Source organism: Falco rusticolus, chromosome 3 (assembly GCF_015220075.1).
Source record: "Falco rusticolus isolate bFalRus1 chromosome 3, bFalRus1.pri, whole genome shotgun sequence".
Lineage (NCBI taxonomy): Eukaryota > Metazoa > Chordata > Aves > Falconiformes > Falconidae > Falco > Falco rusticolus.
In genome coordinates this window covers 69198963-69271051 of record NC_051189.1, presented here as the reverse complement: position 1 = coordinate 69271051, position 72089 = coordinate 69198963, and the positions used below count along the sequence as shown (strand labels likewise).

At 38.6% G+C, this 72089-nt stretch overlaps 1 protein-coding gene across 1 annotated transcript; it reads right to left on the bottom strand.

Annotated features, from left to right (window-relative positions):
* Positions 1-53128: 53128 nt before the first annotated feature.
* Positions 53129-67602, bottom strand: GALR1 (galanin receptor 1). The gene is made up of 3 exons (XM_037381975.1): positions 66673-67602; positions 59519-59584; positions 53129-56078 (listed from the first exon to the last, which is right to left on the bottom strand). The coding sequence occupies exons 1-3, from the start codon at positions 67372-67374 to the stop codon at positions 55761-55763; spliced, it is 1086 nt and encodes a 361-aa protein (XP_037237872.1). The 5' UTR covers positions 67375-67602; the 3' UTR covers positions 53129-55760.
* Positions 67603-72089: the final 4487 nt, after the last annotated feature.

Sequence of the window (72089 nt, the reverse complement as noted above, 5' to 3'; positions counted from 1 at the left end):
CATACAAAGCAAGAGAATGTGAGAAATGTAAACTGAGGCATTTTCTTTCACAATAACAGGACTGAGCATCACATGTAAATTTTAAATTTTTTTTTTACTCAACTGTTTCATATTTTGGTTCATACTTCCAAATATTTCAGTTACGAGTCAGATACTGGACTGGATATTACTGTGAGGGTTATGTACCTCCCTCAAGAAATGATCTCTGGTTTAATCTGAACTGACCAATTTACTTACTGTGGAAGGCCAAAGTTTATTTAAGTTTTACAAGTTAGACCTTTCCTGGTCATATTTAAAATCACTGCCAGATTAAATCTTTGGACAATAAATACCAATCTTTCAAAATAACACATATTCTATAAAATAACACAAAAATGTAAAAATGAGATCTTCCATATTTATATGTGAAAATAAGAAAAAGCCTGACCAAAATAGGTAAAAGATGGTACTTAGATTCCTGTTAGCTATTGCAATTTGTTTTATTTAAAGGAAAGACTTCCACACATTAAAGCTTATTTTTACACACCCTTTAAAGCAGGATTTACTTCACACAGATTTTGGTTGTTCTAATTAGAACAATTTTATGTCGTATTTTCTAAATGTTAATATTATATATAATGTTTGGAAACTTTTTTACTTCACTCTGGTGCTTACATAATTACAATCAGAATGTGTAATCCTGTTAACAGCATTCATTCTGCAAAGTTATTGACAAATATTACTTGCCATTATCTAAAAATATTTAACCCAAACAGCAAGCTGCTTATTTCCACTGTTTGCTTTCTGGGAAACATCAGTTTGCTTCCTTCTTCTTGTTCCTGACTGAAAGTACAGTATTTGTTTTAGATTCTGGGCTGCATCCTCAGGGGCATTACTAGCAGAGATAGAGATGCCATCATCCCACTCTACTAAGTGCTTGTCAGGCCACACCTGGAGTACAGTGTCCAGTTCTGGTCCTCGCAATTCAGAAAAGACATGGACTGATGGGAGAAGGTCCAAAGGAGGGCCATGAAGATGATCAAAAGGCTGCAGAACCTGCCTTATGAGGAAAGACTGGAGTTAGGTCTTTTCATCTGAAAAAAGAAGGCTCAAGGGGCGACATAATCACAGTATCGCAGTACTTAAAGGGCAGCTACAAAGAGGATGGAGCTTTCTTCACAAGGAACCACACAGAGAAGACAAGGGGCAACAGGTACAGGTTGCACCAGGAGAGGTTTCATCTTGACATAAACCAGATATATTTTACAGTGAGTACAACCATTCACTGCAACAACCACCTCAGGGACGTGGTAAGAGTCCTCATTGCTGGAGGTTTTCCAGATGCAATTGGACAAGGTGCTAGATGATCTCCTTTAGGCTCTCTTTCCCATGAAAGGCTGGACCAGATGATCTTTCAAGGTTGCTTCCAACCTGGGCTGGTCTATGATTGTATGGTTATAATTTAGATAGATTCACCTGACGTGACTAGTACAGGCTATGTTAGGAATCTTTCTAACATATCAAATCAGAAGAAAAGTCATAGTAAACAAATTTTAGATCTTCTGTAGGTAATAGAAAATAGCAAAGCTGGAGACTTCCTGGAGTAAGTGAGTTTTACAGCTGCACAGCCAGAATTGCAAAACCACCAGAGGGCAAAACCAGGGTAAGACCCTTTCATTTTGCAAACCTCTCTCAAAACAAGTAGCTTCAGGACTGAATTTACCCATCAGCAAAAAAAACCCAAAACCCACAAAACCCAACAATATAGAGTGCTGCACGTGGAGACAAGTGCTTCAGAGGGGATCCTCAGAGGTCTGAGGTGTGTAATCCACTAGGCTGGTAGTTAAACTGGGAAATCACAAATGCTCAGAAGAAAATTAGTGCTGGCCTACATATACAGTACAAGACCAAACTCTGCATGTGAAAACCAGGAAAACAGACAAAATAGGTGTACTGGATGGAGGTGCCCAGTGCTGGCAGCAGGGACCTGCTGGGGGCTCTGTGCGGAGTGGCTGGGGCTGCCCCGTGCCGGGCACCGATGGCTCCAGCTGGCCCCAGTGGCCCCAGCCCAGGGCACGGCCGAGGGGAGCTGGTGGTGTCGCTGAAGACGATTTCCCCAAGTACTTAAATATTCGCCTTCTTTGTTTCTTAATACCCAAATCAGTAAGTAAATTTATTGACAAGGAATCAAGTTAAATTCCCCAAATTGAGTCTGCTTTGCCTGTGACAATAGATAAAGCATAATTTTGTTTAAAGATCAGTTATTTGAATTATCTTGGCCTGAAAAATAGAGTAGATCTGAATTTCATTTTTGCCTCTAAAGGGAATTTGTCCTTAAATATGAGCAGCCTAGAACTGTCAAGTTTGTTATTAATGTCTTGCATTTTTATAGAGCTTTTCATATTGAAATATCCCAAAATATTTTATAAATTACAGCCTACTGGTCATCCAGCTTCCTGCCTGCTATTTACAGCATCTCCAGTAATAAAGGGTAAAAGAATAATTTTGGCAATGGAAATGACAGGCATATTTCATTTCACATAATCTTTTCATAAAAAAACCACACCAACAGCCTTCCAGGAACAAGAATTAATCAGTGGAAGATTACCCCTAATATCTTCTCAAAAAGAACATTTTGTGGAGTCAGTACATGTAGCAGCAGTAACAGGAGCTCTTTAGGGTGCGCTTCATGTGGTCCTGCCATGCAGACAGCTGGAGAGGAAGGAGCTCGTGTGGCAGCTTGAGCCTGGACGCTGGATAAAGGAAACCTCAGCCAGATGCCACGATGCTGAGGAACAACAAAAGGGGTTCAGACAACTTCCCTGTCAGTAAGTAGCCACCTCAGATGGCCCACCCATGCTGTGACAGGTGGCCTGGGAACTATTCCATGTGAACAATCAGGATCATTTCCCACTCAGACAAGGCATTAGATAGGGTGGTGGGTTGTTGTTGCCCTGTAGCATGCAATAGCTTCTCACATAGATTACCAATAGCCTTCTAAAACAATAGTTAGGTGAACATACAGCTTTGCTAACCTTTTGCAGAATGCTTTCTTCATCCACTAAACAGCAGTGACCCCCCCCTCTTTTTTTTTTAACTTCAGCCCAAGAGAAGAATAAGAACAAGATTTGCAGTTCTGGAAGAAACATAGTTCAGGCTAACATATTTATAATTAGGTCTATCTGTCTGAGAAAGTATAAATATTTCCATCTTTAGTCTATATTCAGAAACTATACAGTTTATAATCACACACTGTCATGCAAGGCAGAGCTTTTCATTGTAACAGGTTAAATATATATATATATATAAACTTGATTTTCTTTCACTGAAACTGCATATGATAGAAATTTTTTTGAACTCTGCACTGTTTCCTTCAGCATTTTGGGAGTAGTCATTACTCTTACATATTTGCCAGAACAAAAAACCCCCATATTTTTTGACAAATCTTTGATATGTCAGAATGAAGGTTTAACAGCTTGTGACTAGGGAGTTAAGAAACATTACAGTAAAGAAATTTCATTTTCAGGTTGGTTTTAAAAAGATCTGGTTTACTATGTTGTTTAGCATATGTCAAATAAAAGAATATATTCTGTTTCTTCTTCAGTTTTTCTACATATGAGAACCTGAGAGTAAAATTTTCAGGCAGTAGTACATGCAAATTTCAACCTTTGCCTATAGAAAAAGAAAAATGTAGAGGATTTTAGACAGAACATCTTCTTTTTCTGTTTGGCACTCTTTGTCTATTTAAAAGTAGAAAAAAGTGCAAAGCTATTGCATGAATAATTCATATTGAAGTCATCCTGGGACAGATTTACAGAAGCAGATTTTTCGTTATGTTCATGCTCTGAATGCAAACATAAATGCCCTTATGTGGAATATGGTCTTTGTATGCTCATTATACATTCAGTAGTTTCCAGAATATTCCCTGGCTGTGCTACTTAAAATTCTACAACCTAATGATTAAAAACACAGTCATGTGCAGTTCTATGCAAAAGATCATTATTTTACGTTCCTTTCATCCTCTGTTCATTAGATATGGGATATTTGCTACTTTTGCTTTAGCATTCCTCTCACCCCGCCACACAGGTTTTTGTCCTCAGCAGTTTTGTTAAAGTGTGACTGACAAAGGATGCTCAGGATGATGAAGAGCCTGTGACTAATAGAGATTTCTGGCAAAAAAGGAAAAACTGTGCCTATTCTCTGCTTTAAATGCCTAAATGCAGTGAGATGTCTCAATCAGGACCAGATTTATTTATTATATAACTGCTTCCCCTCTACAATAGTTCACATTCAGTTTTCAGGACACTTCTAAAGAGATTATTAGTAAGCCTAAAACTGGGAAGTTGCAGGAAAAGAGTGCTTCACACCCTCTTTGGTTTCCCCAGAACATTTGCTGCTGGTGACTGATGGATACTGTTTACTGATTGAAGTTATGTTACTTTTCTCACATCTGATCCTGATTTTCAAATAAATTATTAGCTTGTACATAGTACTGTAATCTTTTAGACAAGTTAATGCATTCCATCTACTGTTTTCAAATTATTTGTTTCCATTATCTGCTGATACTCAATTGTGGGAGGAAAAGACAGTCTTTGTCAAATACATCACCAGCTATTTTCTTCCTTGGTGATGAAACAGAATGGTGGAATAAGGAATTACTTTTGGTGAAGGAATAGCGAAAAACATTCTTCCAACCCCATTGGCATCCATATTAAAACCCCTTGGTTTTAGCATTGCTAATATTTTCAGCAGTGTTTCTGAGCATTCTGTTTGATTATTCGTAGTTATGACCACACAAACACAGAAAACCACAACTAGCTTACCCCTATACTCCTTCCTAACCAAGTGGCCGGCTTTCCCTGCTCACTATGCCAAAGCATGATTGTTCCATAGGGGTTGGTACTACTTCAGCTACTGTTAATTTTTAATGATTACACAGTGCCAGTATTTTTACAAACTCATTGCAAACACAGGTGGATACAGAAGCCCTTTACAGAAGTATCATACAGGTACAGATATAGCAAATATTTATGTCCAGTGTTAATTTACTCCAGCTTTCCTAGTCTTTTTCACAGTCTCTTTTTTTTTTCTCCATCTTGAATTGGTCAATGCCCTACCTCAGAATGAGGCCACAGGACACAAATAAAGAAAACAGTCTCAGGTAAAGTATTTGATGTGGAACAGGCTGCTGCAGTTCAAACATGTCACTGGAGAGACAGAGAAAAAGCCCATGAAAGTACACAGAATTAACTCACCAGAGAAGCTGCCTGCTAATCATGAAGTCATTAATTTTTTTCCCCAAAGATTTACAGCTAACAGTGTTTGGGAGGGGTTAGTTGGAGCAGCTAAGGGCAGAGGTTAGTTTGATCGGTCTTCCAAATTTCATTTAAAGCAAGAGAAGACCAGAGGGTCTTAGGAACAGTTGACTCATGCTTAAATATTTTTTGCAAAGTAATTTAGCTCTGAAAAAGCTCAGAAAAGAGCAGCTCAAATGTTCAAAGTCTGCAAGAATCACAAAGTCTTACAGGGGAGAGTGATTACCAGCTTTAGAAATAAGTGATTCTGTCTACCTGTAATGATACAGAAGCTACAGAAGGGAAGTAAGTCCGTAAGTCCATGGCTGCTCCTGCAATGTATTCCAAACGTCCTTTTTGATTCTTTGAAATGAAAGGTAAAATATGGCAGGTTTAGGTTTTTACTTTTCACTCTTACTGAAAGATAATACTTAGCTTTTCTAGTATATTCTTCTTTTATATACTTCAAGGTCTCTTTATTGCTGTGGAGTACTAAATTAGAAAATCTCTCAAATCTTCACTAATAAAGTAGTCATTGAGTGTCTCACAAAATAATCTGTGGGGCCGTTTATCATATATCCAAATTAAAGAAGGATATATGTCCTCCAAGAGAGGACAGGTGATGCACCTTATGCTTTCCTCATCTTACAAGGTCACGTATAAACCCTTACTGCATAGCAGCTGTTTACAGTCATGCTTTTCTAATAGTAGTTTCTTTATGTGCCATACATTTACTCACATCAGCCTCAGTGAATATCTCCTAAATAGCGTCACAGGTCGGGTTTCAGTCTTTTATGATGTGGTAATTCTATTAGATCATCATCCTTGCATTATTTCCTCCGCTTCTTTCACTACTGACATATTTTGTTTCTCCTACCAGTCAATTCCATTTTCAGGAGTCATCCTTCCATACGGCTAACTTCTCCAGTTTTCAAATGTCATTGGAAGTTTCTAAATTTTCTTAGACTATCCTACAAAACTCACAATTACCCTAAAAATAATTAAACTGTTCTCTGTCTCCTGTGAAGCATAACTTAGCCAAACTATATATTCTTTCATATTTTTCACTCTTCAGAAATTTCTTTCAACTTGCCAGTGACCTTGTATTTGGGTTCCATGGCTAGGTTTTGGTAACAGGGGGCCTACAGGGGTGGCTTCTGTGAGAAGATGCTACAAGTTTCCCCCATGTTCAATAGAGCCAATGCCAGCTGGCTGCAAGACAGACCTGCCACTGGCCAAGGCCAAGTGACAGTGGTAGCACCTCTGTGATAATGTATTTAAGAATGAGAAAAAAACTCTGCATGACAGCAACTGCAGCCTGAGAGAGGAGTGAGAATATGAGAAAGCAACAACTGCAGACACCCAGTTCAGTGCAGAAGGAGGGGGAGGAGATGCTCCAGGTGCTGGAGTAGAGATTCCCCTGCAGCCCCTGGGGAAAACCCTGGTGAGACAGGCTGTCCCCCTGCAGCCCATGAGGGTCCACGGTGGAGCAGATATGACCTGCAGCCCCTGGAGAACCCCACACGGGAGCAGGGGGATGCCCAAGGGAGGCTGTGACCCCTGGGAAGCCCGCGCTGGAGCAGGCTCCTGGCAGGAGCTGTGGCCCCATGGAGAGAGGAGCCCAGGCTGCAGCAGGTTTGCTGGCAGGACCTGTGACCCCATGGGGGACCCACCCTGGAGCAGTTTGTGCCTGAAGGGCTGCACCCCATGGGAGGGACCCATGTAAGAGAAGTTAATGGAGAACTGTCTCCCATGGGAGGGGCCCCATGCTGAAGCCTGGGAAGAAGGTAAGGGAGAGGAGAAGGTGTTTTAAGATTTGGTTGTATTTCTAATTATCCTATTCTGATTTGATTGGTAGTAAATTACATTAATTTTTGCCAAGCTAAGTCTGTTTTGCCTGTGATGGTAATTGGTGAGTGATCTTTCCTTGTCCTTTACCTTGACCCAGGAGCCTTTCATTGTATTTTCTCTCCCCAGTCCAGCTGAGGAGTGGAGTGACAGAGCAGCTTTTGTGGGTATCCGGCAGCCAGCCAGTGTCAACCCACCACAGACCTTCACTGATGCTTTCTGAAACGTCTCCCATTTCATTAAACCTCTTTTTTTTAGCAGTTAATTTGACTTTAGATATCTCAGTATTTGACTTTTAGTTGTAAAAGTCCCCATCTGTAATTAGCTTTCTATTCTTTGTCTTCAAGCAGCTGTGTTTGTACCATAAATCTCTACTGGCCATTATTCCTGCAGTAAGCCTGATGCATCGTGTGTAACTGACATTTATTCCAACACCTTCTCCTTTCCTTGCAATTAGCTTCCAGCTCTCCCTCGGTGAGTATCCACCATTGGTATTCTTCTCATTTCCCTGATTTAAAGAGAAAAGTTCATCAGATACTCTCTCTGGGCTGCTTCCCAGCACCCTGGGGTGAGCCTGTGGCAGTAAGCTAGGATGAGTGTGCCTTACACCCCCGGTTTGGATGCAGTAGCTCTCTCCACCATGAGGCAATGGCAGTTTTCTTCATAGAAACCTTTGGTTGCAAGTTTAATTATCTCGCTGCAGTAATCCCAGTCAGCTGTGCTTTGCCCCTGACATGTTCTCTCACCAGGGTCAGCAGCAAGGACTCCAGAGCCAAACAAAGATGCAGTTTGAGAATTTCAGGTGAAGAAACAAAGAATCGAGGCTCCCACAGCAAGTCTTAGATCTCCTCTCCTCCAAAAAATGTTTCTCTCCAAGCAACCAGGGTTTGTTTCCATTTTACTTGCTTTTTACAGGGTTCTTTTATCTGGTCTGCTTTAATAAGACTTGTTTCCCATAGCAGCTCCAAGAGCACAGCTGAAGTTTTCTACCAATTATGTTATTTAATACTTTTATCATACCAAAATCCTTTATTATGCCTGAGGTAAATGATAAATACAGTTTACTTTCTAAGGCATAGATAAAAAATTCGAAGTCTTTGCACAGACTTTGCTTAGATGATGCAATGTAACATCGATTTAATGTTATAATATTAATTATATACAAATTTGTTTAATATTTGACATGGTTCTTCCAATATCTGTTAAAGCATTTTCATATGACATGAGACAAAGCAGCAGAAGTTGGTATTTGCAGTTTCTCTTCTTGGATGTAATTCCAGGTACAACAGCAATCAGAGTAGAAAGAAGTAGGTTAATACTGCAAAAGGGGAAAAAAATCTGATGATACCAAGCAGAACCCTACTTGTTTCAGCCTTGACAGTAGATATTGAGAAAAAAAACTACATCCGTTTTTCTAAAAAATTCCCTGTTTTCACAGATGATTTATTGTTGATAGTGTATTAAATTACACCCCAGAGTTGTCCTTCCCCATCTGTGTACAGAAGCTCCCCAGGTAGACAAGCAGCATGTCCAGACTCCAGACAGAGAGAAGCGTAAGGACTGGGTGAGTTATGTAGGATTAAAAATACGCACAGTGTCCCACTGCCCAACAAAGGATAAGTATTTTCTCCAGAGCATGCTGTAGGAAGACTGTAACAAAACTAAACATATTTAGAGTCTCTCTTAGCACTCTGAGGATTTATTAAGCCTGAGACAGTTCTCAGCTGTGTGATCTATTGGGACAGTGCTGCTGCGGAGCAATGGAAAAGGATTGCTGGCAACAGCGAGCAGCCGAGACCAGAGGGATCCGGGGGTATTCAGGGCTCTGCTCCCAGACCCTCATCCCTCATTTCTCAAGCAAAACTCTGGACCTGAGCTGCTCGATCAAAGCAGCAACAGGTACCATTTTTCGTTATGGAAGTACTTCAGGTGATTTGATTACTCTTGGTCCTTCAGGAACTTTTCTTTTAAATGACAGGGAATAGTTTGTTTCAGTGAGAATAGTTTATTTCAAAGCTGGATCAAGGCCAGATCAAGATTCAGTAAATCTCTGAATCCTTTGCTAACGAGTTTCACAGTAACATTATGCCATTTAGAATAAAAAGAAAGAAAGAGTGGGGTTTTGGTGATTTGACTATGCCACCAGGAAGTTCTGATGTTAAATATTGGTATTGTTATTAGTTTTATTTACAACTGGAGTACTCTAATCTCAGTTCCAGCTGCTCAATATGATGACCAAATATTAATATCACAAAACAGTAAGGATAATTCAGCTCACCATATTACTCCAAGGAAGTATCTCTGGCTATCAATAAACAGTATTAAAATCCCCTCAAATGAATGCTAATAAAAATTCTGTTAAATTTGTTTATTACAGAGAAGAGACAGCTCATTTTTCTTTGTTGTATGCTTTCTATGTAGCTTTTTTTCTTCACGCTTTACAGTGATAAGACATCACTTGTTCCAAGTGATTAACATGAAGATAGTATCTCCAGGTATTAAATATAAAATATCTCTTATGTCATATAGGAGGGTCAGATTATCCAATTACCCATAAACATTGTTTTGGTTTCCATGGTTACTCAGGGGATGCTAGCATTTTTCTTCCACACCATTGGTTGCCAAGGCTACAACAAGTTGTTACAAAATACAGCAGTTACAAGTCCAGATTGCAGGGGTGTAGTCCTTCTGCATTAGGCAGCTACTTGTAGTAAATCTCACTTGATGCAGCACTGGAATCCTGAAAGCCTTCTCAGCAGCATTCTTCTTTGGGTTAACCAAGTTACTAGTTTGATATGAAAGGAGAAAATGCTCACTGCAGCTATCAAACATATAAAGTAGATGAGACTGGCATAGTTACATTGCCTGAAATAAAGCACTTGGATACCTCTGGCAAAAGATGGGAATGTGCTGATCCTAATTATGTTATTCTCAAATAGAATCCCAACCCAAATCAATGGAAATTGAATCAGAGCAGAATGTCTTCTACATTTCAGGCCAATATTACCTTATCAACAGGAATAATCTCATGCACCATAGAATAGCTACTTGTTAAAAAGAATTAAAAGTATTTGAAAATATTTGCTGCATTAATGTAAACCAACAAAAATGTCTATAAACACAAAAAGGGATAAAAGCAGTTGTGTGCTCAGCTAGGTTTGTGTTTTCCACCCACAAAACTTCAAAGACAATTTTATGCAGATGTTTCTACAGCTAAGTGTCTGAACTGCAGGCAGAATACATAGCTGAAGTAACTGAACTGTGTTCAAAAATGGAACCTTTAATGATCTACATCAGACTGCATGCAAAAAACAGATGCTAATTGTTTGTCATCTTTTACTTCAAAACATTAGAAAATAAAATTCTGTATGTTCATTAGAACAAGTGTTGTCTAAGACCTAAGATTTTCACTTATTTAATTGAAAGAATAAAAGAACAGCTGTACTTTTCAGACATATGTAACCCCATAAAAACAAATAACTTACTGAAAAGGAACCAATTCATATTGTGTAAAAACCAAAAAATTTCTGCAATGTGCTATAATACATGATATGGCTGTAGTACCTATAATATTTATTATTAAAAAGACAAAGCAAAATATAATGTATAACTACCCTCCGAATGGGCAGGAACATGACATACTGTTGTTATCTGAAATGACAGATCACATTTCCCAGGCATATTATGACTTTGAATAATCAAAAATAACTTACCTCCCGTGAAAGAGAAGATTGTCTTTTTTAAATGAATCTTCATATTTTGCCTTTACAAAAAGTTCTAGAAATGCTAAATATCAAGTACCTAAAATAAAATCCTGAGGTTTTTTTGTTGTCTCGAGATTTTTTTTTTGAATTGTGCTTGCTAATGGACGTCTCATTACCTCCTTTATAAGATACTTTTTTAAAATCTGACTGCACAGTCACCGTATTTTCAAACCCAGACAGGAAGTTTTTAGTCATTTCTTCACATTATTAACAACATATTGACAACAACATTTTCAAATGTACAGAATTATTAGAAAAAATAGAAATAACTTTCCTAATTTCTGAAACACACGCTATCCTCCTAAATTCAGATACAGATAATGTACAATTTTACCATTGCTTAGGAGCTTAATATAAGAACAATTTCCAGAGGCTGAGAATTTGCCTTTTAAAATATTACATTTCAGTTGTTAATTCTTGACCATTCTTATGCTAAGACATTACAGAATCTGTGAGAGAAGTCTCATTAGCTGCAGAACAAGAAAAGAGTTTAAAATATGATTATGTATTTATTTTTCTTCTGTCCAATTGCCTACTTTCCTTTTTTAAAACTTATTTCATTGACCCACTACAGAATTTGCATTCAGTTCATTAGTTGATTAAAAATCCCAGTAGCCAGCTAATTAAACAACTACATAAAAAGATCTGCAAATTTATAATCATAATACCTTATTTAGCACTGAATTCAATTTCAGTTGAAATTTAAGTAATAATTATATTCCATTATTTTTAGTTAACTGTAGTTGGGGACTGACTTCTTAAGCTACTGGTGTAGCCTGCAAACCTGAGGCATTAAAATAACATCTAGAATGCATTAGAAAGTTGCAAGCTTTATGCGGGTCCCCACGACCTTGAGCCAAGCAGAAAACATTCTGGCAACACTGTAGTGTTAATGTAAAATATAGAGCTAAATCTTTGGTATCTTTAGGATTGTCCAGGACGTGAAAATCAAATCTGGATGTTTAGCTGTGTTAGGGCTATGTTAGGATGCTTTTAAGTCCAGGATTTTGCTGTGTTCCATTATACAAGAGCTGTCTGAAACCAGCTTTGTAGAAGAGTTGGACTCTGATTCATAAAACACACTTCAGTGCATCAGAAAATAGCTGCATAAACAATACTGTAGATACTGCAACAGAGACAATATACTGCAAAAATTCAGCAACATGGTAGAAAATTGTATAAAGTGGGAAAATGCTGCACAGTGCGTGGTGTGGTTGTTCAGGAAATCAGACTTTTTTGATGCCTTTTTGCAGGCATTTCTTTGAAAATTCAACCTGCCTGTGCTCCCTATCAGCTACCAAGTTGTGTAAGTTCGCAGCTGTCAGGCTTTGTACCTTCTTACCAGTGGATGGTATGGAAACTAAGAGCTAACACCTGGTCAAAAGCAAGCTGCGTGTTCATGGGCTATAAATACATAGATACCATAATCAGCTTATGAACCCTGGGCCAAATATGTCTCAATGTCAGGTGCATATTGAGGCTATAACATATACTTTTCCCTAGCCATCTGTTTTTTGGAAACTATATGGGACAAGAAAGATACTGCACCCGCTGAACTTTTGTTTTGACTGCAGTTATGTAAGAAATATTTGAAATTTAATTTTAATAAGGATCTCTCCAACGTAAAGAATGGTTAGAATGAGTTACATGAAAGATTCTGCTCCAAATAAAATTACACTGTGAGATATAAAAACACTCGAAGCTCTGCCTGGCTAATCGCAAACAGCTTGGATTTCCTGTTCTGGGCATCTCTCCCTACAACTACAAACAGTATGGTGATATGGTTATAAAAACAGATCCTGGCGACATTGTTTCTTCTTTCAAAAACATCTACCTTCTCCGTATGCCAGCTGTCTCTTTCTTTTTGCAAGGGTGGCCTAGCAGGGTGGTATCTGGTTGAGTATCTATGCCTGCCTCCTTTTAGCCTGGATAGGAGCTCATGGAGCCAGCTGAGAAACCAGAAAGGCAGAAGGGACTGTCATTTCACTATAATTAAATATGTGCAAACTATGACAATGCGTTTTGTTCCTCTGTTTCCAGAGCTGACTTGTTTTCTGGCTTGCTTTTAGGAACTTTAAACCTGTGGGAATTAACTAGTGCAGGCAACAGAGATGAACTTCCACAAGTGAAAGACTGCTGCAGGGGTGGGAAGGGAAAATAGCCCCCACTCCAGCCCCTGCCAGTGCCACACATTCCCCCTACCCTCAGCTGCTTTGTGGCTTCAGTGCCTGCCCCGGAGGGTGCTAGCTCTCTGTCCTGCCCCCACAGCAGGCAGCGCACAGGCACTGCAGGTTCTCACCACTTACCCCTGCCCTCAGCTGCGCTGGGCATCATGTTCTGGCTGGTACTACCGTGCTTGGGTCATCATGCCGCTGGCGGAGCAATGGGCGCACAATCCTCCTCTGTGGCATTTCACCAGGCTCGGCCCCTGGCCCCTGGGGCACGGTCAGCTGGGGCGGGGGGACATCACCACAGTCCCGTAATGGTTGCCCATGCCCATGCCCTGCGGCCCTGGGGCTGTGCGCTGCTCTGCTGGTCATCACAGGTGAGCAAAAATGAGATCACTGACAACACTGGGATCTAGGAGAGAGTTAGTCAAAGGGAAGCAACTCTTGCTCTTAGATCCTGCTTCCCTCCTCACCTCACCAAGCAGCTCAGGCATAAAAAACCCCCACATTTAAACGTAGCTCTTCAGTATTTTTGTGCTTTTGAAGGGCCACCATGATATGACAACATATTAAAATATTGCCGTAATATTTTAAAGAAACTATTCTCAGCATGCCCAAAAATCTTCTCAGCAGTAATGCTGGGCTTAGAAACATCAGCATGAACTCTGATGAAAGCCAAAAAACTTACCATTTGATTTATTCAGTCATGTTCCCAAATAACTGAAAGCTCATAAAATCCTACGATACATATTGCTTTTTATGGCAAACTCTCAAACATACCAGCAGGAGAGAGAGTATTTGGGGTGGGTGTTTGGTGTTGTTGTTTTTTTTTTAATTATTTTGAAATGTTTTTGTCTTTCATTTCAAAAAAGAGAAGACTTGGTTTAGTTTTATCTGTATAAACTAAATGTGGTGTGCAGACTCCTATTTCATTTAAAGTCATGACAACAGACAGAGTTTATATCTCAATCTAAACATAACACAATTAGCTAGTTTTGCTTAAAACAACAGATTTTTTTTAAAGTTTTCCCTTTTCTTCCTAATAAAATCATGCTGTAAGCACCCGGCTTTTTCCATCATTATGAGCTCTGTACACTTCCAATGATTAACTATTTAAGCGAATGTTTGTTAAACCTCAATCCAGTAAAGTTTGCAAAGTGCTGCTTCTAGGATAGATGGACAAACAATGATTTAATAGCAAAAATGACATGTCAAACATAGAATTAATGAAAAGCAAACAATTAGAACATCAGCATTACTCAATACAATATGGTTTGTTTAGTCCATTAACATCTTAATCCAGCTAAAGGAAAATGGGTATCATTACAGTATAAAAACACAGGGGACTTACCTGCATAATAGCATTGACTTAGCACTGGTCAGCAAGCAAGTGTTCCTGCACACAGTACAACGTGGTGGCACTGCCAGGACAACCCACCTTCTGGCTCTAAAGCTAAGTATTTGTGCAGCACCTTCTCTTACCTGATAAAAATACAAACTTTATGTCTTACTCTTCTAAAAGCTGCAAGCTTTCAGGACAAGGGTATTTGATTCCTGGATTATCAGTTCTAGAATGTTTCACAGGTTTTTAGATTTAATGTAATTTTCCTCTTTTTATTTCCATATATATTTATAACTTCAAAATAATAATTTTGATGTTTTTTTAAGGCCTTATTTCAAATAGTTGGGCCTTGATTCTCTTGGGGAGACAGAATTTCCTATAGTTGTATAAGGGGAATAACAAATTCTTCTGGACACTGCTTGATGGATTTGTCTCTTCAAGGTACAAGTCTCTGAATGGCCAAAAACCCCCACTTTTTTTCTTTAGGTTCTGTGAACATACAAGTTGCACTTTCCTGACACATAAGAGCATTAAGATGGTTTTGCCTTTATACAAGCTTGAAACTATTTTTCCACTGGTGTGGGATACACTATGAGTAGATTGCAATGAGGAAATACAGTGCGTATATAGAATAACAGTTACGAGGGATCTTGAGATTTTAGATGGCTTTGCAGACATGAACATATATGGAACCAATTTATTATTGTTTATGCACTACTTTCCTCGACAAATATACGAAAAAAACAATCCAACTATGAATAAGCTGTTTGAAAAGTTATTTTCAAATTCTGTAGGCAAGATTGTATTTCTGCTTTGTTAAGCAAACCCACATTCCTGGATGCTTTCTGTGCCTTTTCCTGATATATATATAAAGACAAGGTGGCTGAGAATAGATTCTTTCACTGAGAGTACTATACAGTGTTGAATAGAAGAAATGCAAAACACATTTACACATCAAAATACCTTTGTACTTTGCACATTAATTATTTTGCAGTCATACTTCCTTTCATAGCCTCCTATGAAGTGAATCACTTTCTTCATAACTACTGGCTTACAAGATATGTTTCCTAAACTAATTATTTACTCCCAGAACAGTTTCAAGTCTGGCTTTGTATAGCACAATAAACCTACCAGAAAAAAAGGAAATAACATTATTTTATACTTTTATTATAGCCTATCATCTCCGCATATATAAGATTTGTGTCTACAGGTAGAAAATATTGAACAATCTAAAATATCTTAATGAGCCTGTAGCTGCATTTTCTTTTCAGATTTAGTCAATAAAAATCATCATCATCATCATCATCATCAACATTTACAATACCGATGGCTCGTCCTGATATAGTCATTTATCAGTAGTTTACCAGTGGCTGCTAATGACTGAAAAGCGGTCATTTTGTTGTCTCAGACATTATGACAGACAAACACTTATCTGTTTGGACATTCCATTAGTGGCTAGGTTTTGTAGTTGCACGCAGCTTGAATACTTCTTTGCCTATGGGTTCGGCCATGGTCAGAGACACTATGTCAATTTTCCACGGTCAAACCTGCTATACGGTCACTTATATAATATAACTACCTGCTTGGGAGGCTAAACAAGATTATGTCTTTCTCATTCCTAATTTCTAAATAAGTATGCAATCTGACCATTTGACAAAAAGCCCTAATCTACCCTTCTTTAAGTAGTCGGATTCATTTGAATGGAAGTAAGATTAGATGGTGAGTTTTTTTAAATTTATTTTTGTGTTTGTGGTAAACACAGTAAATTAACCATATGTCCTGTATTTACCTGCAAAAATAATTAATATTGTGTATGTTGAAAAGGATATCTGCTGAATTATTTTTAGCTGTATACATTGATTACCCTGTAAGAAAAGGCAAGAACTTTCCGGTACACATTAATCTAACATTTGCAGTCTAATCCTATTAACACAAATAAATTACATACAGTTGTCCAGGAACACACAGTGAGAGAGTGCTGAATCTAATAAAGCCTTCCAATACGCTGCTGCTGTGTACTGTGTTGCATCTTTGCATAAATGCGTCTGGTGTTAAAGAAACCTAGTACTGCAAATACCATCTTAGAAACAGTTCCCTTCACATCTGAGACTTTAATTAATTTGGTTACCTATTTAGTGGACAAAGAATATGAGAGTCAGTGTGGATCCCTTCTTTTTTTCTTTTTGTTTCCTACCTCCATTTACACATATTTCTATGATCTGCCTCACCTTCAGTATTGCCTTTCTAAATGTTAACACTTCTGGTTAGACACAGTATGTGTTTGTAACAGCAGCTAAGAAGCTTAGGCATTTACGTGTATATAAGAAATATATAGAAAATTTTTCAGTATGTAAGTGCAAGGAACACCATGGGTGATTCAAAAGTGCCTACTGCAACATACTTCTTACTATTTGGATGAAATTTAGCTGCCTCAAATCTTACGCGGTGCCTTTAAAACTACTTTTATACCACATATCATATCTTGAATGTAAAAAATAAAATTCTGATACATTACTAGGACAGAATGGAAAGTGTGAAGAGAATTGCTTGGATAGGCTGAAAAGGTGATAAAAAAATGACTGCATTGAACCCCGCATACAAGGAAATTATTTCTGGATGAGCTAGGGAATGTTAAACTCATGCAAGTGCCATTTGCTTTGCACCTTTTCTCTAAAGATAGAAGCTGTGCAATTGGATCTCATCAATATAGTTCTGTGGCAAAGAGCAAAAAAATAAGTTGTAAGGTCAGTTTCTGAGACATTTCAAACAACAGTCCCTTGGATTTTTTTCAGGACAGCCTTAAATTTTCCAGCTGAGTCTTACCTCAAGAAAAAATAACCAAAAGAAAAAAAAAATCATGGCAGAGTGATGAGAAGATTTTAAGGGTGATTTTATGGCCATCGACATGAAGAAATAGAATAATTTCAGGAAGGCTAGGAAGAAAACCAGTTGAGTTTGTACATCAGGAAATTAAATTTGATGAAGACTTTTCTTTTGTCAGGAGACATTGATCTTTAATTCTGGCACCTGTGAGCATTGCTTTGGTTGCCCTACTTCAAGGCACAATGCACAAGGCACTCCTCTGAGGAGTTTACAATACTCAAGAAAGCAAACAGGGACAGCCATCTAATGACTTCCTAAAGCAAAGTCATGTTGATTCATCCTGCACAGAAGGCCTCAAGTTCTAAACATATATTCATGGCCAGGAATTGTCTCTACTCCCATTAGAAGCATGTTGGAAAATGAACAAATACTTTTAGCTCTCCTTCCCCTGCCTGTCTCCAGGTTATAGCATAAAAGCTGAAGCTTATTGCCACTGACAATGCCATCCTGCCCCAAAGCAGGGTAACAGTAGCCCTCACATCACCTGAACCACAGACAAGCTGGTGTGGGCTCTATCAGCATTTAATACAAAGGAGGCAACTAAGCTTAAATGAGAAGCCTTTACTGGACAGCCACCCACTTCCCTGGGCATCTTAGTTGAAGGCAAAGGAATTAATCAAGACTCTCAGACTGGGCATTATAATTAACTTGTAGTCATCTTCTCCAGTGAAAAACTGAAACACTCTAAATGAAACAGGATCAATTTTTTAAAAAATTTTTTTTAAATGTTATTCAGAGCCAGGGAAAGTAAATACAGATCAGGAACCTGATTTCTTCTTTTTCTCACATCCCATGTTTCCTTTCTGTTGTCTTTTTAACCAGTAGTCTAAAGACTATATTTAAATACTACTAACTATTTCAGAAATTTAATTTTCTCCTTATCCTGATGATGTTCAATAGAAACAAAATGTATAAACTGTCAACAAGAACATTTTAAAGGAAACTAGGGTAGACAGACGAACTTGTTCCACAGATCATAGATAATCTCTCTTTCACCAGTTGTCAGAGATCATAAATTATATACCTCTCAGGCTCATGAATTCTTCCATTTTTAAAAAACAGTAAAAATATTCACTGTTATCAGTGTTTTCTCTAATATGAACTAGTTGTAGAAAATATTATCTAGGTCATTTAACTCTTCTTTTTCTTAAATTCTTTTAAAAGATTCCATGTATGTCAAATATCCCTTAACATACTGAATATTCTTCATATGTTATGCTTACTTAATAGTACTTCATATTTAATCCTTAAGCCATAGGTCATCCTAGACATGTTATTTAACTCATTTTGTCTTGTTCTTGTAGCAGTATTGGCTTATTCAGGTTTTTTCAGTTCTTAGCAAAATGGATTTCTCATGTATAACAGACTGGCCTGTAGCATATTCTGTTGTGAGAGAGACTAGTAACAGTTAAATTGGCATAGAGCCTCCCTCGGTGCTGGTAGCCTTATGTTTGCTCTTGAACTCAAACCCATTACAGAGATGTCCTAGGTCTAAGATGTTCAGTCCCTAATCATACTCTGTTTATCAATATTACCTTCTTAGTGAAGAAAAAATTCATTCGCTCCCCAAGTTTTCCACATACACAACTCAGACCACACTGCCAAGTACTAGAAGGCCAGGATCTTTCTCCACTTGCAATGCAGTAGATTAAATAATTTCAGAAAGAAGGATTCAAGCCAATAACTAAACTCAAAGGTTCTTTAGAGGTTGTGCTTTCTGCTGCTATCTATACTCAGTTCATACTGTAAGTGTAAAAATAAACATGTATTCATCTATCAGATCCAGACAACATTATTAGAATCATTACTGGTCATTTGCTGAACTTGGAAAGGAGAAACAAATTTCATTAATCCATTTTTTGGAACCACTGACCAGACAGCTTAAATGTCAATAGATGGAAATGTGTAATGTTAATTTTTGGAAGACCTTTTTAGGGGAAAATCCATAATGAACTAATGAAGGAAGTATTCAGCAAAGCTAATAATCTGGAACATGTTTCCAGTAGCTATAGGAGAAATTCAGAATTTCCCCATATTTAGCTCAGCAGTAGAGAGAAAAGGTTTCAGTAGAAAGACCTTTTCATAATTGGCTCAATAAGAACAGAATGTATTTTATAGTCAAACTTCTTAAGTAAGTTTTATTTCCTTCCATTGGAAATCTCTTAAGAATGAGATGGCAAAACAGATACCACACAAACATTTACAGGACCAGACAAAGTGAAAGACAATTTGTGGTAAACTAATGACACTGTGTCTAAGCCTGTTTTTAAAATACTACTACTGGGACAAAGGTAAAATCTGTTGGTGTTGTTTTACGAGCCATTTATACCTCCTCAGGTAGGAAACACTTTACATTAAATCCTGTACTAAGCCTTGCTGCATCTTTTTACATGATAATTAACTTCACTTCTTTATGATATGTGTAAAACTGATGTGGATTTTGACTTTCATGCCCTTTTTTTGGTAAATGGTAACCAAATTTTCAGTCAGCAACCTCATCAGTTTTCACGTGGCTTGTGGAGCAAACCACCACCTTAAAATCCTAAGTTTTATCTTGCTTTTCAGGTATTTTTAAATTTCATGGTAAATTTTAATCTAGCAATTAATCTAATAAATTTAATTAATTCATTAGTTAGATGAAGAGTCAGTTTCATAGCCTTATTTCTAGAAACAGAGAAAGTAGGTTTCACTAGATTATTTCAAGATGCTCTCCCAGAAAGAGTCCAGGACTTTGCTGGTATATTGTTACTGACCCTGGTAGAATTAGATGCAGTAGTACAAAGTACAAAACAACAAGCATACTCCCAATAATGTAAAAGATAAATATGTTTTGGGAAGCCAACTACTTAGGTAATCCTGGTGCATCAATTCATCTCTGTTACAGTCTGATATTTACAGTAGTAAAATCAAACATGAATCCAAAAAGGTAGCAACAGGTATTTGCATAGCAATTTTTGCACAAATAATTCTACTTATCACAGTTGTTACTCAGCTACTCCCAAAATTAACTTTGCTGATGCAAAAGTACTTCAAATCTTCCCTTATATTGACACAAAGGTGCAAAAATGTTTCAGTGACACATCTTTAGGAAATGCTGTTACCATGCTAAGTGCAAAACTTCATTGAAATGTCTCAGTTTGAGCATATAAAAATGGAAGCATCAAAATCATGGTCATTTTACAAAAATTTAGACTACCTATAAGGCAATGTAGACCAAGTCACCAGGCTTTTACATGGATTTTATTTTCTTCCTATTCAAGCTGAAGAAACTTTGTATTGGGAAATATTATTCAATTTGTATTCAAAAGAAAACTCCTTTTGAACACAATGAATTAAAAATCATTGATACAGCCTCTGGTCTTTAGGTTTGAGATTTAAATCTGTGCATAAAATATTTTATTTAAGAAAATTACTGTGTAGGATATTTAAAAATTATAAAAAAATCTGTGATAGAATGAAAAACATTCTTTTACTAGATAGTGAAACAAGGTATGAAAGATACATCAGCAGTACAATGCCAATATTGTAAGCAAGTATAAGCTAGGATTTTTCTTCAGGTTATATTGTATCAGTCAATTTGTCAAAAGATAGAGCTTCAGCAAAATACTTAAAGCAGAACCGTTCATAGCAGTTTGTGTTGTAAAGAAGACATCTGAAATATATAAAATCCTTATATTTTGCAAATATTTAAGTAGTTGTTCCCTTTTTGAAATGTGTTCCTATGCCAGACTATAAAGTTTCTATTGAAAAGAGTCACAGTGGGCTAGGAAAATAATTCAAAATTTCTTAGAAAATCCAGGGAGAGTCTACCGCTATTTGTCATTCTAATTTACTGGGGAAAAATATGAACGGTGGTCATGTGGCAATTATAGCAAAGACAACAGAATATATTTGCGCAAGACTGGTATTTGCAGTTATTCTAGGTTTCTGTGTAATTCGGGGGAAGGAAAATTTAAGCGACATCTCAAATTGTTTTTCAGAGAAAACTAATTGACTTTTTAGCATGAAGAAATTATTTTTAGCAAACACTTTATAGCACTGCCTTGAAGAAACATGAACTAAACAAAATTAAAATCACTAAACTGTCCCAAATAGTGTGAACAATTTTTTTTTGTGAAATCAAAACTTAAACCTGAGTAGCTTCTTTCTGAACTACCCAGTATTCTCAAAATAATTTGCATTATTTAATGTTTGAAAATTTTCATCTCATTGATTCAGTTAATATTTAACAATTTTAACGCCAGTGACATTAAAACTTTTTAGTTCTTGTGGATAAAAAAAGATTTGGGCTAGATCCTTCTTTTCTCTAACTTGCAGTGCTTTTTCCCATGTCCAGTAAAAGACAAAATATCTAGGACAAAAATCTTAGTTCTAGTTGGATACAATTTCCATCAATGGCTTGAAATTTCACTACATAATGAAATTATACAAAGTAATACAATTGGTACTGCTGCTTTATATGTCATATTGACACTGTCTTACGAAGACTTCAGCTAAGAATATGTCTACAATAAAACTTTAAAATTAAATAGTGATTATTGTTAAGAAAAGCATACTTAGAATATTAGATTGAAAAGAGATATGCCAGGGCTAGTTTTCAGGACACTATGGATAAAATCATAAGGAATTTGTTTTGTCAAGTGCTATCCTATCGAAGTTCAGAATAGGTGTAGTGGTGTAGTTCATATTCTGAGAAAGTCCTTTAAGTGCAAGATATATGTCTTACTGTGTGGATGAGATTAATGACACCAAGGCAAACTTATTTCCACTTGATGTGATTTTAGAGATACCTTTGAATAAATTGTTCCTTATGATCATCTGAACATTCAGATTGAAGATAATGAAGTCACTCAGTAAAAATCTGCCTAAATCTTGAAATCTTGAAAATTTAAATGGGCTTAATATTTTTCTGTACAAAGTCTCTATAAAAATTATTAATATAAATGTATAGTTCTTTTAAGTTTTATAAAAATCTCATAAATATTTTAATCAAAAATTAAATCAAATACTTCTTTGATGGAGGAAAGTTTTTTAGAATTGCAGTAGGTACTTGTGGCCAGATTCTGCTTCCAGTTTCATGAAAGGTTACTATAAATCTTAAGTGGGAACAAGAGGCTAGTTCACAAATTGAAGTTACTTCTTTCACATGGAATTCTTGTATTTGAGAACCCATAAAATGATACAATGCTTTAAAAAGAAGTAGATGTGAAGCACAATTCTGTCTAATGCCTTAAAAAGAGGATGTGAAGAATAATTCTGTCTCAGTGATTTTAAAGATTTTTGGTTTTGCATTAAGCATATTGAACCAAAGTAGGAAGTAAGGTGGAAAAGTGAATATAAAATTATATTTAATTAAACTTTAACAAAAATTGAAAAAGCGAACTAATGTGAAGACAAAAGACTGAAGCAGAATAACAGATAAAGTGGGACAGGATAATCAGGTACTGGAGTAAAATGCTTTATTGCATTTTCATATTGAAAAGGTTCCATTCAAATTAGTTTCTCTAAATACTTGGCAAGGGAACATATATTGGCCAATAGGATATTCACATTGTACAATAAAGGTAATACATCTTATTAATAACTTAAGACATTTAATACTGTGAAATTTAAATTTTCAAGTACTTGCATATTTATGATGTCAGAGGATAATTATAGGAGATCTTTGACCTATATTACAGTATATATGAAAGCTCTACGCTTGGTGACAAGAATGTCCTTTTTTCAGTACAGAGGAGAACATCTTTGTAATAAATAATTCCAACAATCCAACTTTTAACATTGTTCACAAAAATCAGAACATTAATGTATCTTAATTGTGCCAACAGTTCAACTTAGTTAAAAATAAGGTCAGCTAAGTAGTTAATTAGAACAATGTTCTACAGATTTAAAGTGGTATTTATACTGATGGCTGCCAAAGTTATGTACTTACAAAACAGAACTTAAGGCAGCCACTGGTATTCCAGGTACCGGTACTTGTAGTAATGTTCATCTAAGACAGGATATAATTCAGTGTATTCCAGTGTTCCAAATTCCTAACAGTTTACAGGAGTCTGTAATGATGCTGATCCTGCTTTTCCCTTGTTGCAGCTTTAAAATACCAAGTCATATACCACTGTTTCCAGCAGGTCAATGTCGTATATTTCAAATATGGCACTTTCCCTGCAGTCGATTATTTCACTTAGTCTTATGAAGATTCTTTCCGGAAATGCACAGTCCTTTTTCTGAAACACGACATTTTGGGGGGATTTTGGTTCTGAAAGAATAACACTAGTAATATGCATAATTTTTTGTATTATTTACCTTCACCTTCTGCTATCTGCTGGTTCAAGCTAGTTTCATACTATTGTTGGGTTTACAAGTTTCAAATGAAATTTATTATGGTAATCACTATATGTTCACAGAGGAAGAGACAGTTCCAGCCTCAGGTAACTTGTATTTCTTGAGTAAGAAAAACTAAGAATGTAAAAAGCATTTTCATGTAACAGGGGAGAATGTTGTCCACCTTTACAATAATTTCAGCCAACAACCTAGTTTCTTGTCCGTTACGTGAACAAAGGTACAGAAACAAGTTATGTCTTAAATTAGACTGAATTTACATTATTTTTATTTGCAAAGTGTGAGATCAAGCGGAGGAATAACCATGGAGATATCCAAGAAACACAAGAGCTGGATTAAATAATGTTTGCAGTTCAAAATAAAAAGTGTGGTTTGCTGAGTCACTCTTCTATTAGACATCTAACATGTTGCTAGTAAACAACATTGGGGAAATAACATTATTTGATTGAGATGAAGAAATAAAGGTCCATTTTTTTCTGAAAAAGTCAACGGTTTAAAGTACGTTTTTAATATTTTTTTTATGTTTCTAAATACGGACCTGATTTTGAAAAGTGCAGACTATCCATGTTTCAATGAAAGCATGCTGCTCTGTGGTGACTTTGAATTAGAAAATAACTTTTGATGAGTTACCACAAAAGAAAATGCTCATAAAGTTAGAAGTACAATGTGTTAAAGAATAACCCACACAGAAATGACCTGGTTTTCTAATTAATTTAAAATAATTGGGATTGCAAAAAATATATAATGAACTATCCACTCAGTGTTCAAATAATCAATATTTCTATTAAACAAATTTGGCCTTACTAGTCACTTCTGATCTGCTGTTAGCCTTTTACTTTTTTTAAAAGAAAGCAGATTCCCTTTTCACTTTTTTTCATACGTGCTAATATATTTAATACTTGTCAGAACTTTGACTTTACAGTTTAATTAGTAATTTTCCTTACAGCATTATCTAAGGTACATTTTCAAGGCTATTCATTAAAAATAACAATCAAATGTAGAATATTAAATATAACCTATCAGCTAACCCATTGGACTATCAGAAGTTAGTTAAGACACGTCTTTTATAGAGTGAAGCCTTCCTGGTTTCACTTGTAAAGATGTTATTTAACTACCTGCCTAACACATAAGCAATTATGGCCTTCACTAATCTAGTGTTAAAATTGAGGTTTCTGTTAAAATTCTCACATCTTGTCTTGCTCCAGCAACACTTGTTATTTTGCATATCAGACACTGACAAAAAAAAATAAAAAAAAAATCAGTAAAATCCTGACTGATAGAACTAGTAACTCAGACAGCCAGTCTATATATGCAGATCAGGTCAGCTTAGCAACAGCAAGTAATAATCAAGGGCATACACAGCCAGCCCATTTTACAGCATCGTGACCCAGTTTTTCAAGGATACAAATCATCTATCAAATAACCATTACATGCTGCAACATCACTATTAATCACGCACATTAAGGACTTCTCAAGCACTGTTCCCAGGACAGCGTTTGTTAGATCCCCAAGACCAACTCTTCAGTGTCCACCTAGAGACATGACTTGCTTGCTGGATGTTTGCTGTGGGAGTCATCAGTAAGGGTCAAAAGAACAGTCCTGAGATGCTCTGGGGAATGAGCTTTCCATAGAGTTATACTGATTTAACCAAAATGGTGAATCAAAACTTTGTGAATCAAAAATTCATTATTATTTAAAACTTAACATGTAAGCTAAATAAAAATACCAGCATAAAGACTGTTCAAGTTCAAAATGTCAGTTTTTACACCAGTTGTTGAACAGACAGGAGACAAAAAAACTTTCACCAGTAGTTGGTAAGGTAAAGAAACACTTTGATAAGCCCAGAGAAGCCCATGTAGTCAGACACATATAGGGAAACTTCAAGGTCTCTAGGGTTAGGAAAAAACATAAGATACAGTTCATACCACTCCTTTCACAATATGAGTAGTTTCCAAGTGTTGATGTGTTTGTTCTTTTATTTGCTTCCAGAGATGGTAGAAGTTAAGATACTGAGTAAAGTAAAAGAAAAGTGTCAGCTTGTCTGTGAAGAAAAAATGTTACAAGCTCATTTTTCCAGTTTGTACAGGCATACCAATCTTAGAGCCTGGTTTTCATTAGAAACTCCATCTGCCTACCTACAGCAGACACAAATAAATGCACAAGTTTAAACAGAAATGTAAAGTAAACCTAGTAGAAAACCAAACTTTAAAGCATAATCCTATAAAAAAAACCTACTGGCTGGATAAACCGAGCTATTTGAAAGTAAATGTCATGTTTCCAATGAGGTTCTTGTGTTCTTGTCATTCAAATAACATTGCAAAGGTCACTTTATTGAAATTTCATGTCTGAAAAATATATATGCATTTTTCTTGCTAGGTTTTAGAAACAGCCTTCCAGGCACCAAAATCAAGTTATCTTAAGGTCCCATGCTATCTAAGCAGTGCAACAAATAAAACTAACTGGAAATATGTTTTGTACTATTGTAAAATAAAATAAATATACAACAAATACTTTCAGTTGATAGCAAATTCAAGCCGTTGATGAACAGAGCAGTAAAAAGCAAATTCAAGCCGTTGATGAACAGAGCAGTAAAAATAATTCACACAGAAAAAATAATTCACATCAAAGGCATTCTCATTTTGAAGAGAACTATATCAATAAATAAGTAGGAGACTATAGATATAACGCACAGACTGAGGTCTGAAAATCCACAGATCGCAATACAATTTGTGGGGGGCACGATCTTACTTCTGTTCCTTTTTCAGGGTGAGAGTCAGCAACCTTGCTCCTTCTAGGCTTACCTTACCTCTGCGGTAGAAAAGAGGGAACATCACGCCTTCCAAACGGTAAAATGCTCTTAGTGATAAAAATACAGTTTTCAGCCTTTCTAGTGATGCAGCTCAGACTAAAGCCCAATGGCAAAGCTAAAATATTTTGAAGAAGTTCTTAGTCTGATGAACAGTACCTTTCACTCTGAGAGGAAAATTCAGATAAATGCAACATGCTACTCATCCAGGACCAACAGAAAAGTAAACACATCAAGATACTCACTGAGTATTTTCTCCCTGGTGTGGTGTTGTAGCCTAGACATTGAACTGGAGAACTGCGTGTTGAAGTGTGGTACTTGCTGCAAGACATTTGTGCACAGTAGGGCTTTCATAAGCCTAATAAGCCTTGCAGTTTTAAACAGATGCCATGCACACTGAGGAGCACTGCAGGATGGGTGACTACGTAACAAGAATGCTCCCAAAGAGCCTGTCTGAATAACTTCAGTGGAGGCTGAATGCTTAGTGACTGCAACAGCGTGTTAGTGGAGAAGAGGAAATCGCCTCCTTCTCATACCTTACCTTACTGGGGAGTAAAGGGGCCATTTGTATCCCTTCTGATGATGGATACCTGCCTTCTGAAGGAGTCATTTTGACAGACCCTGAAAAGAGCCACAGTTCTTCATCTTCAGCAAAGCCATCTGTCTGGATTTTGTGTGTTTTTTAAAAAACAAACATCCATTGCCTAGAAAGAGAGGTAAGGGAGAACACTTCAGTGTTGCCATGATTTTTAAAAATAAGTGATGGACCCGAACAATTTTCTATTGATAAATAAACCATGCAGATTAGTCTTCTGAAGAAGCCTGAGTATATTTAAAACAGGTATCTGAAGTCAGTTTAGCTTGAAAGTTAGATATGTTCAGAGTACATAGTCCTTAGCAGAGAAAGTCTCCTAGTCAGAGCATTTTGTGCCTGTTACACATGGTTTCAGTATTTTGGGGGAATCCTTCGGTGCCTCCATAGCAAAAGTTAAACATCTACCAAAGCACAGCAGTATTCACCAGGAAGAGAGATGGTTTTCTAAAAGTAAAAAACAATAGCAAATCATGTCTCTGAGCTCCAGATCTGAAGTTTGTACCTTCTGTCATGCAACAATACCCTACTATGACATTAGTATTTTTATTACTGTTTCCAAATGTAGTTTCATTCACCATCTCCAAGCTTCATGAGTTTCCAAAGGATACTATTTTCACCAGTCTTAGGGTGCTGTACACTCTGTCTTCCTTCATACTGACTTGTATCATCTACTTGTATGACCAGAAGAAAAGGGACTGAAATTCTTTCTGCATAGCTACGTATGCCTTTGATTCATGAGGCATTCTTACATTACTGCTGGAGTAAGAAAGGGCTTTCTAAACTGAGTGTTGAAATATGTAGGAATAAAAAGGATAATGTTTTAATTAAAGGATGTGAAACCCCAAAGTCTGTGCTTTTTATTGTTATCAGAAAGTATATCCCAGTGTTCAGTCATATAGATTAGACATTGCTTTATCAATATAAAGATAAATCAAATATATAGATATAAAAATACAGATTATGAAGCTTATACAGATATTTCTAGGAAGGGTGAGGAAGGAATTAGCTGGACAAAAACTAAAGAATATATAGAGATTTATAACTGACATTGGTTTTGATCAATTCCTAAAAAAGGAACCGTTAAAAAAGATGTATCAACTCCTAGTAAGTCAGAAGTGTTAGACAGATGGAATTTTTCCTAAAAACAGAGGTGTCTGGTACAAGTGTTTCTGTAGATTATTGATAGTGGAATTATCCTGTGCACTGCAGGGAGCCATGCTTAATTTTACAGAGCCGAAAGGAACTGTTTAATGTGTACTGCAGGTTCTCCACCTATATTGATGAGCATGCTGAGCTGAAAATGTAAGAAATTGTTCACTTTGGAACTAATCAAAACAACTTCCTCTCCCCCACCCTTCTGCTTTCCTTGTTCCCTTTCTTCTCTTGAGACTTTCGGTTCTTCTCTGTAAGAACTGACTGAAAGAATCCATTACCAGCTATTTCAGAAGAAATTGTGATACCACACAGGAAAAAAAGCTTTTAATACAAGAATATAGGCATTGGAAATTAGTTGTGCCAATATAAGCAAAACCCCAGTACTTCTGGTGTGGTAGAAATGTGTTGTCACAGGGACAACATCAGGAAAAAACAATGATAACACATTGCTGCCAGGTCTTTGATAAGTTTCATAGCTTCTCTCCACTGATCCACCATGGCAAATTATCATAATTCTCATAATAATATTATTATTATAATTTTGTCATTTATTTTTTCCTGATTCTTATCCAAATGGAAGAGTATGTGTGCAGTTCTAAATATTGGGTAAGATCCTATAATATTCAAACACAGAAATAAACTGGTAACCAGTGTTCTAGTTCTTGAAAAGGGGTAAGCTTTACTGTAATTGATGCCTAGAGTTAAAATAGGTAGCAACAATGAATATAAGGTATCAGACATAACTGTTAACTAGTAATCTGTATATTAATAGCCCCCTCAATTAATCACATAAATAAGTACATGATGAAACCCATTATAATAGGCAATGTTTACAATTAGGGTTAATTTCTGAACTAAAAGCCACTGAAAAAAATGCCCCACAAGTGGCCATAGAAGTACTCTGAACAGAAAGAGATTGTTAATTGCTTCATTCACTTAGCTTTAAATACAGTTCCATGTTTTATTAAAAAAAATAAAAAAGAAGAATAAGAATAGAATAGAATAGAATAGAATAGAATAGAATAGAATAGAATAGAATAGAATAGAATAGAATAGAATAGAATAGAATAGAATAGAATAGAATAGAATAGAATAGAATAGAATAGAATAGAATAAGGGAAACTAGCACAAGAGCAGTTTTGAATTTCATTGACAAGGCTTTTGAAGCTTCAAACAATCTTCAGATTATGGAGATGCCACACAGAAGTGTCTTACAATTTCCCTTGTTTTAATTTTGCATCTTCCTATTAAAGATCGACTGCAAGACCAGGGAGGGAAAAATAAAAATCAAACCAGTGCAAATTAAACAGTAACACCTGGGTGAAGCAAACTAGTCACTTCTTTCTTTTCGGGCTTTATATAACCAGCCAAAGGGGAAAAATACAATGTCAGAATGTATAGCAATAGAGAAACAGAAGTCTGTTTCCCTGATAAAATACCTTATTGTCTAATTTACAAGGAAATATATTTACAGCTGAAGAAATACATCCATAAATACCCAAGGTAATAGTATCCTTTGGTCATTTGCTGTGGCAAAGATCAGTTTCAGAAAAGCAAGCATTCCATTAAATTGATAGCTGTGTTTTCCTTTTTAAAATCTGATTAGAAAAAGAAGCAAAAATAAAACTGTGGTTGCCCATCCTTTGAAATACTACTTTTATAACAGATCCTGAAAAATGCTCCTGTTTCTGGGTGAAAAACAAATGCTGATAAATCTGAATTTCTCCACAGTGAAATTTCCCAAAGAGGCAGAGACAGACACATCACTGAGACAAACAGTAGGACTGTTCCCTGAGGTAGAAGATAAGAGACTGATGTGCACCTGACAGCCTGCAGTGTGGAGGAGACATGACTGAGAAGACTCCGTTTTGGAATACTTTTGATTTTGCTGTAAGCTCCACTACATACAGCAGTACATGCCTCTCTGTTTTTTCAGTGCCTACTGAGTGCTTCTGTGTTGGTCAGATGTGAGGATCTTACCCAGGGTCCCCTTGAAACCAGAAGTACAAAGGGGTCGGGAAAAAGGAGGTGGCCTTGTTGTTACTGTGAAAAATCATGGTTTTGTCTCCAGAAAGCTACTGTCTGGTTGTCTCATGGCTCTTCTTGTGCTGAGGAGGATGAATGTATGCAAAGTTTGACAGACTGACAGCTGATGGATTTATCACTTACTACTTTCTTTTATTCCCATTTCCAGCTTCATTATTATCACTCACCAAGGTGATATAGTTAGGCTATGAGCTCTTCAAAATAACTAACTTCTGTTACTTTTCCATGCACCAGATTCAAATAAAACCTCACTATTGTGGTAATACATATGACCTAAATAATCTGTCTCAGAGTCTGAACAAGTTTTTATTGTACTAATTATGTACTGCCTAACACTTTGAAGTAGATTCATCACTGAATGTAAATTCTGTAGCATTTAATAATTGAATGCAAAAAAAAAAAAAAAAAGAATTCCATCTAGCAATTTTTTTTCCCTATCAAAAACTTTACTTTTCAGCAGTCAATAGAATATTTTGGATACACCTGACAGTGCAGATAGACATTAAGGTGGGGGAGAGAGAGGGCAGTGCTAGCCACAAGAGCTATGCGGTCTATGTGAAACACACAGTAGCTTTTTCTGTAGCATGGCAGGAGATGTAAAATATTTAATATCTAATAGTGCTGTCTTGGTCCATCTGGCACAGGCACCTATGTACTCAGCAAAGCTTCAGGGAGACCCTTTTTAATGAATAACATAAATGATTACAGCGCTTCTATCATCATCCTTAACAAAGTACTTGCTTCCAGGTCAGACAGGCAGTCAGCTTGTTCAATGGGAAAAAAACTAGTACAGAGAAATTACCAAGCTATCTTCAGATCTGCACCTTCCTGTCATTTGTGCAGTCAAAATTCCTCTTAGCCCACTTCTGTAGCGTGAAGAAGAGAGACAGACAAACTAGACCCTTATATCTGGCAATCCTACTATCTGTGTATTTGGCATTTCCTGATTACAAAGGAACTGATATCACAAAAGGATTCAGCATAAAACCCATTTGCGATCTCTGTGGTCTCTCAGTAGAAAGATGGCTTGTCAAAACATGAGAGAAAAAGCCTAAAGTCTTTGGTGCCATGGAAACTGAACAATTAACAACTACTTCTTCTTACTTCAGCTGGAACTGCACTTGAGCCAGTCTTTTAGCAGAAAATTGTTAAAAACCTCCCTGTGGCTTAAGTAGTGGCGGGGTGGAGTGGGCAGAAAATACAGGAAAGAAGAGTTATTTGGGAAGCACAGAGCAGCGGTCAGAAGAAGCAGGGCAAATGACTCAGTAAAGGAGGGGAGCTCAGAAAGAATTTCAAGGCTAGAAAGATCAGCAAGCTGACACATAGCAGGGGTTTACATAACAGCTTTTGTTATGATGCAGGAGTGTATAGAAAAGGCAGGGACACAGGAGGAAGATGCTAGAACTATAACCAACCTTTTCTGCAAGGTGTTTTTCAGCAAAGGTCCCTGTCTTTTCCTTTGGCACAGTGCAATACTTTCAAGGAGCTCCTGTTCCACAGACCTCTGAAATAATAACAGGGCAGCAGCTTCCCACCAACGCTCATCAGCTCAGGACTCACTGACGAAGCTTCTGGGATTGCCTCTTTAAAGTAAACTAAACCAAGGCGTTTTCTGTTTTATTTGTCATCCCCAGCCCAGCCCCGTATTAAAGTTGAAGAGAGCCTGCAGCAGTACACAGCTCCATGACACAGGACCACCCTTGCAGCTTTTGAATACCTCTTGAACTTTATTAAGTCTGCACTGCTACAGTGCATGTTGAGGTTTGCATTTTCCTCAGTATTTTGGAGAATAAGAGAGCAATGCATCCCTAGTTTAATGCCCCTGTTTTTGATAATCTGTGATTTAGGGATCTCCAGAGAGCCAAAGACTGAACTGAAGATTCAGTAGCCTTTGCAGTTTGGACAAATACACCAAAGAAAAAGTAACATGCATTACAGAGTACATGGAAACCCCATCCAACCCTCAAGTCCCTGAGCTGAAAATAGGGTCAACATGCAAGACTATCAGAAGGAATTGCCATATAACTTGTCCTGATTCTTGTATTTTTTATTAGGCATTCACTTCTCGCCACTGCGGAAAATGGGTCCTAGGTTAAAGTTGCCTTGTGGTTTCAGGAAGAACAGTCAGGCTTCCAACCTCACCTTAGCCGCTGGTGCTGCTGGGGCATATGTTTGTTAGGCCAACCCACAAAAGCAAACATTTCCAAAACCATTTGTACCGATCAAGACACGATTGAGGAAATCTTTCAACTGTTCTAGCAGGCAACAGTTTGACAATTATTCTGGCTAATTAAAAAGCTTGTGATTGGTCAGGTAGGACTCAGGAAATTTTGTAAGCTTCTCCCTAGCTCCCACAGTTGCTACTAATTCAGGCTGCTTTCCACAGTACACCACAGGGAAAAATTCTATAATCAATATTTTAATTAAATGTTAGTTTTTAAAATCTCGGATTCTTCACATATAAAATTAATCATTGCCTAAATCTTTTGCTTTATTTAATCACTAGCCAAAATCTAAGTACTTGCATTTATAAAGAATAGTTTTTTTCCTTAGCTGTGAAATATGAAAGAACCGACAGCACAGATTTTTCTTCCTTCTTGTATTTTCTAGGTTTTCATTATCATGGGTGTCAGGCAAGCTGATAAACTCAATATCTTTTCTTCCTCCTCTGCTATCATAAAGGAAACATTTATCTCCGTGGACAAGATCATCTTCAAATCTATCTTATATAACTATTTTGTAGGAAGGCAGGAGACTGACAGATTCCAATTTATCTCTGCACAATAGTACCCCTATATTGCTATTCAGATATTCTAAATCTTTAAACTTATTTGCATGTTCAAACTAGTAAGTAATACATACTACTACAGAAATACCTTTCTCATTTTCAGGAAGCACTGGGCTTGCAAACACCTATTACTAGCTCTTCACTCTTCTGTTTAGCCTTACTGAATTAACGGAAACATGTATTCCTACTAGAGAGTTCAGTGCTCAGTGTTGACAATAAAAAGCTGTGGTTCATATCATATAAACAATAAATCATTATTTTAGATTCCCAGCTTAGCTAAAACAATTATATGTCTACATAACACAGCACAGTCCTCAGCCTTTGCCAACCCATTTAAACAGCCCATATGGATATGCTGCCTCCTTTTTTTGTAGGACTATCTCATTTGAAACTCATTCGGATGTTATTCCAGAGCTTTGCAATTTATAGCGTAGACATGCACTGGATATATTTCAATATATCTCTGTCACTATGCAACAAAATATTTAAACACACACTTAATTCCTAATAAATGTTTTATGAGCAGGCACTAAATGTCAGTAATTTTACAGGATTAAACTTCAAATTGTTTTTTATTGCATTCCATTGGAGCAAGTTAAAACTGCTGCCTTTACATATACAATTACTAGTGGAACTAGGCAACATTATGTTATCCTCTTAGCTGTCTGATAGGAAATGCGGTTACTTGTGAGTTAATGATATATTATTGTCTCATACTAGTAAAACAGCAATTACATCTATATTTTTCACAGCCAAGCTTAATCATAAGTACATCTGTCAAGATCTCAAAATACACTGAAGATCTCTTCTGCTTCATGTGTGACTTTTCTCAGTTCCTCCTTTCCATTCTGCTGCTCCTCGAGTGACATTTAAAAATTAACTTTCCTTTCCCCAGATCTATGTCTGAAAAGCAGTCAACTGGTCTTCCAAGCATCACACATGCTTTTTTGTACTAGCTGTTAATTTTAAAGATGCAGTGGTTTACAATTACTTTGACATTTACTCTAGAGGATTTGTGCTCCTGAATACATTCATGTAATTTATTTATCCCCAGTTATTTTTGAAACTCAGATAAAGGCAGAGCTTGATCGTTGCAAGTTATTGGCCTTGAGCATTTGCTAACTACTTTGAGTATCCCTGTGCTTCTTGCACTACTTCTGCTACTATGGCACTTTAGCCACCCCTGAATGCTTAATAATCTTCTATATGCCTTCAATGAGTTTAAATAAATAGATAGATAGACAGATAGATTAAAAAATAATCTATATGTATAAAATACATCAAGAATACACACATGTCAGTTGATGCCAGTACTTTTTTTCTCATCCAATGTAGGAGCAAGGTATGAGTATTTAGTCTGTCACAGTAACCTGACAAACCAAATTATGGACTATGATTGTTGGTATACTGACAGCTTGCCCTCAGGTAAGAATAAAGGCTGTGTCAGACCCTTACATCCTTTTGCAGACACAGATAAATGCAAAAACAGCTAGAGATGCTCTTGCTGGATGCTAAGGAACCCTTGGTCTGAATACCGCAAAAGGCACTGACTTGCCTAGATAGAAATGGATTGGAAATGAATGGAAATTGCTCCTTCTGCAGCACAGAGGACAGGCCAGTGAGATGGCATAGAACTGATTGTTGCTGGAGTTAAATGGGAATGAGATGGGCTAATTTCTTTTAGAATTTTAAGGTTTGAGGATAGAAGCAAAGCAGTCCTTTGAGATGAATAAGGGATAGATATATTTTATATCTAATGCAGACAAGGAAGGTAAGAAAAAATCATCATGAGCTAGGAAGCTTTAATGTTAATCATTGCCCTTTCTAGTGGACAATTCTAATACAGCTCCTAAATCTAATGAAAAGCTGTAATTTCACAACCACTTTACAATGACATAAAGCAGGCACAGCTGTCAAAAAAACCTGTCTGTATCTCCTGCCTGCAAGTGCTCACTCTGTCTCCTATGACCCCATGTTTCTACTGGCACAAGTTGCATTCAGGCAGCTATATGCTAAAGCTCGTGAAGAATCTGATTAAAGATATGTCAGTTTAAGGTGGCCAGGAAACTCCCATTACAGTTTTGACTGAGTGAGAGAGTCTGGCCAGCAAATACTAGAATTTATTGTATATGCATCTATAACAAGTTGTGAAGACTAAATCCTCTTGCTCTATCATACATTAGTGATCATAAAAAAATGCATGTCTATCATTTTTTTTTGGTGGTGTAAATCCATCTGTTCATCTCTGAAAGGCTCATTTTTTATTCTCTTCTGCAGTTGGTATATCTATGTATTTACTTATCATACTTTTCTGTAACTGCCAACACTCGCCATTCTGAAAATGAAAAAAATATCTGAGAAAAGCTTTTTCATAAAAGGTTTGAACTTCATAGGAAGTACAAGATATTTTCTCTGCTGTACATCCTCTTCTTCTACTTCACATATGTTCCTGGTAAAGGCTATTTACATTTTTTTCTTTCCTAGTTTGTCATTGTCTCTGTTCAAATAAGTAATCTCTAAAGAAGATTGACAAGAGGCATAAACTGGGGAGGTGCTATCAACATCAGCTGTAACAGGCAGATTTACAGCAGCTGTAAGCCTGTTCCATTATCATTACATATATTAAAAGTAGAATCTGATAAAGAAAGTGCTTCTATTTAAAATTTTATAAAGCAAATAATTTGCTAAAGAGCAACTGTTACTTTTACCTACAATCTGTCTGAGATTTCAAGATCATTTGATCACAGTCAACAGTGTCCTCATGCTTGCTTCAGAGCAAGAGTCACTGGTATTTTCTCAGAGGTTCTTCAAGTGGAAGAGAAAGGGAAAGAGGAGGCAAAAGTAGAACAGGCAGGCAAATAAAAATTGAAACTAGAAATACACAGACTAGCAAGAAGGAAGGTGGTGGTACATCCTTTGATTTCTTCAGACAAAGGTTGGTCTTTTGATTTCTTCAGATCAGGGTTGGATGCCCTTTCTCAAAGATTGATTTCACTGAGATAGAAAGTTATTTACCTCAACAGAAGAACATATGGATGCAATCCCAGTTTATACCATCAGCATACAGCTGCAACCACCTCACATCAGCTGGGAGCATAACTATACCTGTCACTGCTAATGTGCAAACTTTCTGCTCTTCTCCCGTTCCTGCCCTTTCCTTGAGAAACCTGTAGCTGAGGTGGGTGAAAGTCTATGATTAGTGTCATAAAGGAGATCTGTCAAAAGCAAATGATAGATCCCCTCCGATCTTAAAATGTATTTGTCTGCAATTAGCATTACCTTTTCTAACTGTACACAGTAACAAAGGTTATATTAAATAAAACCAATATTAAATGCTGTATCTAATATCAAATGCACAACTGTAGTCATTATGAAAATGCTGGTACTCTCCTTCTACCTATTAATAACTGTAGATTGATGTTAACAGTCTATCATTAAACAAAAATCCTCATTCCTTTGACAGGACCTCTCACTCTCACACAATAGAATAATAAAGAATAATTGGTTCTAATGGCATCCTGGCAAGGAAAGTCAGAAAACAAGGAACTCTGTCAAAACAAAACAGTTTCAAATATCAAAACTTCAACATCAACAGCTGAGGAATGAACCACATACAGAGATTTTTCAGTAAATATATCTAAAAACCTGACTTGTCTAGTCATAATTTACTATCATTTATTTTTAAAATTAGTTCTGTAGTGGTGGTCTTTTTCTTTTCTTAAGTGTTAACTGTTTTTTTGCAGGCTAATAGCTGTAATCTTGGATAGAGGCATGCAAAAATACAATGCAAAAACAGCACGGCATGCAAGCCAGCTATCTAATCGAGGATGCACCATTTTGTCCCTTCATGGACTACACACACAGCAACTGAAGTCACTAGAACCTGCATTAACATTAAGCTCATATAAAATACTATGCAAGCTTAGTGCATCATCAGGCTTTAAATATGCAATTTACAGGAGATTTGACTCTTACATCATTGGGATTCTTCTTTGTGAATTGCCATGTTGTTGGATCATCAATCAGGAGGATGAAGTCTCAACAGTGTTGGTGTGCAAAGCATAGGAACTTTAGACTGTTTCTTACTTAGTTAAGGTTTTTTATTACATCATGTTGTCTTAAGTTGCCATTGCTGTCAGTAGAACTTGCAGAGGTCTTTTTTGCTGTGAGTTTTTCTGGTTTGAGGCAATATTTCTATTTTATGTCTTCTGTTACGGCACTGCCTAACTGTTTGACTGTTACTGTTTACCTCTGGGCACCATTCAATCACTCAGCAACACAAGTTTGATCCCTGTTAGATGTGAACGTACAACTGCATATTTGTTGAAATGCTAGGGTACACAATATGGAGTTTATGTCAGCTTATATATTTCTCTGTGTTTTACACAGTTTGCAGAACCTTATCCAGCACAAAGCTTTCCAGTAACAAGTTAACTGTCAATTTTTTCTGAAGTCAAAAAAACATGTTTATATCAGATCAGTGCTTTGTACCATGAGGCTGTGACTTTCTGATCTTGGCCTATAAGCCTAACACCAGATTTTGTTATTAGATCCCATAGGTACCTCATCAGCTGGCCTCATTTATACTACTTTATGCTTACAATAACATGCAATATTCCGCATACCTCATTCCAGTTGCAACCAAAATTCATGAGATAAAATGTATATGCATAGCAATAGAAATTCAAACTACTGCTGTTATAAAAGAACAGATGAAAATGTGTTTTCACATGATGTGTAAGTCATCATTGCAGATAAACATGACACATTACAAAATAAATTATTATTATGTGCTCCATAGTAGAAAAATTGAATGGGTGACAACATATTGGCTCTCTAGAGCTCTAGCTCTATTAATAATATTAATTGTTATTTCTCACCCAAACTGGTAAAAGCTGAATAATACATGATCTTCTCATATTAACCTTATTTAACTTTTATTACTTCCTGTGTTCCTGCTAGCAAACAAACAAAAACACTGCAAAGATGATTAGGCAAATACTTCCCTCAGAAACATGCCCTTAGGCTGATCAAATGGATAGTGATATAATCCGGCATGTTTTGCAAAAACAGTTATCGTTTTACAATATCTCTGTATTTATAGACTATATGGGAAATACTTACTACCTTGTCCAGTATAGCATAATGTATTTGTGTATTACACGCTACGGTTATGAAAATAGTCTTATCTTATATATTCAACTCTTTTAAAATTATTCCTTAGCTCCTAATAGACAATGATTTATTTTGAAATTTCATAGGGAATAAATATATGTAACAGTCTGAGTACATCAGCCTTACCTGCTCTGTCCCCATTGCACAGGGTTTATATGACATTCCTCCATAGTTGTCCAGTCAGCTCCGTATCATCAGTACAAGTTAATTACAGGCTCTATCTTACAGTTAAAGCACTGATGAGTTTGTAAATAAAAATGCCAGTGATTTATTTCAGGGCCCCAAGTGCATCCACAGCCCTGCCTGTCCCTGCTCCCCCCGCCCCTGGGCTTCCCCCCACCTGCCAGGGCCCAGGAGCCCACCTCAGCCCCCTGAGGCCATCAGCCCCAGCCCCAGCGATGCTGCAGAGGGGCCGGTCTCCAGCCCCCCCAGCCCTGCCCTGCCCAGACATGGGCCCCCACGCCAGGCCCACCCGCGGGCCCATGGCGCAGCCCACCCTCAGCCTGGCCCTGTCCATGTGGCCCCGCCTGGCCATGGCTGACCGCTGGAGATGCTGCTGTTGCCCACCCCAGGCACACGGGAGGGGTCGGTGCCTAGCAGACAAGACGAAGATTTCCCTAAGGCCTCCTACACTGCTGTGCTGATACCAAGTCTCTCGCCCAAGAACCTTGGAGAAGCAACACTTTTCTCCAAGGGAGGAAGAAGGTGCCTTCGCATAAGCCCCAGGCCATGGCTTTAGCAGTGGCCTGGCAGGAGGAAAACCCCTTCAGCTGCACCCCCATGTATCTGAGTGCATCCAGCACAACAGACCTGAGGCAAACTCACAGCTGGAGAAGAAACCCTCCACACTAATGCAGACACATCTGCAGCAAAGTGTATGGGGCACCCAAATGTGTCAAGGAGGAGCTGCAAGGTGTAGCTTCTCCCTGCCATTCCCACCACATGCGGGGTGGTCTCAGCCTTAATGCTGTGCTTCGTGACTTTGCTCACCCATTCACATCAGAAGCTGGATACAACTCAGGTCAAAGCCTACACCAAATTCAACCAAATGGAGAAGCCCAAACCTGTCCAGACAATGGTCTGGCAGGAGGAGTATGAGCAGAAATCTCTGCTCAGTCCTTTAAGGCTGTGACTTTAACATGTTAATTAAAATGATGGTCTCAGCAGTACTCGCCTGATGAATGCTTTATGTCAATTGCTCATGGCTTTAGCACCAGACATTGCACAACTTTCTCTTAGGGTCCTTTTTTAGATGTTTCTGTGTGACAATTTACTCTCCAGCTAAAAAAACCCTAAGTGTTCATGACTGTAACATGGCACTCTCTTCCTAGGTTATTAGTTGTACTCCAATGCAAGTGAGAGAGCTAGCAGCGCTCTCACGCCATCCACCTAAAAAAGTCTGATTTAAAGGAAAAGGTCAACAAAATGACATTTTGAAATACTCCTGACCCCAGAGTTATTTAGTACTGCTTTCCTATTTGTTTTCTTTGATTACCAGATTATGTTTTAAATTGTCTCCTCTGGTTTTAGAGCTACTACAATTAGGATCATAGGAACCTTTGAACATTTATATTTGGCAGAAGTAAGCAGGTGTGTGTTAAGATTAAATACACAATATTTGGGAAAGCCAAAGATACATGTCAATTAGATTTAAGAAGGGAAGTGTCTGTTTAACTGTTCAAGGGTTTCACACAAAATGTCAGGAAATATTCTTGTAGACTACAGAATTCTTAGAAAGCCATGGAATTCTTTTTTCCACACTGGGCTGAGATTTTCACACAGAGATACTTTATTCCTCAAGCACTCTCCTTTCGACCCGAACTTCATCAATCCACAGCTGAGGACACAGATATTAATTTAAACAGATCCTGAATAAACACGTGCCTGGAAGAACACACATTCCCTAGCATCTACTTACTGAAGAGAGGAAGAGGACTATAACGATCAAAACAGGAATCCTCCGGATCAGGGAGAATGTACCTTATTAAAATTAATTCATGTAGATGAAGGAAATGGGTAACGTATTCCTCCAAGTCATTATTTCAGGCTTCAGCTGAACGTGGAGTATCTTGAATACTCCTTGGCTATCCGACTGTCAGGGAGGACATTGAGCCAGCAAATCTTTCATCTGAAATTCTTTTGACTAATGGCTCAAAGGAATGTAATGACTTTCAAAAAGAGTACGCTTGAGCTGTTGCCCATAAAGCCATATTTGGCATTACATAGAAGATAATTAGAGGTACCAGCCCTCCATAACACACCACTGTGTGTTTCTGGATGAAACAACTCACCAAGTTTCTATGGATCAACTACCAAGGCTTATCTCTTCTAAATAAGACTAAAATTCTGTAGAGTATTTAATCAGATTAAAAGGTAAATACTGAGAATACAAAAAGTCCAATTAATAATCTTTTTTCCACTTTTCCTTTGTCTTTGTACACAACTAAGGCAGAGGCGCTTTGTATGCAGCAAATGAAAGTGAGCAGCCAAATTCAGCAGGAAAACAGAAAAGGAGGGAGAAAAACTCAGGCATATAGTTTTTCCAGTGTGTAGGCACTGGCAGGGGTCAGGAGAAGACACAATGCTGAGGAGGGGAAACAGGAAAGGAACCAAACAAAACCCATTTTTTGCTTAGAGTTTGATTACTAGAAACAAGACACGATAGTAAACAATGACTACTTGATACTCCCATCTACAGCGCAGGTAAATCATCTGCCATTACTTCTAAGCTACCATGAAAGTTTCCCACTGTCTCCAGTGTACTCTGTTTATCTAAGAAGAAGATTAATGTGCCACCTTTATAAACTGTTTGGCATGGATGTACATTCACCAAGACTATGCCTCTTAACTCACAACCCTTACATTAAAAACCATGTATTGTTTTTTAAAAAATACCATGGCATGTTGAAATAACCTGTACATTTGGTAAGAGAACTCTGTGAAAAGACCATACTTTTTTGCTCTATCACAAATTTATTTAAATGTCAGAAATCTGACCTTTATCCTCATTCTTATCTCATTTTGAGTTTTCTCTTTAGCACTCCTCAAAGTATTTGTTTCCAAACTTATTTTTAGTCATCTTCTCTGACTCTGTCACTTAGCTGCTGAGTTTATGAATGTAAACAGTCAGCCTAGCAAACTGATAAATAACTTTGAATTTGGCAAAATGACTTGCTGAAGTATGAAGTAACAGTTGTACTGCTAATCCTTTCCCTTATTTCTTACCCCAACTTACTTAGCTTTGCAGGCACCGATTTAGGATGACTTTGGAGGAAAGTGGTTTTTTTTTCTCTAAAAGGACAGCATTAAGGACTGTGGAAACCTGCTTGTGGGTTTTAGGAGCACTACTCCAATAAAAATAACAAAATGTATTAGACACACTGTTCAGGATGTGCTATGAGCTAAGCCTGTACAGAAAAAATGCAAGGCACCCAAAAATTGTTAAGGCATGCCAAAAATAATGGGAGTGACAAAGTACTGGCCTGCATCACATAACTGTGAGAGAACTGTGACTAAGAGCCAAGTCCCCCACAGCTGCTGCATTAGAAGATGCCATTCCAGCACCTGGTGCATGAGATTGCCTGGGACTTCAGTAACAATCTCCAGCCAGAGCTCTGTCACCAGGAACATGGCAAGAAGGCAGTGAGACACATCTCATGGGTCTCTTAGAAGACAGCAACATCATGTCTCAGTTCCAACAAGTGACAGGTGATGTCATGGGGCTTATCATATCCAAGAACATCCAGGTCCCGGACCACTGCATTAGTTACACCACCATTTTCTTGCTGTTTTTCTCACACTGAAAGCAGTAAGAATTACAGAATGGTTTGGGTTGGAAGGGACCTTTAAAGTCCAACTCCCCTGCAATGAGCTGGGACATCTTCAACTAGATCAGGTTGTCCAGAGCCCCATCCAACCTGACCTCAAATGTTTCCAGAGATGGGGTATCTACAACTACAAAGAACACTATATTTAACATCAATAAAAGCAGATTTTTACAAACAACAAGCAGTTAAGATACAAAACAATCACAAAAGAATAAATTCTGAAGAAAGTTATACCAAAACAAGCTTTCAGAATGCAGTGAAAAAAATACCTGTTTTCAGTGATTTAACTAAAGCAGTCTTGCAACTGTAGTCACAGAGCTCTTAGAGGCAAAACCTTGTAACACAATCACATTCGCTAAAAACCTCATTAGAAGCAGTGAGGATTAAGCATGACCAAGTACAGTAAACAGACATACAGAGCTACATAATGTTTTAGACACCTACTCCAGCCTGCCTGTTCCTGGTTTAATGGAACAGAATGTCTCAGGGCTCCTAATGAGATGAGCTTGCAAAATGAGATGTTCTGGTGACATCTGTTTGGTGTCTCTGTGGAAACTTTATTTGACTTAGGCTGATGACTTGCATTTGGATAAACCGATAGTTTCTCTTGCTTACATAGCGTCAGAGCTGGTAACCACTTCAGCAGGACTTAGGGACAGATGTAGTCAAATGTGACTGATTTACTGCTGATACTACCTGTAAAAGTAGACTTTTAATATATATCAGACATGTAAATGACTAGTTCTGTAGAACTGTGATTTGTATTTTTATATATAAAAATGTAACTCATACAAGGGAAGGAGAGTAAGCAGAAATTACAAAGTAAAACCTGAAGCAATACTAAGATGAAATGTAGAAAACAGAGAGCAGAGAACAAATGTCCTCTGCTTTCTGCAACTAGACCAAAAAGTCTGATAAATATGTGTTGGCTGCCACTCTAAAAGGCTGTTGAATAATTCCTTAACTAAACTACTGGTGGTAACATGCAAGGGGATTTTTTTGAACAATCACTTTACCTGTTTTTTAGAATTAATTATGCTATATGTAGTGTGTATTAAACAATGTATTGGAATATTTGTGCATTGTCTAGACACTTCTGAATGTATCATTATTCCACAAATCCATGGCCTATAACAAATGAGATCATCCTTTTCTTTTCCTTTTTCTTTTCTCAGCAGTAGGAATTCCAAGGAACCCTGGGTATGAATTTAAGCCCTCAATTTTGTATTGTTAAAGAGATAGCAAATGGGGTCATGTCATAGTGATAGACATTGTAGTCAGATAAAAGTCAGATTTCATGACATCAAAAGCTTATCAGGAGATTTTCCTCTTCTTTAGAGCATACTTCATTTTCATTTTCTGTCTTTACAAGAACATTGTTCTGTAGCATGGAGAGAGGCGGCGGAAGCAGCAATTTGAACACTATTTTGCAGTGGGACAGGTAGTCAGATCCAATTTCCACTGAAATAATTTGAAAGACTCACTAATTTCCTGAGAAGCTAAATCAGATTTTTTTTAAAAAAAACAAAAAAAACAAAAAAAAAAAGGCAAAATAAGTGACAGTTCATAACAGAACAATGGCTGCTAGGAAAGTTTACTGACCTGCTAAATCACATAGTGATATATCCCAAAAAATTGCATACTGGAGAACTTTTCAACTGCCCAGTGATAGCTGGCATTCCCAGTATCCCATTACTTCTTTCAGTATCTTTTACTGTTACATACTCATGGTTTTATCTTTTGCTTTCCTTCAGCAAAGTCCAGATGATTAACTAAACAATAACTTTGATTTTGCTCAGGTGAAGTACATTTGAAGTTACAATAACACTTAGAATAATAAAATAGAATTTGGTCGATAGGAACAGTTTTTATTGTTTCATCCAATGAAAACAAGGGATGCCCTTGACTTAGTCATCTACGTAAATAAGCAGTAATAGACCAGTATCACCCTTATTTGCACCTTGTTAATTTACCATCTTGCATCTTAGAATGATGAGTAATACAATTCTTGGTTTTAGAAATAGTCTTAAAAATATTCCCCCTTTTTGTTCTCTCTCATGTGCACTAATTGTTGGAAGGATAAAAGTAATTTAAAAACAGTTTATTTTTCAGTAACAGTGGGGGGTCTTTTTACAGACTGGAAAAGCAAGACATGAACAGGCATTCAGTGCTATAAGCTCTACTTTGAATAATACACACTTTTTTAGAAATCTGAGTCACCAAGCAAATAATATGCTCCATTTGCATCTTTTTAGCCAAGCAGAATTAAATACAACAAATATCATTCATACATAAGAGGAAAAGGACTACAAGATTTAAGTCAAATTTAAAAACTAAAATAATGTGCAGAGCATAGTTCCTCCTAGAATAACTTCCTTCTTATCAGCCATGAAGTAGTCATTTTATTACCATGTTCTTTTACACTGGTGGAAGCGATTTCACTTAAAATCAGGTGAAAATCAGTATTTCACAATGAAAAGTGGGAAAGTTGTCTCAATAGTGTATTTAAGAGTGGGCAAATACTGTAAGATTCAGATTAGAAGTTGGAAATTCATTTTCTTCCATTTGTAATCAGCTAAAACATTGATAACATCACTGTCTTATAAAAAGAGGAACGAACTCCTGCCTTTACATATTAATGAAAAGTATTGAATAAATAATTTACAGGATTCTATTTCATTTGACATTGCAGAAAGCTTTTGGATGTGGCAAAATTAGCAAAACACCAAAAATAATGAGGTTTCTGTCATTACAAAACATCCTGAATACCCTCCTATTATTTCATCCATAGCAACATGGTCATGAGCCCTTTATCTGGACAATATTTTCTGTCCGTATTGATGGTATAGTTCCGCATTACTTCTAGCATAAGAATTTTTCCAGCCTGGGATCATAGTGTAAGTATTCTTTCCAAACAACTTTCATGTGTGAATACTGCAGATGAAAATTATGTCCATATTTGAACCTATTTGCTGTGTCTTATTTTCCACCAAGTATCATATCAAGTGTTACTTTGTTATTTCCCTGGATGTTTAATAGTGATTTATACATAAACTGTGCCTTGCAGGCAAGTGTCTACAAAACTGGAGGTAAAATAAACCTTTTATTTTAAGATTATCACAGGAGTTAAAAAGAATATGTAAGTCCTCATTCATATGAACGCAAGAACAGCTGAAAACACATCTCAGGATAACTCTGTAGAGTAACAGGGGACAATGTAACAGAAATATGATTCTGCAAGGTTTATTATAGACATGAAGAGATAAATACATGTACGAAATAATGACCCAAGTCCTTAAAAGTCTGCTTTTTCCTTATAGTGACAAATTGCCTACAAACTACTAAGTATTGCCTAGACAGAGGTTGAAAGTTGGAGCCCTAAATATATTCCATTCACAAACACTGATGACCTTCAACATTTACTCCCTCCTCCTACCCTTCCTTCTCCTCTGATGTTAATAATTAGGTATCACTTTTCATTTAGTGTATCAGGCCACATTATCAGGATACCCTTGAATCTATAGAAACACATTTTGTCTTTACAGACATAGGACTGTGGGACTAATTTATCTGAATAACTAGAACAAGACAAATTTCACCTGAAGTGGCAGATGGCAGAAGAGGGAGAAAAGATGTTGCCTGTGACAACTGTGATATTTCAGGATCACAGATTTCAGGGTTGAAAGTACAGAAGTGGTTTCCTTGAAGCTCAAAGTTCCCATTTAGGCTGCTTACTACAAAGGTCAAAACAGTCTCTTTGCTCCTTTCTTGTAGCACTGAGGGTGAAGGGAAAACAAACCAAAACACAACCCCCTGCTCTGTATATACTTTAGCAAGGAGTACCCAGCAGTCTTGAAAACAGCAGACCCACCATTCACACCAGCCTTCCCACCTTACAGCCCCGCAGGATGCCTTGCATGGCAGGTAGGCAAACTGGCAAGCAGCGTTATCAGTGGGATGAGATGCTGGCCTGACCACATAGCATGCTCGGCAAAGCCCAACTGCTAATAGCTGGTTAGGGGGACACCCCTCCAAAGTGATAGCAATAAAGTGATCAGAGCACTGTACAACTCTTGCAAGTGAGCAGGATTTGGGACAGGAGCAATTTTGAAGCTGTTATTCCTGAAAATCACACAGGACACCCAGAATTAGTCAGGTTTATCTACCACCTGACCTCTACAAATCTTCCCAAAATGTTGACTGCTCTATCAGAAAAACCATGGCAGATCATGTGTGTTCAGTGTAGCATTTAAGCTAAGCTGACATGAAAACACTGTCAGATCCTCTAGCTTGTACAGATTTCCAACACAGTTTCACATGTTGGTAAAAACTTTGACATTGACTTATGGAGTGGAACGCAATTACCACCAGGTGTTTCAGACTTGCCAGCAACTATCAGCCCATAGTTCTCATGAAAATGATAAATTGCTGTGCAGAAGTAATACAGAGTGATTACATTTAGAGTAATTATGGCAAAAAGTAATTAAGCAAAATGAGAAGAGCATGCAGCAACATTTTACTTCTTTTTCTAACGATGGCAAACCATATGCCAGAGATTTCAATTGAATTGTTTAATCATTGTAAGATCTTTTCAGGATGTAGTCCACTTGTTGAGTTATTCTATATACATCTTCAGATGATCCCATACAGACTGAATAAAAGCTCAGTTTTCTGATATTTTTCTTCATATCGGCATAGCTCTCATACTATTAATTACAGAAATGAGAGTAGCGATGCTAATATATTAAGGTCAGAAGGGGCCATTGTGATCATCAGGTCTAGATAGTTTGTAACATAAGCTGTGTTTTTTTCTTCATAGCAGTGCTACCACCCAGTCCATATTTTGAGATTTAAATACATAAAACCTTTTGAGAAACACCCAAATGTGATTTGAAGTAAGGCAAATATATTGCATTTGTTTATTAAGCATTCCAGGGCTATTCATACCCATGGCTGAATGACGAGACTTCCACTTCATTTACAGATTTAACTGCTATAGATTAATTTCACTATAGGGGACCCTGCAAACTCATTCACTCATTTAAGAGAGGCATAGAATCAGGTATTTGTCTGTATGGGTACAGAGCTTAACCATATCCTGCTGTATTGGGTTTGTGTGGCCAAGTTTTGGTAACAGGGGGGCTACAGGGGTGGCTTTTGTGAGAAGATGCCAGAAGCTTCCCCTATGCCTGATGGAGCCAATGCCGGCCATCTCCAAGACGGACCACAGGCAAACATCACCGATGGTGGTAGCGCCTCCGGGATAACATATTTAAGAAATAGGGGGGGAGGGAGGGGGGCGGGGGGGGGCGGGGCAAAATGACTGCGCAACAGCAATAGACCGAGAAAGGAGTGAGAATATGTGAGAGAAACAACTCTGCAGACATCAAGGTCACTGTAGAAGGAGGGGGAGGAGGTGCTCCAGGTGAAGACCCTGGTGAGACAGGCTGTCCCCCTGCAGCCCATGAGGGTCCACGGTGGAGCAGATATGACCTGCAGCCCCTGGAGAACCCCACACGGGAGCAGGGGGATGCCCAAGGGAGGCTGTGACCCCTGGGAAGCCCGCGCTGGAGCAGGCTCCTGGCAGGAGCTGTGGCCCCATGGAGAGAGGAGCCCAGGCTGCAGCAGGTTTGCTGGCAGGACCTGTGACCCCATGGGGGACCCACCCTGGAGCAGTTTGTGCCTGAAGGGCTGTACCCCGTGGGAGGGACTCACATTGGAGAAGTTCATGGAAAACTGTCTCCTGTGGGAGGGATCCCACGCTGGAGCAGGGGCAGAGTGAAGAGCCTCCCCCATGACGAAGAAGGAGCAGCAGAGACGATGACATGTGATGAACTGACCACAGCCCTCATTCCCCACCCCCCTGTGCTGCTGGCAGAGGCGGCAGAGCAAATTGCGAGTAAACTTCATCCCATGAAGAAGCGAGGGGTGAAGGGAAGGTGTTTTATAGATTTAGTTTTGATTTCTCATTATCCTACTCTGATTTGAATGGTAACAGATTTAACTAATTTCCCTGTGACGGTAGCCGCTGAGTGATCTCTCCCTGTCCCTATCTCAACCCAGGAGCCTTTCATTGTGTTTTCTCTCCCTGGTCCAGCTGAGGAGGGGAGTGACAGAGCAGTTTTGCTGGGCACCTGGCATCCAGCCAGGGTCAACCCATCACACCCTCTATGCTGAATTGCTAAGTTTTTAGCTTGGGTGTTTGGTTTTTTTAGGAACTTTGTCTCTGTGAAATCTCCCCCATTTGCAGTAGGGCTTCCAGTGACACAACCCCGGGTACCGCCATGCTCTCAATTCACAATTCCAGGAGTTACACAAGTCCTTCCAGTTACACAGGGCTGGAGGTTATGTTTAGTTAACTGGCAATTCCAGAATCATCATTTTCCAGTACAATACACTAATACATTCTTAAAGTTTCCTTCATGTTCTTCATTCCTAAATGTATGACTTTTTCATTTTACTATATTAAAACTACCGGTTTGTTTGTGCTAAAAATTGTGAGATTTGATGCAAAGGAACACTGCCATGCCATCATCTCATCTATAAATGTTGTATCTACAAGCCATCAGCAAGAATTTTGTATTTTCTTTCAGAATCTTCATATTAAACTTAACAAAATTGATAAATTCTCTATATGTATTGCTAGAAACATCTGTGTAGCTCAGATGATTTATTACTGAAGGGGAGATTTTATTTTTCTCAGCAAATTTTAAATATGGTTAGATGTTTATGAAGGATGAAATAACCATGCAATGGAAATAGTACAAAGTTTTCCAAGGGGAGACTGCTACACTTAAGGAAATATTTCTGTAAATTAGATGTTAATCTGCATCTAGGAAATCTATCTGGCCAAGGTGCACCAATGCATCTACAAATGTCAAGCACATATGCATATACAAATGATTAAGAACTGCACAGCAAAATTGATAAAGTGCACATAATTTTAAATCCATGCTGTAGCATTTACTTTTCTTTTTAAAAGTACTTTTCATTAGATGTAGAACTGATTGTATTCTGGTTTCATGCTCATTTATCTATTTTTACTACATTGAAATAGTCGTTACTCAATGTTAATGCAAATCAACGCACACAAATACGTACTGTTTGACTGCCTCCTTCCAAAAGTGGAGCCACATACAGGCTTTCATAAAATAGGTTTGGATTTCACATCACTGCAGAACTTTACTTCTTTCCAAATACATGGATATGGCCCTGTTTGTATGTCTCTTAAGCAACATGTAAATTACAGAGATTTAAATTGCACTTGAATAAGAAATATCAGTGAATTCCATCAATTTCAATTTACTTTTACCAGTCATGAATGAAATGGAAAAAAGAAATGTACCATGAATGAAAGGACCATGCCTCCTGCACTGAAATACTTGAAAATGAGAATGTTTTTTATATTCGTCAAATTTTCACAAAAGTATTTTCAACCCATAATGACATCTAACCATCAAACTCTATTGAGTTTTATCTACACTATTTCTTCTGGAAGTTTTCCTGAGGGGACTGCTTGTTTTTAAGTATTATGTAAACATTTTGTAAGAAAAGCAGTTTGCATTTTGTACTATAGAAATAAGCAGAGATGGTACAGATCTATTGAAAATATCACTTGAAATTTCATGCAAAGTACAGCATATCTTAAAACAACTTCACATTACTTTATATTCATTATACATTGAAGCAAACACAAAATTTTAATTTTCTGGTCTTCAACATTTGTACATGTAATGAATACATAACATTAACACAAGCTCTGTAAGCTAGAAGCTTTTCTTTTCTCTGCTTTTACCCTTTCCCAAAATACCACAAATATGAAGTTCAATGTGACACATTGTACTGGGAGGCAACCATGAATATAACCATGACTAAAATAATGCATTCACAACATATAAAAATAAAAAGATCCCTCACTTTCCCTATAATGTGGGATTTAAAGTAAAATTTACTTCACTGCAATATTAAATATACAAAGCTTAATGTTTATCTCTTGAAGACAGTGATATTATTTTTAAAAAATGAAGATATAATAGATTATGCAAATAAAGTTAAGGTTTTAATAAAGAGGTGCATGCATACAAAGTGAAAGTGAATACAAAGCTCAAAAGATCGTAACTTAGAATATGTCATTAAAAATTCCTATCTTGCCAAAAATTAAATGGCTTTGAAAATATGCTTTTTTTAATGTTTAAATTTAGAAAAAGACTTCAGAAGAATTTGTAAATAATCAACAGATCCAATTAATTTCATCATAAAAAAGATTGCAGGTGGAAATACTCAACTACAAAATTAAAGTTTGCTCCTTATACAGTCATAATCATTTTTTACATTTAATTTCAGCCAGTTTGGTCATATCTTTGTAATCTATTATAGCATATGATTTTGTTACCTACATTAGACATACGAAAAATAGTAGGTAATTCTACATTTTTTTTAACCTAAGAGAGAAATTTTAGGCAATTCTGAATGTTTACAATATTACTTATGCTATGAAGCTCAACATGGCCCTGCAGTGTGCACTCACAGCCCAGAAAGCCAACCATCCCCTGGGCTGCATCAAAAGAAACATGGCCAGGAGGTTGAGGGAGGTGATGCTCCCCCTGTACTCCATTCTCATGAGACCCTACCTGGAGCACTGCATTCAGCTCTGGGGGCCTCAGCATGAGGAGGACCTGGACCTGTTGGAGCTAGTCCAGAGGAGGGCCATGAAGATGATCAGAGGGCTGGAGCACCTCTCCTATGAAGACAGGCTGAAAGAGTTTGGGTTCCTCAGCCAGCAGAAGAGAAGGCTCTGGGGAGATCTATAGCAGCCATCCAGGACCTAAAGGGGGCCTGCAAGAAAGCTGGAGGACTTTTTCCCAGGGCATGCAGTGGTAGGACAAGGGGGAATGTCTTTAAACTGAAAGAGGGTAGATTTAAACTGGATTTTAGGAAGAAATTATTTACTGTGAGCGTAGTGAGGCACTGGCACAGGTTGCCCAGAGAAATTGTGAATGCCCCATCCCTGGAAGTGCTCAAGGCCAGGCTGGATGGGACTTTATGCAACCTGGTGTAGCAGAAGGTGTCCCCGCCCATGGCAGGGGGATTGGAACTAGATAATATTTGAATTCTCTTTCAATCCAAACCATTCCTTATAGAATTTCTAAAAATGTTTAGTACATACTTCTGACCAAAAACTGCAGTTTAATGACTCGCTCAAAAGCAGCCATTAGGCGTTAGCTTGACTTTCAACTAAAATGATTACCTTCTTCAAAATTAGTTAAATGGATGCAATAACCTGCAAAGTTAGCACAGCTGAACATGTTGGTGGGCAAATCCCATCATTTTTCAGGTGTTTGCACATGATGAACAGCTTGTTGGTTAAGTACCAATAATTTTTTTTTTTTTTTAATTTTGGTTATGGATCCTAAATCTGATTTATGTATAGCAGTTCACAGTGTGCATCTGGGTTCACACATTTACTGGAAATGTATTTTAGGCTTTTTTAGTTGAAGAAGAGCACTGCTGTAATCTTTTGTATCATACCTCAAACACTTACCCACAAGCAGGCAGTGCCAACAGTGCACAAAGAACCCTGATGGAATAAATTCTTGACCCCTATAAACATGAGTTTCAAAGTTCCACTGACACAGTGTTTTAATGAGATTTCTGCATCTTTTTAAGGCAGAAGTGTTAAAAACCAGAAAATCTAGCATATAAAATGCAAAATTGGCTAAAAACCTACATGTTTTATGTCTTAGTCTTAGTACAACCTCAGAAGATGGACAGAACTGAGCTCCTTTCCAAAGACAGCAAGAAAGGAGACCCTCTCATGTTAGCATCATGTACTCTGAGATGCCACCTCTCCATGGGTCTTACATCCACTTTGCAGAGAAAACTACGAAAAGGAAAAACTTCTACACTTCTCCACTGACACAGTTTTGAGATGGACTGAACAGCTCCTAATACTTGATCTGATGGGATACACTACTTCTGTCATCAATGTTGAAAGTGCATTGTATGTTTTAAACTTCAGGAGACAGCCATGAAGCAGCACAAAGAGGTAGCATTTTGCACTATACATACAACAAAATTTTAGGGGGTTTATAAAAAAAATGTGTGAGTAGCAAATGGCTTGTTTGGGTTCTCAAATTCTCTCAAATTTTGAGATGTATAATTTAAAAGAAATTAAAGAGAAATTTAAGTATTTTCTTAATTACACACACATATCTTGCTTTAGTTCAAGAGGAATTTGAGTAACCATTCCTGTTGCCTATTCTGTTTTGCACAGGATAGTATTTTTAAATTCATACAACAGGGTGGAATTCAGTGGGATTATTTATCTTTCCATGAAAGGAAAATTCAGCTCTAGATAGACAAAGCTTTATCTTCCCCTTTACTTCATGTACACTGAAATTAACCTTTCTTGTTAAAAAGATGTAAAAAGCATATTAGGCAAGTAAGCGAGGTGAAACTTTTGCTTTGCCCTCCGTCAGAAACAACAATCCCTGCCAACAAACTCAGAATATGAAAGCAGACATTCAGTTGTAAGGGATCATTAGTGCACATTCCCCAATTTCTGTCCCAGTTAGCCTTTTCTGTGGCACAACACCTTCCTGCCCAGCTGTCTGTCTGCTCAAGGGCTGACAGCAACATTCATACTGCTTTCACATTCACAACCTCCATGTCACAGCTGAGTACCTCAAAGTCACACTAGAGACACCGATCAACACAAGTGTGTTTTAGGTGGGAAACAGCCTTGGAGTGTCCGCTGTTTCTTAAGTTTCTCTGAAAAGTGAGGTGGAAGTGGTTTTGATACTCAACAAGAACCAGGTGGGGCCTTTCTAATTGTTGCTGCAGTCCCATCCCCCCCCCCCCCCCCTTAAAATTTCAAACAGATGTAGCTCTCTTATTGTCAAGCACCTGGGTTTAAAATTATGTACAATTAAGGAAAAAAAGCCTTTTCCAGATGAAAAAATAAACTCGTAATATTAACTTTACACAATTACATATTTATATTGTAATTTTATATTCAAAGTAATAAAACCACAATTTTTTAAAAAAGGAAAAAGTTGTAACTTTCAAAGCTTGTAGAATATTCTCATATGTTATAAATTCAGTTGAAGTCTGATAGTGCTTTAATAATTTGAGTGTTTAGTGGGTGATAATGATCTGAAAATTCAGAGGAACTTCAATATTGTTCTAGCCCAATCCTAACCCAGAAAATGGTTTTCTGCACCAGTAAACCCTTCTTCTCCAACTGAGGTGTTTCTGGGGGATTCCTAGCAGTATCATCAAACTGTCTCTTCATGCGAAAGAAATGACACAAACACCATGCATGCAATACCGTGTCTTCAATATTATTTTACTGTTTCCAAGCACACAACACTGACACATAAACGTAGACATTTTCATGTAAGCTAAACCTCCATAGCTGATGTCATTCCACCACTCTGAACAATTATTTTTTAAAAGCAAGTTTGTGGAGAAAAAAGAATCTGACAGAGCATCTGGCCAACTCGTACAAGGGTACAGGACTCTCTCAGCAAGTTTGCACATGATACCAAACCCAGGGGAGTGGTGGATATGTTGAAAAGCAGGTTAACCTTTCAGAGGACCCTTGATAAGCCAGAAGAATGGAAGTAACAGCTACCAAACACATGAAGTTCCACAAAGCCAAAAGCAGTCCTGAACCTTGGACTGGGACTGCAATTCTGCAGAAAGGACACAAGAGTGCTTGTACAGCAGAAATTAAACACGAGTCAGCAGTGTACCCTTGCAGCAATAAATTACTGTAACACTGGGCTTTATTAGCAAGAATCAGCCAGTGGGTCAAGGAATTAGTCTACTCAGTGCTTGTGAGGCTACATCTGGCACACGGCAGTTTTGAACACCCCAGTTCACCAGAGGGATGGAGTTGCTGGAGCAAAGCCAGTGGAAGGCCACTAATCTGGCCAGGAAGCTGGAGCACAACAGCTGAGGAGAGACTGAGAGTGATGTGTTGTTTCAGAAGAGAAGGCTGGGGGAAAAGTTAATTGCCATTTTAAATTACATATTAGAGAGAAGACTTAAGTACACAGAAGGCAACGGTCACAAGCTACAAGAGAAATCCCAGCTGGGGATAAGAAAAAATATTTAGTGAGGGTGGCTAGGCACTGGCACAGGTTGCCCCAAAAAAACTGTTGAATCACCATCCTTAGAAATTTTCAAATCTTGCCTAGACAAGGAAGCAACCCAACTATGAGGGTAGCCCTGCCTTGAGGGGATGTCCAGAGGTTCCTTCAACTTAATTTATTCTATGAGTCTAATGGTTATTAACAAAAATGGTAAAAGCATATCTTACTCCAGCTGACAATAATGTTCTCAAAGGACTGAGCGCCCTTCTGCTATTTCTTTAGTGGTTTACCACTTAAAGACATATTAAATACTTTTATAAAATTGCTGAAACTACTCACCCTATTTAAGAATTTGCAGAACTGGACTATGTACTCTATATACTTTGTACCGATTTAAATGTATCTTTCTGAATTTTTCCAATTTTGAGCTACACGATATCAAGCCCCTCTTACAACTTTTAAGGGCATGCTGTTTTCAAGTGCTTAAGCATTTCCCAGAGTTTTACAGAACATAGTATTTAAAAAAATGTATGTATATATTGCACACTTAAAACTGTATCTCCATCTCAAAGTCTATCAAGTTAGCAAAACATACACACACACACGCGCGCGCGTGCGCAACACATGAAGAAAAGCTTCCCTCAGACACAAATCCTCATTTTGGTACAAGTACACATAAGCCATAAACAAAACCTTACACAGTGTACACAAAAGTTCTGTGCATACAGTAAGGCAGCCATATGAAGTGGAAAAAAGTCCATCATTATTCAGGTTATTACATTAAAAAGACAGCTAAACAGATAAAATAAGCATTTCCTCCCTAAAGCAATTGCCTCAAGTTGTACACAGGTTATTTCAACTCCAAATGAGTTTATATTTGGAGTTTATATCAATTTATATTATATATATATACAAATACCAATTTATATTTGTATTTATATAGTGCCTATCACCACATCAATAAACACTCTTTGGAACCACTTTTGACAGCAGAGGTAAAAACAGGAGTCAGCCTGTTAGTACCTCAGCACTTCTGTTTCCAATCAATTTTTTTAAAAAATTAAAATTTTAAAATTTAAAAAAAAAGGCCACAAGACTTTGCTGCCAGCCTGCCTGGCTGGTGTTTAATACTGCTACTCCATCAGGGTTATGAATGGCAACAAATCAGAACCCATCTTTACTTTACAAAAAGAAAAGGCATTGTCAAAACAATCTGAAGAGAGAACAAAAGTTTTCCTCTCTAAAATTATAGTACTATGGTATTTATTATCTGTAAGATGGAAATTTTAGCCATCTCTTCACTTAGATGAAAGAAGACGACAAAGTTACTTGTCCATACCAACATTTCCTTCTTGTATGTTTGAATGTTTACACATCGTAGGCTTAGTCAGAATACAGGCATATCATCTCCAATATTTTTTACTCAATTATCTTTTAAAGGTCCAAGAGCTTCATTTGACAAAGTTATCTAAGATGCAAATGATCAGCCCAGTTTTCTTTCATACTAGTTTCACAGACTTTTGCTACAAATGCAACTTCAGTACATTAAATACCAATTAGCTTTATCAAGACAAATCCAGGATAAAGCTCATTGTGCTTTGTTTTCTAGGTGTTTAGTTCACTCAGATGAAGAGCCAACATCCAGGACAAAGTTCACACGTGTGTACAGTTGGTAGACGGTGGTGTATCTATCCGACTTTTGTTTTCCTTAGCGTCATTCAGAGGTGACTTGTTACCCGTCTGGCATTTGAAGACTTGTTTGTAGGCCTTCCTAAAATTTTCAGAGAGAAACGCGTATATAATCGGGTTCACAGAAGAATTGCTGTACGCCAGGCAGTGTGCAGTTACTCTGAAGAGGAAGGAGGCTTGAGTCAGTGGGAAAACTCCAAATTCAGCCCAGAGATGAATCACGTGATGCGGCAGCCAGGAGATGCCAAAAACCACAACCACCACCAACACAGTCTGTGCTGTCTGAGACAGGGAAAGGAAAACACAGATGTCTGATGAGCGCTTGAAGAATCAGCTTTCAACCTGCTTCAAAACCATTAGGGTGGGGGGGAAGGTACACTGAGAGATAACACACTTTGGAATATTTATGACTGATTTTACTCCATTACCCATATGGGCTTTATTTTGCACAGTGAACTACCCCAAGGAGCATTTTAGCCTGGAAAATGCCACAGTGAAAGGCAAATGTATGACTGCTTGAAGGTAACGGATGATCTTCCTGATACCCTACACAACAGCCTCAGCCTTTTCTGAGGTGAACATAAGCTTGTAGTAAAATCACAAGAACATGGGTCTTTGGGAAATGTCATCCAGATCTAATGATCTGTGCACAAGGCTTTCTGACCAAAATTTCAAGAGACATCTATTCTACATGAAGGCAGCTGGTGGAAAAGCTTAGAGCAGTCAGATGAATGCTTTGCTCAAGTGTCTATAAAAAGGAGCAGGGGCTTCTATGAAAGTCTCTCCTTCAAATGTAAAATTTCCACAGGTGGAGTCATACAACAACATTCTGGAATACAACTAGGGAAAAAAAGGGAAAAGTAAGGAGCTTGAAATTTCTGGTAATTGCACATTGTCAAAACCAATCTGGAGAGTAAAGCTCACCACCAAACACTGAACTGAGAAATGGAACACAAAATACCCTCAGCGCTGCCTCCTGACTCCACTTTCATTATTTATGAGAGGAAGATCCATCAAGTTCATTAGATCCATCCAGACAGCTACAGTATCAGTCAGCACAGACCCTTCAGGCACTGAAGGTATTCTGCCAGGGTACAGTGCAGTTTGACTGCCAATGTTTTCTTTAGCTTTCACTTACTTCAGAAACAGCACTTAGTACTTTGCAGTTGTTCAACTAATTAATATCTACTCCTCTAACAAGTACCTCTTTCAACTAAATCACTCTTCCAGTAGAAGCCTAATATTAATTCCAAAGCATATTATGTTATGGACTGTTTAATTACTATATTCACACTTTGCAACACAATTTTCAGATAACAGGCTCTTCTTCACAGGCAAAACTACACAGTGTAGTTTTGTAGTTTTCACATTGGCCACAGAGGAATAAATACTGCAGCACAGAGAATATCTAGACTTTTTTCCGGTTTATTGAACTTGGTCCATACTTGTTGACTTGATTAATGTTCATGACTTAACTTATAGAACAATATGGCTTAACCTATAGAAACTTACAGAAGAAAGAAGTTTGATTTCTGTGACAACAGACCAAAATAATTTATGATAGATACTGTTGTTGGTAAATAAAATCTCACAACAGAAACCAAAGGACATTATATCTGTAGTAAATATAATTTGTTTAGTCTCAAGGATCCATCTGTTCTCACAAGCCATTCCTCTACTTAGCCCTATGGAGTTTAAGTCGGTTGCACATACAAACAGCCACACAAATATCTGCTCTTTCAGGTCTCATCAGGGAGTATGTGCCAATAAGGAGGCATAAATTATTCTCTGATCCTTTCAATGTATTAATATTCCATCTGAAAACTGATTGTCTGGATCCCACATGCACAATTACTTCAGAAGAGGCACATTACTTTCTTAGTTCAACATTCTAAAAAAAATTACACCAGGAAAGTCACTGACTTTCAATAGACTGCACAGATGCACCTGAAAGCAGAGGATGACTGTGTGTTTCTTGTAACTATTTTACTTAGGTATTTCATATCTGTAGAATAAATAAATTTGCATTAGGAAACCTCACAATATCTGTTTTACCCCTTTATTCCTCCTAAGCCTAACTTCAGAGCTTACCTTTCCAAAATCATCACTATGGCTTGCAAACGAGGTAACATTAAAGGGCAGCTCTTGTTTACCTAATGGGAACTTGCTTACAGCTTTTCATCAGCAAATAAAACCCACCTGAAGTACGTGATGCTAATATTGATGTTTTATGACCAAAAAGCACAAAAAATAGCATTTAGGCACATTCGTATTTTTCATTAACTTTTTCCACACATAGAGCAAATTATTTTTAAGATTCTACTACTGAAATTTTCATAAAGGTTTGAATAAAGGTAGAAATGTGTAATTAAGCCTGAAATACATCCTTAACAGAACAGTAAAAGGAAAAGAAGAAAGATACTGCAACCAGAGAGAGACAGCACACTAGTGAAAGCAGAGATGGTTTTAAAAAACTTTGAGTTAGGCCTTAGGATCAGAAACTTATTTTCTAAGGCAAAAGTTTTGGCTACCTTTTTTTTTCCCCTTTGGTTACTGAACCCTGATACGTCCAGGCAGTCTTGGGCATATCTGTAATGTTTTTCCCTAAAGGTATGAAAGCTAGATCCTAGCCAGATCTGATTTTTAAGAATTAGCTTTTAGAGAAAATGCACAGATATTTCCAGTTCAAGAATTATTTAGATGAGAGTAGAGATAGCAACGTACATTTGTACGTTTGAAAATGTAGTTTGAAAACTACACCTTTGGCCTTGACGACATTAAGTGCAAAAGTATATATGTTAAGTATTTTATGGAATCAGGGCCATAATGCTTTTAATTCCAGGAATTAAAATCTATTGACTACGGCATTTTTCAAAAAAATAGAGAATGTATAAATAATAGATTACTTACTCCCTGTTGAGTTCATGTATATCTCATTTACATTGCAGACAGTCTGCATGCCCATATGGTAATAGTGATAAGATCAAATGAAGAGCTATAGCCTGAGGGGTTTTTCTGACTCCAAATGCATAAACTGAGAAGTTAGTCAAATGATTACTGTGGTCAAATCTGCTCAAAAATCAGAACCATATTATACTAACTGACAAATTCAATATATAAACACATCTTTCAAATATTGTTCTAAATTGTGAAGCTTATATTCTGCTTTAAAGACCTTTCATGATTCTGCTTGTAACCAGTATTTAACTTAAATCTTGAACGTAAGAGAAAAAATATTTTGTGGAAAATCAATAGAATTGCAGAATCATTGAAAGTCTCTTATTAATCTATCAGGAAGCACAATAAACCTGATTTTAAAGTCTTATCATATAAGCTAGAAATTCTTCACAAAATGTTAAAAATTCGGCTAGTTAATTAAATAAATAAATAAAAGATTTACAAGTTAGGGGGAAATGCCTATGAGGCACAAAACTCCATTTAATATTACAGACAGGTCGTCTCTCCCTGTCTAAATTTCAGATGCTGTGAAGTTCAAAATACGGGGATCTCAGGAAATGGCTTGATGCACTGCAGCGGAAAACTTGGATGAAAGAAGAGGTCAATCCTCCTAAGTTCAGAGAGACACAGAATACATCATTAAATACTTCATTTCAATTCCTTCTTTCCATTACATCTTTGGCAACAAGCAATGTAATACCAAATTAGCTTAGCCATAAAACTAAAATATAAACAAATAGATACTAGTAATGAAAGCAATCTACCTTTTTCTTGGACGCTTCTGACTTCTTTGACATGTTTTTCAATTTCTTGTGTAGATGATTAAGAACCTGAAAAGAATAATTTGCATCTTGTATTTCACCAGTTTCTAAAATTGAAACCCATGGTTTTTAAATAATGCTCTCCAGTACGGCGAGAGTTGCTTACAAAGATTACTGATCCAATTTACACATTTCAAAAGCGCACAGTATAAAAGCCAAAGGAATTACATATCTGCATCTGTGTGACTCAACAAATATGAAGCAGACCACAACTGAATTCTTACATAAAAATTCAGATGTATTACACAACAAATACATATCACAAATGAACAAGGCAACAAATGGAAACCTACCATGGACCTAGAATTAGTAATCATTCCTCTTCCATAAGAAGTCAATGCTTGTTAATTTAGAATGACCTTTACTGCATGTAACATAAAAAGTGTATGTTTTGAGTCAGAGCTTACTGAGTCACCTGCATAATTCACTTTCTTCAGATGAATGTTTGGTTAATATAATCAGGATGTTGGCGCTATCTGATCTTCAATAGAAGTTTAGGCTTTCAGAAATAATTTATACTAAAATGTATCTCACATGAGGTATGATCTTTCTCAACAATTTGATGGTACTTGTCACAAGCAACTTTTTCAAATATGTCTCAAAAAGGCTCACCATCCAAAAGCAGGGTCCAAATAACTATTTACACATAAGATTTTGGATAGTGGATGTGTAGAGGTCCATGCCCTAATTTATCTGCAGTCATTATTAACTGAACCTAATATATTCATGTGGCATGATTTGAAGGCATGGGGGGCATGGAATATGCTCTTCAGATGAATGTGTTTAACAATTTGTAAACCATACAGAATTTTAAAAAGGAGATGCTTAACTAAACTCGAGGGTTTAATTAAAATACAGTCTGAGGAATTTTTTAGATAGCGTGTCAGAGTGTAGCACTCAGTTAGATGACAACGATGATGCTGTTAGGTTGCACTTTACATAGCTGTAAGATGAACTGAGAACAATTTAATAGGTAAGATCATCCAGAATTAATAGGCAATATCATCCAGCATTAAAAGGATCATTTTTTAAGGAATATAACACTAAGTTTTAGGGCTCCTAAGGAGACTTCTTGAGGTGGTGAAAAGGTAGAAGTTAAAATTATCATATATAATCTGGGAACATTTTCCTCTGTTTTCCTAGGGATGAACAACTTTACTACTACTAGGACAGACACCAGACAAGACCACCTACAGACTTCATCCCACTCTGGCATTTGAGTCTTAGAAACACAGATAATGAATTAAAAGAATTAAGATGGCATTTCTGAGCAACCACAGCTCATCAGTGGATTCCACTTTTTAAGTGTCTGCTCTTAGCTACCAGTGAACCATAGACAACAACAAAAATTACTTGTAACCACTTAACACTGGAAGTGCAGTTCATTTGCCCTAACATGACTAACATGTTGGTGAGTAGAAAGGCTCAGCTCTGCATTCACTCCCTATTCTGAAACACTATCCAGGCTGCTACCAAGGCTAACCTAAGCTCAGGAAAGGCAGGACAAAAATAAATGTTTTTTTTCTGAAAATGTTCCATTTTGTTTTCAGCCCCTCTTTCTTCTCCAGGATGAAGCAGACCAGAAGGAAAGGACAGAAGAGCCCCTGAGGTCCAGCAGAAGATGAAGGAGATGATCCCCTGGCTCATACACTCTTTATGTTGACACCTGGCAGGTGACATCTGCTGTCATCGTGTACAAAACAGCTGAATTGCTTAGTCCATGGGTGAAAAAAAGTAAAACCAAAAAAGCACACGGGAGAAATACAGTGAAGTTCACTTCTCATCACTGTTGCTTCACCTATTGCATCCCCTTCACGTAACTTACACTGATGGGCTGTCTCTACTGGACCTTTGCAAATCTCATCACCTGCCACCCAGAGACTGCACTGTACTGTGATTTTTCCTTGCAGTCCAAAACTAAAGTCAGATAAACTCTGCCCAGAAATGAGAAATGCTAAATCCTCTTTTAAAGTTACAAGCATTTTTCTCTTTTGTTCTGAAACTTTTAGCACAACTTTTTGTGTTTAATCTCTCTCCATTTCAATGAAAGATGCAGCAGACAAAACTGTTAAATTGTATATTTGGAGGAAGGAGGGGGTGGGGGTGTGTGTGCTGTTGAAGATTTAGATGATAACCTCCAATGAATCCTTCTCAACTTCACCTCTTTCAGATTATATACATATTTCATTAAATAAGTGTCTGCAGTGAAAACATGCTGGCTCTATTGTGGCAGTGTACCAGATGGTATGCAAACCAGCAGCAAGAGAAATAGGCAGAATTTAATTACCTATCATCAGCAGTGGAACAGCACTCAGAGACCCACACAAAACACTGTGGAGGATATTAAGAGCCATGTCTATGCAAAGGCAAATCAAAGACACTTCTCCTCACTGCCTTGTTCAAACTATCTTTTCTCTGGGCCAATGAACAATCAATTGATCCTCTAACAAACACTGTCACTTCACTTGAATGAACAATAATTCTACATGAGCCTTTTAATTTGTCTCAGGTTACTTCTCTAAAGAAAACCTTGAAAAATATCCACTAATAGATTGGCACACACATTTTTAGCTCACGGAACGAAATACCCACCTTGCTGAAAAACAGGTCACAACCTGTTCTGGTAAGGTGTTAACTTTTTTTTTTAATTCAGCTGCGTAGGAAAATTAATTCTTTACATGAAACTTTTCTATGTCCAGCTTTCATGTACCTGTTGATCGGAGAACTTACTTAGCTCTCAGGGAAGGAATAGCTTTCCTGTTTTCTGGAGATGAGGGTGGGATGCTGTGAGAAGAAAGTTATCCTATTGTGAAAGAGGGTGTAAGGAGATTTGTGGGATCATAGAAGTATAAGAAGTTCCAGCCTGGTCCAGAATGTACTACCACTGACAGCTACCACGGAGCATTTGGGAGGCCCTGGATTTTGCTTACAGACTATCCATTTCTTCTCCTCCCCTCCCCCAGCACCCCCACCCTCCCCCAGGGTGTTTCAGGGATTACATTCAAGATGGTCTGAGAGCCCAGGCTGAGGGACTATGACCAAATCAAGTTGAGAAAGAGATTTTTCCAATAGGGAGAGAGAGAAATATAGCTTCAACTATCAGTGCCTACTCACATAAGTCTACCAAACATTGCAAATGTTTGAAGCCTGCACTGCTGCAAAGCATGTTTCCTGTCCGTCTGTATATAATCATCCCACTGAGTACGCCTTTGTTATCAGCCATTGAAAATCAGCAGGAAAGCCCGCACAAGGTCATTAATAAGAATGAACTGCTTTTTTAACAGCCATAATGTGACCATTCCAAACTATATTTTATAATATGAATCTGATTTAAATTCAAGTGCCATTGCCTGCAATCCATTTTATAAAGTAACGCTGCTACCTCTGTTGTCACAACAGATCCTTCACCCCCTTTCATCTAATAGTGTGTCGCTTATTTGTCATACCCTTTTTTTTTTTTCATTGTAGCTTCATAAAGGTTTCTCTTGCTGCTCAGCAAAATCTAAGATACAATATCTTAAGCCAATAACCATATAAGCTTGTATTTTACAATGTGTCTCCTACTTTGTATGGCTTACTTTATACCAAGGCTATAAATCATACATGACTTCTATTAATTCAGAATGCTCAGAATGATAGGTAATAATGGAAACATTCTTAAGGCAAAAAAAAAAAAAAACCAAACCCAAACAAAAACGAAAAACCAAAAACACTTATAACATTATACATCTATAAAAGAAAAAGGTTGCTAATGATTTTAGGTGTCCAGCCTAAAGGTTTGATTGACAGAGGCCTGACTTGCAAGGACTGAATTCTCATAATGGGGTACTCAAAAGCAGAGGTACCCAAAATGTGCTGTCACATTGCATTACCCTGGCAAATGTCAATTGTTAGAAGCTCATAGGAATCATTACTTTAAGAACACACTAGTGAGCAAATGTTGTAGCAGTGTTACTAAACATGTACAAAAAGTCAGTATTAAAAAATATGTCAAGTAATATGATAAACAATAAAAAACCAAGAATACAGGTTGTCTACAAGTACGCAACACTGTAACTCAACTATATGATCACTGCTCCTCTGGCTGGAGTGATAAGCTCCTTTTAAGAGTGGTTCTGTGGACTCATAAAAGCTAGTTTCCTAAGGATTTGTGATTTCCTGACTGTGTGCTCCCAGAAATATGTGTTTCCTCCATAAGTAGATGCTACATGAGACCTCTTCTCCCTATGGCTTGTCTGATGTATAACAGCTGGGTGCAAACTGACTCTCCTTAAAGGAGAGAGGATGGTGAAGACTCTCCCCCTTCTTCATTGACTCCTGTTTTCACAAACCTAGGGAAGTATAATTTCTTCTGATATTTTCACTTCTTTATCAAATTTGATTGAAACTGAACCAACATCATTTGTGAGACATCGGCAATGGGTAGCTGTATGCACAGGACACAGAGAATGATCTTGTAAATCTCTACCTTAAGAGCACATCACATGAGATTTCCAGTTCTGATTTTGTGGGAGGATGCTGTTTCCAAACACCTAGCACTATTTCAGCACTTCTGTAGGTTGTGACACTACTGCTATCCTCTGGGGAAAATACAAACCTTCCTAACGTAAGTTAAGACAAAATGAGAGACAGAAAGACCTCAGCTCCCTTAGTAGAGTGCCTAAAAAATTACTTTCAAAACTGAAAGTTCAGTTGCAATTTGCTTATAAAAAGGAACAGAACTGCTTTACAGGAGTCTGAAAAAGGTACTATATTCAAACAGAGAAATGAGTCGCCTTTGTCTTAATCTACTGTATCAGAAGGTTGCATTATTTAGCTGAGCCACAGTTCATGAAAACCAGTGAAGTCCATAAGAAATTAATGCATTTATTTCTATAATACTTCTGAGGCTATACATAGCAGGGACCCTCTAACTTCACATGCATTCAGATGCCAAATACTTGTACTTCATAGTACTTTAGTGACATCAGTAAAAGCTCACAGCAACCACTTTGCTTGAGACCCATGAGAGTAGCAATGGCTTCGACAGATCTAAAACTTCAGCTCATTTTCAACTACTATCATCCTTAATTTCTCCCTCACCCACCCTACGTGCCAAGATACTGCAGCTGGAGATTCTCTGACAGTGGCTCCTGAGGGCAGGAATGAGCCTTTACACTGCAGGGTACAAATACCACCTTGTACAATTCACAGGGGTTTTTTTGCTTCTCTGACACTGATGGGAATACCAGCTATCTCCTAAAACTCATCCCTTTAGGTTGGATCTTCCAGCCTGACACTGTGGCAAGCAGGATCACACATACAGGTTCAAAACACATCACCAAGCACGGGTGAGATCCTAACCTGGCAATAATTTAGGCACAACAATTCAGTTGTAACTTTGAGTGGCCTTGATTTTATGAACTTGTTCTGCGTATGTACTTCACATAGGATTGCTTTGTTGGTTTGGGGTTTTTGTGTTGTTTCTTTTTTTGCTACATATACATACTAATATTGAGAGATCTACTTCTGTAGTGGTGCTTTGTGATAACATGGTGTGTTCACTCTGCTTATATTTTTTTAAGCATATTTCCTTCCCTCACCCCCCCACCCCCCCTACTATGCAGGACTGCTGTAATTTTGAAATACAGGTTTTCAACCTTCTGTCTTACAATTAGACTTTGAAGGCTGGTACTTTATGCTGAAACTGAAGATGCTTTGGCTTTGAAAAATATAAGAATTCTTAATAACTGAAAAGTTCCCTCTTTCATATTCTGTATCATTGTCCCTGAAGTATGTAATGTTTTCTTAAAACTCTGATGATCTATGGCTACAGCAAGTTTCATCCCTCTCACAGCTCAGTCATATTCACCACTGTAGGGGAAATATCCATGTATTCACTCAGGGAAAACAGAATTCAGTTTATGTATGAAAATATGTATTTCTTCTCCATTTGCCAGGTTGGACTTGCTTCATTACAAACAGTAATTTAGAAATGTTGTCCTTTTGAGTTCTGCATAGCTTCGGTTTAGCAGAGTTGGATGCCATTCTAGCCTTAATTTGGACATCACAATTAAGCTGGTGTAATACATACAAAACTGAACGGAACACAAAATTATTTGTTCAAACTAAACACTTCATTACATCTATTGAACTTGCCAGTTAAAGAACTGACTTCTCAACACTTCAGCATTCCTTAATTGCAAGAGCAGACTTATCCTTTCAAGCGTAAATTACTGCCCAAGGAGAAATTCTGCTACTGAAGGTTGCTGGCACAGAAACAGGGGGATGTCCGCCTAACTCAGCACGTAGCAGCTGACGATCCAGATCCTGCTGAGCAGCAAGCAGTGGACCTTACGCTGAAGGCTGCAATTAATATTTACAGAAAAATGTGACAGTTTGCCTGAGCAGAAAAGTCCTGAAATACCCTTATTCAGGTCAGGCACCCGTACTTACTGCTTTTTGCTACCTGGGTCCTCATGCACTGGTCCCTAGCATCACCTGCCATCGCTGGAGTCAAAGGTAAATCTCTCATCCACTTTAACTGGGGCAAGACAGGGCTCACAGGGACCAGGCAGTGCAATACGCTTTTTGCTCTTAACATGTTAACCGGATTAGACTACACCGGTGGATTTGTGTCATTTTTAAGTGCACTGCATTTTAAAGAACCACACTGCTTTGTCTGAACAACTTGTTGCTGTGTTGTACTTTATTTAACTCCTCACACAGCACTGAAAGAAACTAAGAGAGTTGCGTTGACAGGGAAAGCAGCAACAGCATTGGGGCTCCTTAGCACTTTGCAAGAGGGAAATCTGGCAGAGGGACCCCAGTAACTGCCAGAACAACTCCCTTAACCACACTGTGCAATCTCTGTCCTGACCCATCTGTGCCACACATACACAGGTGTGCGTGTTCCAGTCACCCCTAGGCTACAAAACCTGCCCTCCACCCTCATGGCACAAACACCCCAGCCCTGTTGCCTCCTGACAGTACCATGTCCTTCCACATGGCCAGAGATGGCCCCACAGCTCATGGACACCTACCACCATTGCCCCCTCCATGCTTCCCCCCCCCCCATTCCTTTTACATAGCCTTCACCACAACCCACTTTGCCCCACCTTGGCATAGCAGAAGGAGATGAGCAGCAGTGGGAGCAGATACCCAAAGACGAACGTGCAAACCACATAGACCTTCTTGTGGCGTGGGTTGGGCCAGTGCTCCCAGCAAAAGGTCTGGTTGCTGGCCTCGCGGTGGAAGAGGCGCTGGTGGTGAGCCACAGGCGAGGCCATGGCGAAGGAGAGCGCCCAGATGAGCCCCACACCCAGCAGCGCGTTGCGGGAAACGCGCAAGGCCGAGGAGCGTCGGGAATGCACGATGGCCACATAGCGGTCCACAGACATGGCCGAGAGCGTGAAGATGCTCACCAGCATGGAGACAGTGAAGAAGTAATGGATGAACTTGCAGATGAAGGCGCCCAGCACCCAGGTGGGGAGCACGTAGACTGTGGACTGGAAGGGGATACAGAAGAGCAGGTAGGCCAGATCGGCGATGCTCAGGTTGAGGATGAAGATGTTGGTGGTGCTGCGGCGCTTGCCCGGCTTGCTCCTCGCCAGCACCGTGATCACCAGCGAGTTGCCCAGCACCCCCAGGGTGAAGATCAGACCGAAGACGATCAAGGTGATGAAGTTCTCGATGCCGATGCCGAAGAGGGGCTTCCCCTCCGCCTCCGGCAGCGCGGAGAGGTTGAACTCCCCGCGGGGCGGCTCTGCCCCACCTCGGGACCGGTTGAGGGGCGCCGCCGCGGGCTCCCCCACCTCCATCCTCCCTCTTAGCGCCGGCCAAAGTTTCCGCGGGCGGAAAGCGGAGCAGCCGCTCCCCGGCACCGCGGCCAGCGGGGGCGGCCGCCAGCACCGGGCGGCGGCGCGGCGGGAAGGGGGGAGGTGCCGGCCGCCCGCAGGGGCGCAGCCCGCGCCGCTGGGCGCGGAGGCGGCGCGGCAGCCCCGGCCGCTCCTGGCCGGGCAGCGCGCTCCGCCCGGCTGCCCCGGGCCGCCCGCCCCCGCCGGCCCCTCCGCCGGCTCCTCCGCCGGGGGCGGCGCTCCGGCCGCAACCGCGCACCCCCGCGCCGGGCCGGCCCCGCGGAGCGGCCGAGCCTCCGCGCCTCTCCGCGCTGGCGGCCGCGGGAGACCGAGCTCCGCGGGGGTGTCTCCTCGGGGAAAGGAGGCGCGGGGGGGTCCCCCCTTCTTCTCCCCTGCCGGCTTAGCTTGCCGTTGCCCCCGCAGGGCGGCCCGGGGCGGTGCGCCTGCAGGGAGCGGAGCTGAGCGGAGCCGAGCGGCCCCGGCCCCCACCTCAGAAAACTTCTGCTTTTTGCCTTCGCTCCTAGGGAGGCTCAGGCGTCGCGTCTTTCAGCACGGCCGGGGCGGCGCTAGGCAGCTCCGGCTGGGCTTAGAACTGTCTCGGAGGGACTGAAGCGAGCGAGCGCCCGCCTACCCCGCCTCAACAGGTGCCCGGCCGGCCGCAGGAGTGAGTCCGGGCTGAACACCGCCTCTGCGCACCGTCTTCACCTCCTTCGCGGGTTTTCATTAATCGTTCCGTTATATGGAGTAGCTCGCAGAACAAAAGGTGGCAGGCGTTGTTACTCCTTCCAAAAAAATAAAGGGAAAGAGAGTCTGGCCGCTTTTCACGCTGAAATCACGAAGCCCGTGTTTCAAAACCCCGCCGCTGCGCGCCGGCATCGCGGAGGGCTGGCGGCTCGGGGCCGGCAGCCGCAGGCAGCGCTGAGAGGTGCCGCGCTGAGAGCCGCTGAGCAGGCAGTCTTCCCAGAGCTGGACGAAATAGAAAACTTCCCCCAGAAGACGGGTGCCAGTTCATGCATCCACCCACGGACACATACACCTTGTGAGCGAAACAGAGTTGCCAGGGGGTCCCCAGCCGTTTGCTCTCAAATTGCCTCTCAGCTACAGCTGGTGATGTGTTTTCTCTCTCCTCCCTGGGGCTCTTGACTGCTCGTTGTTAGAGATCCCTCCGTGACACGGGGCAGGCGGGACCCGGCGGCGGACAGGCGGCTCCGCCGGGCACTGCCCGCCCCCCCGGCGCCGGGGCCGCGCTGCCGCGGGCGCTGCGGGACGCGCAGGGCTCTGCGGGCACGGCACGGGGGGGCACGCAGCTCCTCGGCTGCTTTGGCAGCCCACACTTTGACGGGTGTTTTTTCTGCCTTCCCTTTTGCTACTTACATCGAGGCATCTCAGCAGCTGCACATCAGCTGACCGGGGAGCTATTGAGTTGCTCAGATCTAGATTTTAATTCAATTTGTGTACGGCCTGGTCCGTTATGTCCAAAGGAACATGGGTAATGGGAGAGCACAATTCGGTTTCTATGGATCTGAGAAACTTTGATTTGGATTGTACTGTTTGCTATGTCTACTGCAACTCAGTTTAGAAGTTACAAATATTAAACAAACCAGTAAAGATTCCTAACAGATTTGTGGGGTTTTTTTTCTCAGGTGCATACCTTATGGTTTTGTTGACGTGTTTAATTGCCACGCAAATTTACTAATCTCTACTTCTGTAAGGGTTTTGAGAACAGACATTGTTAAACATTTCTAGACTGTATCAGATACCATGAATTATTTGGAAGTGCTGTAAGTACATTGTGAAAATGAATAGAGGGCTCTACAGATTTCCTGAGTGTTGCTGATGCCTGTGTTTGCCACTGTGAATTCCTTCAAATGATATGTATATGAGATACAAGAAATATTTGAATACCTCTGATGTTTTGCTTTTGAATCACGACTTGTTGCCAGACATCACTCTTTTCTAGGATGCCAAGAGTGCAATCCTAGCCTTCCTGAAGTTAATGCTAACATTGCATTGATCACAACTCTCCATCTAAAATGCTGCATTAGTCCTCATCACTTATGCTTCTGTTTTCTTAAGAAATACTGTCTTTTGAACAGTATAGCCTGGAAGGTGACCAAAGAATATTAGACTGGTTTACATACAAGTAAGCAAGAAAAGTGGGTACAGAAACATAATCATTTTTAAGGCAAAGCAATCTGAAAATCACATTAGTGATCTGGATGGGATGTTCACTCTGTTAGTTTCCTTTAGATGTTAATTGACATTTTTGCAGTTCAAGCTTTGCTTTTCTCTTAAGTATATATTGTAAAGTATATAGTTCTTGTAAGATTTCCCTGAGCATTAGGGCGGAAAAAATAACAGAGAATGCAACTGTATTGTAGCTTTTCTGTCAGGCCTACAGGCTTCGGCTTTTACATCAGCGAAGGAAAATTGACAGTACTCATGATTCCTGTTAAGGTTGCCGTAAAAAAACAGGTGCTGACATTTTTATCCACTGTTCTTGTTATCTAGACCGAGACTGTTATCTAGATTGCATGAAATCTAAAATTTTCATGCTACAGAAAGTTCCAACAGAAAAGTTGTTATGAGTTCAGTACAAATAATTATATACTTAAATACACAAATTAGTTGAAAAAGTAGGAGAAAAAAAATCAGTAAAAAACTTACATAACACTTTAAGAAAATAAATTTCATATCTTTGCAAAATAAATCTCTTAAGCACATGCCTCGCGCATTTCCTTGGGTCAGCTCCCAACACAGGCCAAGAAAGCAGTTGCCAAAGGCAGTGAACAGGCCAGTGCAAGTGAAAAGGCCAGGGCCCCACTGCCTAGGCCTGGAGACATTGGTCACCAGGGCAGCTTTTTGGGCAAAGAGACAAAATGGGTGCATAGGACAGCAGCCAGTGGAGGGTGGATGGAGCACCCTTCCCAGCAGTGGCTAATACCGCTGCCCTCCCCTCTACCCTGGTAGCAGCAGCAGCAGCAGCAGCAGCCTTGCCTTTCTCTCTAGGGAGCCACTCTGCACAGCCACTCAGAAAGGGCTTGTGTGTCAGCAACATCCTAGACTTCTCCTGACCCCAGTCTTCCCCGTCCAAGGGAAGCAAAATCCAACTTGTCCACATTGCTGAGGAGCCCAGAGATGGCTCCAAATACAACTATGGAAAAAAAACCGTATGAGGGCATCAACATTTTTCTGCAGTCCAAAAAGTGTGTAAATCACATGATTTTGATGGGTCTTAGAATATTGAGAATTTTTTATATGGATGCCTATGTAAGCAGAGATTTATAGTTTCTAGGAAAATGGTTCAACCATGCTTCTACAGCTGTGCAAAGGCCTTGTGCAGATATAGTAAAGAAAAACAGGCTTTTTGTAGACAAAAACTGCTAGCTCACTGTTTCTGTTAATTTTATATGGCAGACTGTCATCATATAATTTGTGAGGCAGGAAAAGGAAACCCTAAGGCAGATATAATAGTCTTGATTAGAATTACTATTAGAATTACCAACAGATCCTGAGCACTTTAAAGAAAATGTTTTCTATCTTACAGTTAAATAACCTGACAAAATTAACTTCAGTTACGAAGTTCTGGGGATGACTAGAAGGTTATTTTCTTTTGCAGGTTTGTACACTGTCCATCACTTCACTACTGTTATGACTTTGGCTGTGTCAGAATTTGAGGAAAGGACACTAAAATATAGACATAAAAATTACTAATTCAACACAGGAAAAACATTCCATAATTGCCATAGATTTTAACTCAAGGTCTTGCAGAAGTCAGTTTTCAGTGCTGCTGTCAGCTCTCTGGGTTTTGGTGAATCCTTTTTCCAGCTCCTGTCATTTTTCTGATAGAACAGAGACTGGGTTTGCGTTCAAGTAATAGTGAAATTTTTTTATTGTAGTGGGTAGAGACAGCTTAGGCTTGATTTTATTTGAGCCAGACTTTTCTTCTTTTGGTAACTACCTGAGTTGGTGCTTATTGATTTTAAGCACAGCTGTATGGTGTTTTAATTTGCTCTGGGAGAGGGCTTCGTTCATAGTCCAGATCATTAGACTGATTCTATTTTTCATTGTTCTGAGAGTTCATGGGTGGTTTTATTAGTCAGAGTTTACCAAATATATAGGTGAGGTTGTCTTCCCTTCCCTCATCTCCCAGGACTTGCTGGGTACATGCAAAATACCATGAAGGAGGGTTCTGCTGGAGGAGTTCCTAATGTAACTGCCCTGCAGCACAGAAGGCAAACAGGAATCAGGAAGAACAATTAATTATGTATAACCAATCTTCATAAATACCTATTTATCCTTAAAAATGCCACTGATGGAAACTGCACCACCTTTGTAGACACTGTTCTAGTGCTCAGATATCATTTGCAATTAGAAAGCTGTTTGCTATTGTTAACTTATGTTTCTAGTACAGCAATTTAAGCATGCTCCTTTCTGATCTGTGGATATAGAAAACAGTTTATTCTCTTTCCTTTTGCAGACACTTTTTAATATTTGAAGACTCGGCCCTTGCTGGAGGCAGTTCAGATTCACAGGTATCCACCTGGTAGAGGGACTTGAGTGAAAAATATTGATCCAAAATTCAAAGATTGACTATGTTTGTCCTCCTGGAAGGAAAACAGCAAGGCACCTTGATGTACAATGATCATTTTTAGTGAGTTCAGAGGATACAGGCTGTC

Bases quoted from the DNA above. Each gene is read 5' to 3' on its own strand.
- GALR1 (XM_037381975.1), bottom strand. From the start codon at position 67,374: ATGGAGGTGGGGGAGCCCGCGGCGGCGCCCCTCAACCGGTCCCGAGGT. The intron at 59,585-66,672 runs GTGGGGCAAAGT...TATTCTTTTCAG, and splicing joins TCTCCTTCTGCTATGCCAAG to GTTCTTAATCATCTACACAA. The intron at 56,079-59,518 runs GTAGATTGCTTT...TCCCTGTCTCAG, and splicing joins CAGAAGCGTCCAAGAAAAAG to ACAGCACAGACTGTGTTGGT.